The sequence below is a fragment of the Pan troglodytes genome, chromosome 5 (genome assembly GCF_028858775.2).
Source record: "Pan troglodytes isolate AG18354 chromosome 5, NHGRI_mPanTro3-v2.0_pri, whole genome shotgun sequence".
Classification (NCBI taxonomy): domain Eukaryota; kingdom Metazoa; phylum Chordata; class Mammalia; order Primates; family Hominidae; genus Pan; species Pan troglodytes.
This window is the reverse complement of record NC_072403.2, coordinates 178,342,262-178,402,364: the sequence shown is the minus strand read 5'-3', so window position 1 is coordinate 178,402,364 and position 60,103 is coordinate 178,342,262. Positions and strand designations below refer to the sequence as shown.

The window sequence follows — 60,103 nt, the reverse complement described above, 5'->3', positions numbered from 1 at the left end:
AAACCTGAGAGGGGCTTCTGGCCGAGTGAGGTCAGAGGCACTTTCTCTTATAGACTAACAGTTTTTAAGGATTCAGGGAGGGAACGTTTATCAGAGGCTTGGACTGCTTCTGTGTCTCTTTGTTGTGCTTATCTGGGAGGGAGAGTTGTGTCTGTTCCCATACATCTTTCTGCAGCTGCAGGCATACACCCCTCAATCCACCCCTGAGTTCTGCTTTTAGCTTCCCTATCTTAGTGCACCTGAAGAGAAAAGAATGTGCTTATTAATGCCCACTGTTTTACTGGGGCCCATTTTATGAGGGTGAAGTTTGGTAGTTACCCAAGAGACTTCCCCACACCTGCCTCTGTGCCTGAGCTGTCTTATCTGTGTTTTACTGTCTGCTCTTTCTGACTGCTTGTTGTTAGAAGAGAAGTGATTTGCTTGAAATGCATGAGGCTAGAAAGGGAGCTGGAACTTAAAGTGGTGGTGTTTGTCCAAGATGACAGTGCTCCAACTCTGTCATTTACTAAGATGGCCAAGTCAACCTGAAGTGGATTCTTCTGACATTTTTCTTTCAGCCTTAGATTTATTATTTTCCTCACTTGTTATGATTCTGTTCTATGCATTTGCAATTTAAAAAACCTGAGGACTAATACAGTTATGTTTTTCTAAAAAACTTTTAGTTTTGGCTGGACACAAAGGCTCATACCTGTAATCCCAGCACTTTGGGAGGCCAAGCTGGGAGGATTGCTTGAGTCCAGGAGTTTGAGATCAGCCTAGGCAACATAGCAAAACTCTATCTCTACAAAAAAAATTTAATTAGCTGGGTGTGGTGTACACCTGTAGTCCCAGCTACTTGGGGTGCTGAGGTGGGAGGATTGCTTGAGCCCAGGAAGTTGAGGCTGTAGTGAGACTGATCACACCACTGCACTCCAGCCCGGGAGACACAACAAGACCCTGTCTCAAATATATATATCTGATATTAGAAAAAAGACTTGCCTATTTGGTTACAAAAAGACTTTAGTAGTGCCTCAAAGGAGCCTGCCTGCCTGTCACCAGCACAGTGGCTCAGGCAACTGTGGCTGTTGGCTGTCAAGCTCCCACACCTGGGGGACTTGTCTGCTGTTCCTGAGGACAAACTGTCAGGACAGCAGGCTGTCAGAGCAACCAGTTGGGGTTTGGTTTTCCCAGCGATTGCAGGCGTGTGTCTTCCATTCCCTCTTGCAGTGAGGAAGACTCTACCTCCTACGTTGCCCCTGCCAGCCCTGCTGCACCAGGAAACACCATCGGGTTAGGGATACCTGAGCTACGCATTCACGGTAGCCACTGAGTCCGAATTTCTTAGAAACATTCTGGTTCACTAAGATTCTTCTCCCACTTCAATTTTAATTTCATTTTGGAAAAAAACAGTCATCTCACAGATTTAGCAGTGTGGGGTGGGTGGGCATTTTCCTCCTTTTGTCTTCTCCTTGCTTCCTCAACCAGTTGTAAGGACTTCTTGGGTGTCCTCTGCTGGTGGCCTCTTTCAGCTCATCTTAATAAATAAGGGCACAATAAATCCAAAGTGAGAAAGTCATTGCCCTGATTCAGAACTGATGCTTCTTGGTCAAATAATATCTTAAAAATAACAAAAACCACAATAAAAAATGCACCTCTGACAAGGTCCAAACCTCTGCTGCTCTCCAGCCCCAATCTGCCATGAAGATGAATGCACAAGAAGAAACCATTAGATAAATAAAAACGCCTCTCACACAGCTTCTGCAAGCCTCCTCAGACGCCTCAGGAAACCCATTGTATTTGTGTATCAAATAATTTGACTGACTGTAGGATATTATTCATTTGGTTTTTCTAGTCTCAAAAAATTTAATATCTTACAAAAGTTTATAATCAAGTACAAATTTTATTTTATAATTTGCAATAAATAAAAATACTGGATCACTGATGTCCTTTAAGGAAGACTACATGGCTGGGCATGGTGGCCCCTGCCTGTAATCCTGGCACTTTGGGAGGCCGAGGTGGGTAGATCACTTGAGGTCAGGGGTTTGAGATCAGCCTGGCCAACCTGGTGAAACCGCATCTCTACTAAAAAGACAAAAATTATCCGGGTGTGGTGGCCCACGCCAGTAGTCCCAGCTACTTCGGAGGCTGAGACAGGAGAATTGCTTGAACCCAGGAGGCGGAGGTTGCAGTGAGCCAAGATCATGCCACTGCACTCCAGCCTGGGCAACGGAAGGAGACTCCATCTAAACAAACAAACAAACAAACAAGCAAACAAAAAAACTCATGACTATCCAATAGTAAAATTGAAAAAATAAAAGACCAATTAGGAGAAAGTCAAATGGGAAAATTATCTGTCATCACTGTAATCTCAGCAGACATGATGAATTTTCAATTGCCTTCCCTTTTCTGGGTTTCCTTAAGCGAACAAAGAAATAAGATTTAAACAAAAGTACTTCATGCATTATGTGCTTGGAATTAGATATCAGTTCAGATTTGAACACGGATGTGGTTCAGAATGTAATTGGTGTGTCATTCTCAAGATGAGACAGCTTGGCTTAGCTCTTTGCTAAATGTTCCATATCTTTGAGAGAGTACAGGAATCAATTTTTGACTGTTTTCCTTCAATTACCATTTGAAATCCTTGTTTGGTCCTTTTTGCTCTTATGAACTCGTTGACTCACATGTTTACCTATATTTAACTCATGCTTTAAAATGCTGCCGGTCTTGGAGATTGCAAAGAAAAGGTGGTAGTGGAGGGGACTGTCGCGGCCCCTGCACAGGGGCTCCGCTGCACACGGCCAGGGCCGGGGCCCACGAGGCGGCCATGCCTTCCTCTTTCAGCCGTTGTTCCTCTCCAGCTACTTCTGCAGCAGCCGATGCTATCCCTGTTTGTGCTTTTGCTTTAGAGAATTAACCGCCTCTGTGCCTGGCCCTTGGCTTCTGCCTGTGGAAGCCATTGCTAGATGTTAAAGCTCAAATATCACCTCCTGGTGGGAACCGTTTCTTGCCCAGAGGAACCACCCTTTCTTTTTTAACTTTTATTTTAGGTTCAGGGGTACCTGTGCACGTTTGTTATATAGGTAAACTCACGTTCCAAGCGTTTGTTATACAGATTATTTCATCACCCATGCATTAAGTCCAGTACCCAATAGTTATCTGTTTGGCTCCTCTCCCTCCTCCCACCCTCCCCCTTCAAGTAGACCCCAGGGTCTGTTGTTCCTTCTTTGTGGTCATGAGTTCTCATCATTTATCTCCCACTTATAAGTGAGAACATGCAGTATTTGGTTTTCTGTTCCTGTGTTATTTGGCTAAGGATAATACCCTCCAGCTTCATCCATGTTCCCACAAAAGACATGACCTCATTCTTTTTTATGGCTGCATAGTATTCCACGGTGTATACGTACTGCATTTTCTTTATCCAATCTGTCATTGATGGGCATCTAGGTTGGCATGGAATCAATCTAACCGCCCTCACTTTCTAACTCTCCTCTGATGCTGACCATGCTCTGCCCTGAGCGTGGCTAGTTTTGTGCTCATCTCTTCTCTCCTCTTAGAGTGCACCCTCCCAGCAGCTGGAACCAAGGAGCTGTCATTTACCTTCATGCTCCGGGTGCACCTGCTCGCACAGTGTAAATGTGCACAAATATCTCTTGCACCAATGAGCAAGTGACAATGCATTTTACTAAATGAGGAACTCATCTCGTTCATTGATTTATCAGAAATGATCAATACAGCTCCCATAAAAGGGAACTTACTTTCTTGGCACATGGAGAAATCTAAAAGCAGGTGGGATGACTAAGTAAAGGCTTCAGTTGAATCAGAAATGGAACTGGCGTACTGGTGACCACCTCAGTTTTCTCCACACTCATTCAAACTGTCCCTCTTCTTTGTTAGAGTTTTAAACAGGATGGGATTCTCCATTCCTGCTAGACTTTAGTGCTCCAATTTGCACTAGAAAATCTTGCCTTGTTTACTCTTCTATTACCTTTTATATCCATCTTTACCTAAAGTATTACACACCCAAGTACATTTATAATCTCATGATGTCTCAACATAGCAGCCAGAAAGCTGGTAACGCAAACATCAATTCTACAGGCGCACCAGTAGCAACCAGAAATGGGTAAACAAATTGATGCCCTTTTGCTAATAGGGTCTCCATGAAAGCTAGAGGCCATGGGTGCTGGGAAGGATGAGGGGATTTTTAAACATTATTTTTTCAGTATCAGATTCTGCTGGTAATTAACACATATTTCATGACTGCCAGTAGGATTCATCGGCAGCTTCGTTTGTGACTTGACAGCTCCCACTTACAGTTTGCAGAATGTGATAACACTGTGCAGTTTTTCAGTTTGTGAAAGTGACGATTTGGGGGTAATTTGGGCAGGAACTGTAGGTGAACACGTCTAGGGCTTAGTCCAGTTATTAATTTTTTTAAAAAAAGTCTTTCTAACCTTGGTTTTACTGTCTCTAACAGCATTTAAATAGATAAATTAAGAAAGCAAAATCTATTTTTAGGATTCTTTGGTTTCCAGTGAAGGGGATCAGGAAATGCCACCTCAGGATACGCCACTTTGGTATAAGGATTATTGTAACTATTGAGTGGAAGGCATTTGAGTTCCTGAAATCCCTTACCTGCCTAAAACAGGAGCCTACCAAAAGAACTCAGTTATTATAAATCCCCTTCCAGGAGCAACTCTAATCTTTTTTCAGAGAAGAGAAGTTGGCATCCCACCCAGAAAGACATTGTCACAAGACTGTCATACCTTCTGTCTGTTCTCCTGAGGGCCCATTTATCTTTCCAAAAAGTAGTGTGCTTTCAGGCCAGGCACGGTGGCTTATGCCTGTAATCCCAGCACTTTGGGAGGCCAAGGTGGGCGGGTCGCCTGAGATCAGGAGTTCCAGACCAGCCTGACCAACATGGAGAAACCCTATCTCTACTTAAAAAAATAAAAAAAAAATGTGCTTTCCTTAATTACCCTTTCTCCCTACTCCCTTTCCCTTATAGACCCCTAATTCTAACCACCCCCTGAGTGCTCCCATGAGTACACATGACTTAGCAAACATTTGTATGATTTTTCTCTTGTTAATCTGTCTGTTGTCAGTTTAATTCACACACCCCCATCACTGAACCTAAGAGGGTAGAGAAAATTTTTTTCTTCCTGGTTCTATTGTGAAGTAGAAGCCAGCTCTGCTTCAATGTGATTAAAGAAGAAAGTGATTAGAAGGCTATGGGCTCAAAAAAGAGTGGAAGGAAAAACTGAAGAACCAAGGTGGGCCGGGGATCCAGTCCACAGGAGCTAATGCAGATTCTCTCAGGGCCGTGGATGGATCTGCAGCTCTGCTCTGCACTTAGGCCACTTTCTTCAGGCTGCAGATTTCAAGGGGAGGGCAGCTGTGGTGTGAGTCTTCCCAGGAACTTATGGTGTGGTGGGGGTGGTACTCCAAAGGGAGATGAGGATTCTTGGCCAGAGAAGGGTGGGGTGCATGCTGCCCGCCAGCACAGCTCGACATGCCTGCGGTACCCCCTGTGCACTGGGTACCCTATGTGCACTCCACCATATGGCCACCATAGTCATCTGTGGACCACGTGTCTGATACGTGCCAGGTGCCATTCAGAGAGTTCGGATGCAGCACTAAACAAAATGTGCTCATGCGGCTTACATACTAGGGTGCAGACAGTGAATAATAAATAACAAGGGGAATTGTGTAATGAATGAGAAGGTGATATGCACCATGGAAAAAGAAGAGTAGAGCAAGCTAGTAGGTGAAGGGCGATGGGGTGGTGGAGGCAGCCTGCAGTGTTAGGCACTTCTGGAAGGCGTTATGGAATAAGTGAATCTGAGCAAAGACTTTAAGAAGGTGAAGGGCTGGCCCATCAGATCCTAGGGACAGTGGTCCAGGCAGCGGGATCAGCTGCATGGCAGGACTGAGCCACAGGGGAGTTTGATTGACTAATGATGAGTGAGCCCAGAGGGGAGCCCTGGATGAGACATCGGGGAGTTGGGGTAGATCATGCAGAGTCTTGTAGGACCCCATGCTTATGGTGTGGGCATTTTCAAGGAGAAAACTGAAGTCCAAGGACTACTTGCCCAAGTCTACATGGCTGTCAAGTGGCAGAGCGAATATTTACACCTAAGGAGTGCCATGCTCTAGAACCCAGCACACTCATGTTTGGTAAACGGAACTGCACCATGGGGCCATCTCCCACCTCTGTGAAAGCCCCTCCAATAAGGGGAGGAACATAGCCAATGCAGCCAGGCATTTGCCAGAGAGCTTGCTATACTTTATCAGTAGTGGCTTAATGGACATTTGAAACATTTTTAAAATGGCAATTAAATACAGAATATATATATATATTTATATATATCTCTCTATATATTTATATATGTCTATATATTTATATATATCTATATATCTATATATTTATATATATCTATATATCTATATATTTATATATCTATATATTTATATATTATATATGTTTATATATATTTACATATTATATAAATTTATATATATTTATACATGTGTATATATATTTATATATGTATATATATTTACATATGTATCTATATTTATATATGTATATATATTTATATATGTATATATGTATCTATATGTATATATATTTATATATGTATATATGTATCTATATGTATATATATTTATATATGTATATATGTATCTATATGTATATATATTTATATATGTATATATGTATCTATATTTATATATGTATATATATTTATATATGTATATATGTATATATATTTATATATGTATATATGTATATATCTATATATTTATATATATCTATATATCTATACATCGATATATATTTATATATAGATTTATATATAATAATATATATTATATATATTATTATATATAATAATCTATATATATATTTATATATTTATTTATATATAAATATATATTTATATATTTATATATAAATATATATTTATATATTTATATATATAAATATATATTTATATATTTATATATAAATATATATATATTTATATATAAATATATATATATTTATATATAAATATATATATATTTATATATATATATTTATATATTTATATATAAATATATATATATTTATATATAAATATATATATATTTATATATAAATATATATATATTTATATATATATATTTATATATTTATATATAAATATATATTTATATATAGATTATATATAGATATATATTTATATATCTATCTATAAATATATCTATATATTTATATATCTATCTAAATATATATCTATATATTTATATATATCTATCTATAAATATATATCTATTATATATTTATATGTATATATAAATATATATCTATTATATATTTATATGTAGATATCTATAAATATATATCTATTATATATTTATATATAGATATCTATAAATATATATCTATTATATATTTATATATAGATATATAAATATATATCTATTATATATTTATATATAGATATATAAATATATATCTATTATATATTTATATATAGATATATAAATATATATCTATTATATATTTATATATAGATATTTATATATATTATATAGATATATTATATATAAATATATATTATATATCTATATATAATATATATTGATATATTTCTATATATTTCTATATATATCTATATATTTATACATATCTCTATATATTTAAACATATCTATATATTTATATATCTATCTTTAAATATATATATCTATCTTTAAATATATATATGTTTAAAGATATATGTGTATATATATACTTTTTTTGACATAGATATATGTATTTGAGATAGATATATGTATTTGACAAAGATGTATGTATATATATATACTTTTTTTGAGACAAAGTCTAACTCTGTTGCCCAGTCTGGAGTGCAGTGGCATAATCTCGGCTCACTGAAACCTCCACTTCCCGGGTTCAAGCAGTTCTGCCTCAGCCTCCTGAGTAGCTGGGATTACAGGTGTGTGCCACCATGCCCTGCTAATTTTTGTATTTTTAGTAGAGACGAGGTTTCACCATGTTGCCCAGGCTTGTCTCAAACTCCTGACCTCAGGTGATCCACCTGCTTCAGCCTCCCAAAGTGCTGGGATTACAGGCTTGAGCCACCGTGCCTGGCCTGTACTTCTTCTTTGATAAATTGTTTATAGCTATTTTAAAACATTTTCTGCTGAGCATATGAGAGGTGACAATAATGACTAAGTGAGAGGTGACAATAATTACTAATCATTGTGAAGTATTTAGTATCTGCTAGACTTTGCTCCAAACACTGGGCAGATATTGACTCCTTTAACTCCTTTGACCCACTTATGAGGCAGGCGCCATTTTGCAGATGAGAGCATGGAGGGCCGGAAAGGTTCAGGGACTTGGCCACCGTCGGAGGTCCGGGAACCAGGGCTCAAACCTCCAGCCTAACTCTTGCCAACACATAGTCTCTCGCAGGCCGGCAGGACAGGAGAAGGGAACCTGTTTAGTCATCAGTAAAGAAAATCCCTTCAAAATGGTTTCATTTTCTTCCTGTTAGGTCAGCACTCCGTCCTGGCTGCAGCCTCTGATAGCCAAGCGGATGAGGTCTGCTCTGTCACAGTAGGGTGAACAAATGAAGAGAAACAGGAAGTAACCTCAGTTGTTTTTCCCTATTATGGCCAGGTGGCAAGTAGGTCTTTGTGGAGCCACTGAATGCAAAAGCACAGAAAGGCCATCCCCCCAGCGGCCCCTTCCACCTGACAATGAGGAAGAAGGAATGCCTGCTTCCCAGGGGCCTTGCTCCTGTTGGCAGCAGTTTCTGTCGCTTGGGTGGAAAAGGGTCCCCACATATGTGCAGGACCAACTCTCTAGACTCCTGTGCAGAAATGATCGAAGAATTCGAGCAGCAGAGAGATAATTGTTATAGTTGTCCAATTTTCATCAAAAAGATACAAGAAAAAATAAAATTTATTACATTATTAAATGTGGTTCAAGATAATGTTGAGTTTAAAATGATCAAAAAAGTATTATAATTTTATAAAGTATCATGATTTTAATGTAACTGAAATAGATGCATAGCTCACTCATCTTTCCAATTTTCAAAAAGAAAATGACCAGTCCGGTCGCGGTGGCTCACACCTGTAATCCCAGCACTTTGGGAGGCCGAGGCAGGCAGATCACAAGGTCAGGAGTTCAAGACCTGTCTGGCCAATATGGCGAAACCTCACCTCTACTAAAAATACAAAAATTAGCCGGGTGTTGTGGCACGTGCCTGTAATCCCAGCTACTCAGGAGGCTGAGGCATGAGAATTGCTTGAACCTGGGAGGTGGAGGTTTCAGTGAGCTGAGATTGTGCCACTGCACTCTAGCCTGGGCGACAGAGCAAGACTCTGTCTCAAAAAAAAAAAAAAAAAAGGAACATGACCCTATCAGTTCCTTTTTTCCCCCAGCAATATAGCTGCTTAATGAGGAGAATCTATGTTAAACTACGGTGAAGCCGCTCTGGATGAATAACAGAGCAGCCCCTTCTTGAAGCCGTGTGCCCACAAGGAAGCTCAAGTTAAGCGCGGGGTTAAGTTCCGATGGTTGGTAAAAGGAGCAGACAAGGCTCAGGGCTGTCCTGGGCTCCCTCTAAACCCCCTCTCCATCAGAACCTGTGCCCCCACGTGAACAGGGACTCAATCACAGTTTTCCCCTTATCTCAAGTGTGCCCGGGGCACCCTGCTCACCCTCCTGGTGCCAGGATTCTGACCTCTGAAAGTGGCTTAAAGGATGGAACGATGTCATCAATTGAATAATAAACAGAAAATCACTTCTATTTCCACAGTTGTTTAACCCAACTAGGCATTATTAGGCTATATTTTTAAGTATAATTTTAAGTATCACACATTGTGCGTGTGTTTTTTTAAAATGCACATAGGGTGTTCCCGAGGGCCTCCTAATTTTCAGGCAATGGAGGTACAATGGAGATGAAATCGAGAATCCAACACCTCAAGGAGCAAATCTAAAAAGAGCAAGACGATTCTACTGCAAGGAATAATATTAAGTTCCAACACAAACCACGTAGCTTTTGGCTAGAATGGTGAAGGAGAAAAATAAACCAAGAACGGAGACCTCAGACGCTGAGCGCTGGGCAGGCAGAGCACGGCGAAGCTGAACACACGAAGACTGAGCTCGGGGAGGCGAGGTGCACAGAGGCTGAGCACACGGAGGCTGAGCAGGGAGGCTGAGTGCAGTGTGGAGAAGGAGGCTGAGCACAGTAAGTCAGAGCTTGGGGAGGTTGAGAGCAGAGAGGCTGAGAACACGGAGGCTGAGCTCGGGGAGGCTGGGCGAGGGGAGTCTGAGTGCATGGAGGCTGAGTGCGGGGAGGCTGAGCGCACGGAGGCCAAGGGTGGGGAGCCTAAGCTCGGGGAGGCTGGGTTCAGGGAGGCTGAGCGCGGGGAGGGCGCGCGTCAGTCGCCAGGCCGTGACTGGTGTGACCACCGGCTGGAAGCGTGGAGCCCACGGTGAGTCCCCAGCCTGGACGTGGGGGCACTGTGGGAACCGCACCAAGGGGACCCCGGGTCAAGAGGCAGCTGCGTCCCAAGCTGGGATAGGTGATAGAGCGCGGGTGGGCGCCGCGGGGCCCCCGGGAGGGGGGCGGAGCCCGGGAGAGTCAAGGTGGGAGCTGGGGCGAGAGGTCCTAGGGCGGGTGAGGACCCAGACTGACCCAGGCAGTGGAGAGGGCAGGGCGGGAAAAGGGGACGGAGATGGAGCCCGGACTCTCGGACCAGAGCTTCTCCCTCCCGGCGAGGCCACCTGGGCATTACCTGCGCTGGCCCAGGAAGGGCCCCTGGCGCGCTGCCCTGTGATCTCTCCGGGGAATTTAAAGGGAAATTAAAAGCGCGGGAAAATGTAACAGCACTGGCGAAAAGCAAACACATCTTTTGGCAGGTTGGATATTTGTTTGTTTCTGTTTTGAAAAAAAAATCTAGCGATGTTGTGTAGGGTGGCATACCGCTCCAATTTTCATGAAAAAGAGTCAAGAAAAAATGAAAATTATTACATTCTTAAGTACTCTTAAAGATTATGTGAAGTTTCTTGAGTCAGTGAAATGACTTTTAAATTGCAGTACCACTAAACATTTTTTTTCCTTTCCAGTTGAGTGAACAGCTATTCTGTGTTGGAAATGAATCACCTGTTCTCAATTCTGGCTGCCCCTGGGTAGTTAACAAACACACCAACCAACAAAAAGCCAACGCCTGGTGAATCAGAGCCTCCAGGGTGGCCTGGGTGCAGGTCAGAAGCTCCCAGGTGATTCCAGGTGTGGCCAGGGTTGGAAGCACGGACCAACACTACTTCCTAGCCCCTCCCCGCCCCCGTGGAGCTTCATTACAAGTTACTTTAAAATATCATCCACGCCAACAACCTAAAATCCATGCCCATTCTGTTTACTTGCTCATCATCGTTTATAGAAGAGAGACCTGGAAAACGTAGGCCCCAGGAAAACTCCACATTCCGGGTGTAACAGGGGAGGACAGAGTTCCCGAGAAGTGTCACTGCCCAGTAGGTGAATGGAGGAGGCTGCTTTCCGGCTTTCAGTGGTGTTCACGCTTCTCTAAGACACTGCTTCGTATCGAACAGAATGGAGCCAGCTAGGCCAGGCTGGATGGGACAAGCCCCTTAGAGTGTGTAGCCAGAGGATCCCGAGGTGCTAACTGGAGCTCCCCGCCTCAGGCGGTTAAGATCTTTCTGACGCCATTTAGAAAGCAGGCAGTTGAAGTCTAAAGGGAGGCAGGGCATTCCCAACAGAGCCAGACGCATCTGGGAAGAATCCTTCTCCTTCCACTTTTTATCCATGTGACCTTGGAGTTAAGTCACCAGAGTCACCCTTAATGAAATGCCCTGGTAGAAGGGGCCTCCTGCCTTTGGGGGCTCTTATCATCCTTGCAGGGGCCTCTTGTAATGAATGGAGTCCCAGGGTGGCCAGGTGACTTCCTCTAGCTCCCTGACCACAGACCCATCTCTGGGGGCCTTATTCTATGTTCACTGTGGGGACCAAAGCCTCGAGGTGGCCCCTCAAATCCATCTTGATGGCTGGAAAAGCACCCTAGAAACCCAGGTCCTTCTGGCCCTAAAGCTCGTCCCAAAGCGCTTCCTTCAGGGACAAGACCATCTTCTTTATAAAAGGACAGTGCACTATTATTAAATGTTTTCATGGTGATACAGAAGAGGAGTGAGCAATCAGATACATGTTCAAATTCAGACTTTCTCACCCTCGACCCCTCCTGCTGGGAGGGTCATCCAGAGTGAACTATTTCTCTCTTTCTTTATCTTTTAGAGACAAGGTCTTGTTCGGTTGCCCAGGCTGGAGTGCAGTGGTGTGATCACAGTTACTGCAGCCTCAAACTGGTGGGCTCAAGGGATTTTCCAGGTGCGGGCCACCATGTCTGGCTATTTTGATTTGTTTTATTATTTTACTGTTTTTAGAGATGGAGGTCTTGCTATGTTGCCTAGGCTGGATTGGAAACTTTCATTTACTGAATTGAGGCAGTGTTACTACCAAAAGTGCCTGCAGGACAGTCTCCTAGGTAACGTCAAGCAGAGGAGGCTTGAGGCCCAGGGACGGGGGAGTGACCCTGTGAGGCAGAGTAAAGTAGCATTTATTGTTCCACCAATGGCTGTAAGGCACTCTTGGACTGCACTGGCTACATCTGGCTCCTAAGGGTTGCGTGTCACTTGGTCCCTGCAAGAGGCCACCAGGCTTCCCTAGGCCCAGCCACGTGGCTGCCACTGTGGGCACAAGCATGCTAAGAGCTGGAGATGGTGTGTGGCGTGTAAGGAGGAGGTGTTTCTGGGCCTTGCTCAAAAGGCTGCAATAGTGGCATGCAATTTTCCTGCCCCAGATGCCCCTCCCTGCCTGACTTCCATTCCTTCCCTTCCCTGGCCTCACGCTGCCTCCGTGCACCGTCTAGACCTGGTCTCCTTTCATGCCAACAAACACTGCACCCTTTTCTTCTTCCCTGGGTTCGCTCATGTCATTCCCTGCCCGAGTAGCTCTTTCCTTTCTCCTTCCCCAACCCAATTCCTCCAGGGTCCAGCACAAGCCTCACTCTATCTAGTGAATCTTCACCTTCCTTCACCTGTCTGGTTCTTTGTGAGTGCCTGCTCCAGGGACGTTAGGATAGCAGTACCCACGCTTTTCTTACTTCCTACTCTAGTCCTACCTACCACACAGTTTACACTGAATTTTTAACCACCTTTGCTGATTCATCAACTCTTTTCAGTGATAAGACCCTTGAAGTCAGGATCAATGCCAAGTACTGCTCCATACTCCTCACTGTGGCATGGACACAGAACAAACATGGATGGAAGCCTCACGTGGACCAGACGCTGAGCCAGAGACTGGGTGATCAAAGGTGAATAGACATGTCTTCGACTTCCTGGAGTTCATACTTGGGTGGAGGAGACAGATGTGTGTTCTTAACATTGGGAGGTCAAGGTCAGGGAGGGCTGGGAGCAACAGAGCTGGTTTGATTCCTGGAGGAGAGACATGTTTTGAGGCTCTTTGCAAGATGAGCCTTGGTGAAATTGTCCTAAGGGCATTCTAAGACGAAGGTCAATGAAGGCAAAGTTTCTGCAGATATAAAAGTAAACTCCTTTTGCCTCACAAACCTGCATCACTTTTATCAATAATGGTCTCACTAGCCTCTGAGTGTCTGAAGTTGGAGCCCCTTACTTGCCTCCGGGTTACAGCACCTGGCACAACGCCTGTGGGAACATGGGTCTGGGGGGCCTTACCTTCTGCTTCTGGGACTTCACTTGCGGCCTCAGTCTCCCACCCTCACAGGCTTCAGCACACAATAAGCTTTCATATCCTTTTCTTCCCTTCATCACAGTATCAGCGAAGCCCTATCACAGCCTTTGCCTTCTCATATGCTACCCTGGTTTTTAAGGAAGCTCAGTGTAAATACATGATGCAAACAACAACAACAACAACAGGAACTAGACCTCCATTCCCGTGGGTTAGTGTGTCGGCTTCGTCTAGCTGTGCTGGAGCGGTCCCCAAACCTCATCAGCTCACAATCGCATCAGCAGTAGCCCAGGCGTGCCCCTTCTCCATGGCCATGTCACATGGGGATTCAGGCTAAAGGAGCGGCCTCATCCCCGACACATTCTTAGGGCAGAGGGGAAAAGAGCTGTGGTGAAACTGTGTCCACTCATGCAGTCCTGCTGGGAGCATGCTGACCCCCGTCACCCAGTCCACACCAGTCCATGGGAAGTGAAATTCTCCCGTTGGATGAGCTTGGTAGTGGTGGACAGAGAATGTTTTGAATGAACAAAGCCATCTGCTATAATTTCTTCTCCCTATCACAAATATTTGCTACATTTCTTTCCACAGGCAAAATGCACTCCTTCTTTCTCGGCGGAAACACCCTAGAAGCCCTATCAGACTCGAAGTCTCAGATCTTGTGATGATCTTTACACCAGGTCTAGGTGTGACACCTTTCGATCCAGAGACCTACAAATTAAACCAACCATTAGGTAATGAATTAGAGATGATCACGTTCCAGCCACACTCTCAATACACAACAGCTGAGCAACAACCCAACATGGGCAGTGCACATTCCCTGGGAATAGATTCAAGGCAGTCACCAGGACGTAGCACTTCCAAAACCTAAGCAGGCAGGCGCTGCCAGGGCCTCTTGGGAATGAGAACATTCCCTGAGCAGCACCTGATGGTTCTCCTCCTTGGAATTAGGTCCCTAGGCTGTTGTTCTCGTGGCTTTTGGCTCAACTTTCTGAGAGGTTCTTAATTTCCCTAGTAGGGATGGACCCAGTGGAGAGAAGCAGCAGAACACTGTAAACCAACAGTCCACTCTGGCACATTGAGCTTGGCCCCAGTCGCAATACCTTCATTCGATATTTCTCCCCCTGAAGATTGTTATTGCTAGAAGTAAAATACCAAGCAAATCAGTTTTCCACAAACTGTTACTTCCATAGATCAACCTATTATTTGTTTCCCAAATTATCTGCTGTAAAGTTTAAATTTTTTTAAAATTTTCAATCTCAAGGAAGTTTACAAAGACCTACAAAATACAAGCCAAAGTTTTCTATATTAGGTATGACAAGATAAATATTTTTCTATTCAATTTGCCATGTCTAAGCCCTTACTGTCAATTTCTGTCCTTCCTTTGAGTAGCAGTATTCTAAAGGAAGATCAGTTTACCTTTTAAAGGATCTCTGTGTGCATTTGTGCCTGTATGAAATGTTTAGAATCTTCTAAGTATGCTTTCTTATGATTAAAAGACTCAACTTGGCTTTTGAGAAATTGAAGGAAAGAATGTGTTCAAATTAGTTGGTGCTATGGTTTCAATGTGTCCCCTTCAAAATTCAGGTGTTGCCAATATGATAGTATTAGGAAGTAGAGCCTTTAGGAGGTGATTAGGTCATGAGGGTTCCTCCCTCATGAGTGAGATCAAGGCCTTTAGAAAAGAGGTTTGATAGAGCAGGTAGCTAGTTTGCTCTTGCACCCTTCCACCTTCTGCCATGTGAGGACACAGCAAGAAGGCCCTCACCAGACACCAAATGTGGGCGCCTTGGTCTTGGACTTCCCAGCCTCCAGAACTATGAGAAAATAAATTTCACTTCTTTATAAATTACTCTGTCTGTGGTATTCTGTTAAAGCAACACAAACAGACTAAGACATTTGGCATGGCCAATACACATTTATATTGTGTCTTTTCTTCAGGGTTCATTTTATTTCCATCATTAAACCTCTGCCCTACTAATTTTTCTTCTTTGTTATTTTCAATTAAAATGATTAGTTTTAAACAGTGCTCATTTATCTGCTCCAGGTTATTAACAATGATTTTAACACACTCTACAAGCATAGGCTGGCTCCTTTCAACCCCAGAGCTGTGTAAGGTGTACCACATCATTCATTCACAGTTGAAGTTCCCAACTTCAACTTCTTTTCTGACTTGACTTTGGAAAATATTCTTTAGCTTAGGTGAGGCCATCATCTAATTCATCTCCACTTCGCTCACAAAGCCAGTGTGTCAGCACAGAGGCAGACAGTGTATTTTCTGCCAGTGGGCTTGTGATCCCACACCTGGTGCTGTGACGCCCTCTGAGAAGGTGAATGCCATCTTGCCCTTCTATGGGACATTTCAGGTTTGCCTGGTTTTCGGTTCTAATGTATTCTCTCTATTTTCCTTCTTAACAGTAACGGTTACACAATAAATATTTATTGAGTTCTTTCTAGTGCCAAGCACGCTAAGTAATAGAGGCTGTGCCAAATTTGACTCTTGGCTACAAAAAGCAGTAAGTAATTTCTAAATAACTTAAGTAAAAAAAGAGAATAATAATTAATTGGAAAACCATTAACTTGCTCACAAAGTCAACAGGGAGCCTAGGGAGGCTGCTTGGAGAAGTGAGTTGGAGCTAGGGGAGATGAGCTGTGGACTGAGTCACACACAGGAACAGCCACTTAAAATGCCACCCCCGTTTCTGTGCCACAGGACCTGCTGCCCAGGTCTGCACCAGGGCTGTGGTATTCCTGACTGGTCACAGCCACCACAGTTTTGAGTCACTCCCTCAGGTATCACACTCCAAGCAATGGTTTCTGATGAGCAGGTGTGGGTCCCTTGCCCAGTAGGAAGCTGCAAAAGACTTGGCCAGCTCTGGTCTACCCTGGGAGTGTGGTTCCTGCCTCACTCTGTGTATGGGAGGCAGGGGAGAGGTATCAGTTGACACCTGAAGGAGACAGGGAAGAGCCCGAACAGGCAAAGGTCTACCAGGTAGCCAAAGGGAGGTCGATGTTTCCTAGTAACAAAGGTGGGTGGGGAGGCACGGCATGCAGAGCTGCACCCTGTTGGGCCTTGTGGAGTGTCTTTTCTTTGGGGAAATCAACCTGGGAGGTCAGGCAGGGCTTTGCATTTGCACTGAGGAGATGGAGCCTCATCCTCCTGGCCAGGGCATCTCAGTCCCCACACCACTGACATTTAGGCAGGTCTTCCTTGGTGAGTGGGGTGTTCTGTTCTGTGCACTGCGGGATGTTGGCCAGCATCCCTGGCCTCTACCCACTGGATTCTAGTAGCAAGCCCTCCCACCCCCACTCCTAAGGACCAAAAATAAAGAATATCTCCAGAGTTTCTCGAAGCCTCTCCTCCTAACTTCCCTTCCCCACCCGGCATCACAGTCACCTGGGGTTTTATTTGAGTGGATTCTCGAGCCTGCTTTGAATGACTGAAGCGGGAACTCTGGGATATGAGATTGTCTTTTCCTTCCGGATGGTTCTTACACCCTGGGGTTTGACTGCCATGGGAGTGGGGCACATTAGAAGATGGGCAGGTGGGGTGGCAATGGCCCATCAGATTTGTAGAAAGATCCTGCAGGCAAGGGGAGGTGTAGAGGGAACAGGAGGAATTTAGGTAAGGCTGGGCTAGAGATGATGCAGGCTGAAGTGAAGGGTGGTGGTGGAGAGGAAGGGGAGGGGTGGACTCTGGTGGGATTTGTGGGGTGAGTTTCTTAGGACTTAGTGACAGATGGAGGCAGAGCTGGAGGGAGAAGGGTCAGTGGCTCCAAGGCTTCTGATCTGGGTGGACAAGGAATATAGCAGGGAGATGAGGATTAGGGGAAAGCAATGAGCTCAGATTTGGAAATATTGGGTTTCATGTGCTGATGGACCCTCCAGGTGGGTGTGAGTTTAGAGTAGGGAGGGAGAGGTCAGAGTTGGAGGTACGGATGTGGGAGTCATCAGCATACTGGGGGCAACGAAAGCAGAAGGAGGAGTTGAGAGCCCCAAGGAAGAGTGTAGAATAAGAACCACACAGGGTGAAATGTAGCCCTGAAAAGTCAACTTTTAAGAAGGAGGCAGCCGGGAGCAGTAGCTCACGCCTGTAATCCCAGCACTTTGGGAGGCCGGGGAGGGTGGATCACCTGAGGTCAGGAGTTCAAGACCAGCCTGGCCAACATGGTGAAACCCCGTCTCTACTAGAAATATAAAACTTATCCGGGCGTGGTGGCGCTTGCCTGTAATCCCAGCTACTTCAGAAGCTAAGGCAGGAGAATCACTTGAACCCAGGAGGCGGAGGTTGCAGTGAGCCGAGATTGACCCACTGCACTCCAACCTGGACGACAGGACAAGACTCTGTCTCAAGAAAGAGGGAGACCCCATGGTGAGCAGCGGCCTGGCCACCCTTGGCAGGGCCCATTTGGGTCTGAGTTGTTTCCGCAGGGCTGCGGTCGCATCTTGCTGTGCTTTTGATTTTCACTTTCCTGATGACTGACACTGCTGAGTGCCGTCTTTACTTGCTCTCCTCAGATCTTTGGTAAAGTGCCTCTTCTTATCTTTTGCCCATTTTTCAACGTTGGTTGTTTTCTGATTACTATCTGCATTCTAGGTTTCAAGGGTACCATGAACTCACTGAAAATGGATTCGATTTTTGATAAAAAGAAAATATGGTGGATTTGGAAAACACAGGACTCTCCAGACATGGCCTCAGGATGTGGTTTTCTTAAACAATTTCCTTTCCTGTTGGTATTTTAAGAATCTCAGTTTCCTTTCTTCGATGACTGAAAGATCAAAACGCAAATCCTTGCTGAAAAGATAAAGCAGGCGGCCGGGTGCGGTGGCTCACGCCTGTAATCCCAGCACTCTGGGAGGCCGATGTGGGTGGATCACGAGGTCAGGAGTTTGAGACCAGCCTGACCAACATGGAGAAACCCTATCTCTACTAAAAATACAAAAAATAAAAATTAAAAAAAATTAGCCCAGCGTGGTGGCACGCACCTGTAATCCCAGCTACTCAGGAGGCTGAGGCAGGAGAATTGCTTGAATCCAGGAGGCGGAGGTTGCAATGAGCCAAGATTGCACCACAGCACTCCAGCATGAGCGACAGAGCAAGACTCTGTCTCAAAAAAAAAAAAAAAAAAAAAAAAAAGAAAAGATGAAGCAGGCTCTGAATGGAGAGACGGAATCTTCATCAGGAGCTGGACCTCACAATGCCCGTGTCTCCTGGGCTGCTGGCGGGCTTGCTTTTGTGGCTTTTTTGTCCTCCTGCAGTAGGAGGAACTGCAGAGGCACCCTTGGGGTGAGCAGTGTGCTTATTTTATTTTATTTTATCTCCTTCCATCATCATTGAGGTGTGGGAGACCTGGTCCTGAATCTGCGGTCCATTCTGGAAGGTCCAGGCTGTCTCAGAGGGAACATGACTGTCTTTCCCCTCCTAGTCCTCAAAACAAAACCCTCATGTCACAGGAAAAGAGGCAGTGCTGAGCTTTGCCTGCTGATGAGCACAGGTCGGTAAGCCAGGTGGGTCCACCAGTGTCTGCCCTGGGCTGGGGGCTTCCATTCCGCTCCCACCCTCCCCGTGGGGTGGGATTCAGGGCTTGCAGCGTTGCCCAGGCCCCTGCAGAGCAGGTGGTTTCCATCTCGGAGGGAGGAAGAATAGGATCTTGTCACGTGCAGATGGCCAAGCATCTCAGGCTGCCATGGCAACACAGTGGGCAGGCCCTGCTCCTGGGGCTCCGGTCTCAGGGCAGGCAGCCCCAACCCACATTCTGCACTGACCTCTGCTGTGTGGGCGCCACACCTGCTCTTCTGAGTAGTGATGATTAGGACCACCTCATCCCACTCCAGGAGAAGGCATGGCCTGTGACCTCTGCCCCTCGGCCTAAGGTGGCATGGTCTCCAAGCCTCCACCTGGCACATACAGATCGAAATCTCCTTCCTAGTCTCCTCCCTGACTCCTCACTGTATTTCCAAAGGTGGGTGCTCAGACGACACGAACTGTGGAGGGAACCCCAGCATTTCCTGAGCCCCCCAGGGCCTGACTGCCGCTTCCTCTATCCTCATCTGCTTCCCTGGGAGGAAGGTTTCCTTTTCCTTTTCCTTCCTAAAATGCAGTGGCTTCCAGACCTTGACTGTCTGACCTCCAGTAAGAAATACACATAATTGTGATCAAGTGTGTATGTATGTGAGTGCATCTGAAGCAAATAATTTAAGGAAACTATACTCACTCTATGTGAAATGCAATTTCTTCTATTCTAGTCCATATTGTATAGAATCTATGACATTATTATCTCTTCCATTCCATTAAAAAAATTGCCAGCCATACTCACTAAATTGATGACATGAACCACTAATGGTTTCAGACTTGAGCTTTGGAAAACACTGCTCTGATGAATGTGCCTGGACTTGGGGGGGAGTTCAGATTCCCACCATGTTCACCTTTATCCCTCCCCAGGTTCAGGGCTAAGGAGGAAGGACAGTTGGTTTTACTGAAGAAGGACACAGCCTCATCACTTCCTAAACATGTAAGTTCCAAATCCGTGCCTCTCCGGTTACATATACTCTCAGAGGATAAGCCCAGATATGATGAGAAGCACGATTTCTCTTTCCTATTTAGAATATGCAGAAGGTATTTCAATGGTCATATGGCTTCCTTTTGTAATCTACTGATATTTTGGATTTTTTCATCAAGGAGCAAAAGGTGAACATTTTGCAAAGGCTACCCATATCTAGAAATAAAATAACCCTGGGGAGGTGAGGTCTGAGCTGGCGTGGCCTCCCCTGGCCCTGGGAGCACGGACTGAGCCGGCGGAGGTAGGAGTTATGATGCAAGAGTGAGCCTGCTAGCCAGGGAGAGGTGCCTTGGCGGCTCAAGGATTGGACTGCGAATACAGAGAAATAGCACTATTTACAAAGATTACCTCTAAAACAAAACATAAAAGGCTTGAAAGACTAGCAAGAAAAAGTTGAATTTGGAAGTGACAAACAAAATTGATAATAACACCACCTTCCTTTGCGAACACAGGGCTTTCCTTCGCGTGTGAGGGGGTGGCTGCGGTTGTCCTTACCTACGTTGCAGAGCTGGAGGAGAAGCAGGTGACTGCTAAGTCCATCCAGCAGTGCCGCATTCCTTGCCGTCCACCCCACCACCAGGAAATTAAAACAGCACCTGCCTATGGAGCTAGGAAGAAATTCCAATAACAAGTCATCAGCTTTTATTTTAGAACATAAAGAGCTGCAGTGAAAGCCAGCTTATGCTAATCCTCTAGAAGAGATTAGGGCCCCGGGAGAGCGAATTGCTTAGGAACGAATGACGCAGCCCACACTTGTCCCTCATTTTCCTCTGGTCTTCTTTCTTTCCTCCCGTCCCATCCCGATTTCTCCTTGCTGCAGACAGCTGCCAGTTTCCTCCCTAAATTTCTAGCGTAGCTCCTACCGAGCCCAAGCCAGGAGGGTCTGCAGGTTGTCATGCAGTCCTGGGTAGGACGAAGGGCCCTAAGCTGCACGGTTCCTCCTGGTGAGAGCATGTGTTCCGCGTGCCGTGGGCGGAGCAAGAAATTCGTTCCGCAAATGTTTTCAAAAGTGGAAGACTGACTTTCATCGTTTCAGAGAAATCCCTTTCAAAGCTGTAGTTGTTTCTCAGTCACGCTCTCACCAGGCATAGAACTGGGTCTTGGAGCTCTGGCCCTGCGCTGCGGTGGAAACCTCCAGGGAATTTACAAGACGGTGGCATTCCATTAACTCAGAACCCGCAGCCAGTGCTAAAAAGGAGAAAAAGTCATGATGTGTGTGAAGGCTGAAGTCCTCTCAAGGTGCAGCTTTTAAGAGTCTCCAGCAATTAAAAAGATAACCATACGATTTCAGAAACTTAGATCTTAGGCCTAAAATGTACAAATACACATTCACATGGATAAATGTGTTTCCTTCGGAAAAGTTAGCTACAGAAACCGTGGAATATGTAGTATTCGATCACAGGAAAACAGCATAATACCCATAATGTTCCTAATAGCTGTCTCTTTACTATTATTATTTTCTTCCAACAAATACAACTGGCATTAAAAATTGAGTATTAGTTAATAGGGCACAAAACAGAAGTACTGAAAAGTTGAAAAGTCATTGTCTCAGCTTGCTCAGCAGTTATATAAAATTGCTATAATCCAAGTAGCCTTGTCTCTGAGGGGTTTGCTGAGGCCGGGGGCAGCACCCCTCCTACCCAGCTGTGTGTAGTTCCTGGTACCTGGATGCCTCCCGTGCCACGGTCACCTACTGCTGCACTGAGAGCCAAGGGGTAGACACAGTTCAGGGGGGCAGACACAGTCCCAGGGGGCAGACAGTTCTGGGGGCACAGAGTGAGAGCCTCATCCAGAGAGAAGGGACCATGGACTCCTGGGAAGAAAACCAAGACCACAAAGAGGAGGGACCATGAGCTCTCACTGGGTCTGAACTTGGCATGGCAGAGATGGGCTGGAGATGGGTGGTGGTGGGGTCAGGGCGTGGATTGAAGATGGGGGGATGGGGCTGCAAGCCAGGAAGTGAGAGGGAATGGTTTTTTCTCTGGGGTTCTGCAAGGAGCGGAGCCTGCCCTCACGGGATGTGAGACAGCAATGGCCAGGCGCCCCGCCCTGTGGACCAGGCTGCTGAATGTGCTCCTACCTCCCTTTGTATCAGCAAGTGCCCTGCCAGAAATCCCGCCTATGCCCACGGTGCTCTTAGTCGCCATTTAGGGAATGGCCAGGGCACAGGCCTCATACATCCTCAGGGAGGTGAGGCTCAAGGAGCTTACATGAGGCTGTGTGGTGCAGACTCACCTCCCCCAGCACAAAGCTGTAGCATGTCCAGGTTCACAGAGACGCTGGGCCGGGTGAGGAGCACACCTTCTGCCCTGGTGGTGCCGCATGTGTGGGAGCTGCTCGTCCTACTGGGGCAGAACTCTGTGTGAGCTTTTCAGTGGGAGCTGCTCATCCTACTGGGGCAGAGCTCTGTGTGAGCTTTTCGGTGGGAGCTGGTTATCCTACTGGGGCAGAACTCTGTGTGAGCTTTTCAGAAACTTCCTGAGCCAGTTGATTTCACATGGAAGCTTCAAATCCCCACAGAAATTGACAAACACTGTAAGTGAGCTCCCACCCTCCCACAGGACAGTGCTGGCAACTGCCGTGGGCAGCCTCATGTGAACAAGCCTGTAAAAGGGGCTCTGTCATCCCCTGGGGCAGGTCCTACAGCAGCAGAAGCGTGAAGCAGTGGGAAAATCAGCGTCTTCATGAGATCCCGCTAATGCCATAAAAGCACCCCTCAAGGTGTTGACCACCAGCCTCACTCAGCCCGGAGACCACAGCCAAGATGCAGCACACGTTTAGATTACAGCCTCTGCAGTTATCTCACGCTGGACTGCCCATAAAATACCTTCAGGTGTTGTTTGTCCAAGATGTGATTTTTCTCCTGACAGGTGCTTTAGGAGCTTATTACCGGAATGCACCACCGCTGAACGCATTATTTCTTCCTGAGCAATCTTGTTCCTAAAAACTTAGGCATTAAGTAAAATACAGCTAACTCCTCTTGGGTGGTGTCTTCGACTGTTTGTGCTGCTATTATAGAATAAATACCACAGGCTGGGTGATTTATAAATAAAATAAATTTATTTCTCACAGCTCTGAGACTGGGAGGTCCAATACTCAGGTGCCAGCATCTGGCAAGGACCTTTGTGCTGCATCATCCCATGGTGGAAAGTGGAAGGGCAAGACGGCATGGAAGAGAGAGAAAGAGGGAAAGGGGGCAGAGCCCAGCCCAATCCCGAGAGAACCCCTCCTGTGATAACAGCCTTCATCCATTCACTAAGCAGAAGACAGCACGGAAGAGAGAGAAAGAGGGAAAGGGGGCAGAGCCCAGCCCAATCCCGAGAGAACCCCTCCTGTGATAACAGCCTTCATCCATTCACTAAGCAGAGCCCTCATGACCCAGTCACCTCTTAAAGGCCACAGTCCCCACACTGTTGCACTGGGGATGAAGCTTCCAGCATGTGAACTTTGGGGCACACATTCAAATTATAGCAGATGGAATGACCAGTATGAGTACGAGCCAGAGAGGAATGCTCTCTGGGAATTTTACATTCCACGGGGGAAATAAACATTTTGTTTGACACAAGACTATAATCAAGATACCAATGACTCGATCTGATTTAGGATCCGGTCCAGAGAAAAGGAGAAACATACTTTTTAAACAAGGTGATAAGATGCCTGTGTGCACAGTTTTCCTGTAACACATCTTGGCAATCAGGAACCTGTGAGTCAGACGCAGGTGCAGTGCACAGGCTGGAGCGAGGCCTGTGAAGATAGAGCTCAGGAGGGCAGCTGCTTAGGGCTCCACTCATTCTCTGGGCACCAGGGTCTCTATGCAGTTGCCTGCTATGGTCTCATAGCCTCAAAGGATTCAGTTTTACCTCAACTCAGAACACTAACGTGACAATACAAAGCCTGGAAGTGATTAAGCCACACTGTGGACTGCGACCTATGAGTAGTTTTACTTTTCAGTTAATGCGAATCTAAATATTCAAAGATAGAACAATATACTAATGTATTGGTGTGCACTGGGGGAGCTTCTCTTTAAGCTTGTTTCATGAAGAAATACAGAGGCTCTCAGGAAATCATTTTGAAAGAATAAACTTAACGTAAGTGCCCTTCTTTCTAAGAAATTGGTGAACTCCCTTTGAGGGTTGATTGAGCGCAGGTCTCTTTATTTCCGGCCCCCCTTGGACCCTCCTCTTTCTTCAGCTCCATGGATCCTTGGGTTTTCAGCAGACATGATTCTTCAAGCATCTCTTCCTTGCCTTAGCTGCTGAAGGCTGCGTGCAGACAGTGCTGTCTTTTCGTCTGCAGTGGGTTGAGAGCTCATGGTTCTGGTATACTCCTCAGCTCCCTCTTCGTCAGCCCCATTCTAGGGTGTAGCTTCCTCCAGGGTGCCGTGGCGTTTCCATGGTCTTCGTTGCCCCATTGGCCTCGCCTTAGGGCTCCCAGGCTCAATGCCACTTCTCTCTGATCCCCCAGGTGCAGAGGCAGGAGGCACCTAGCACAACCCAGCTGAGAGGATAAAGACTGAGAACAGGTGTCCCAGTGTGCAGAGGCCCCTCAGCTCCATGTTCTTTGGTGGGTTGTTGGCTCTATCCTCACCCTTCACCATCCGCTCCAGCCCCACCCTCGGGCTGCCACTGCCTCCGGTCTTCACACTTGCTCTCCCGTAGACCCCGCAACGCCATTCAGCACAGCTGGGCAAATGCACCCAAGGAGATGGTCCAAACAAAATAATTCAGGAGCTAGGAATTCTGGATTTGAACAGAAAATAGCAGACCTCTCCAGAAAGGCTGGGGCTGAGCGGCTGCAAATGGGGCCTCAGGGGGTTGGTGGGACTTTGAGCTCTTGGGTCCCATGGACATCGCCTTTCTGGACAGCTCAGGAAGACGGCGCTGTTATCCCGCAAAGACCTGCAGTCTCAGAGGACACCATCTGTGGAAATGACTTCTCTGCTGGCTAAGTGCTTGGTCCTTACACAAAATCCCTTCTCACCCCAGTAGTGTGGAGATGAGCCTGGAAGTAGTCAGAGTGAGAATAACAAGGTTTGCTTAGCATTGCATGCTTCACAGCTCCTTTTTACATGATTACATCTGATCCCCAGCACAGTCTTGTGAGACATTGTTATTCCCACGTTCCCACAAAGACACGGGAGCTCAGACAGGTAGTGCTCCCCTGCCCCCCGCCCTGGTGCTCTGAAGCTCTTCCATTTTTGTTACTATGGAAAAGTCCAAGACTTGTTAGAAAGATGTTCATTGAGAACTCAGATACTCTGAATAATTGCTTCAAGAGCATAGAGTCAAGTTGACATAAAAATATTTGAACTATATATTTTTTATCCGTTTAATACAATTTTATTTAAGATGTTCAAAGTGCATTTCTAGATGCCTTGAACTTGAAGCTATTGCCTCTCATTTTCACCCTTGTTGGGGTTAAAATGATCACTAGAGTGACCATGGTTTTTATCAGCTTATCTGTTACTCCTTCCTCCTCTGACCAGTGTCACACACATTCAATTCAACAAACACCGATTGAGTGCCTCCTGTGTGCCAGGGAGTATTCTGGGCAGCAGGGATGCAAGCAGAGAACATGACAGCGAAGCAGCCCTGGCCAGCGGAGCTTGGGTCTGGTGGAGGGAGACAGCCAGGAAGCCAGCTGGATAAGTTAATTATTTCTAAAGCTATATTTGGAATTGTACAGAAGTAAGTCATGTATATAAACAGTTTGCTAGAATGTAATCAGCAGTATGGAGAAGAATAAAGCAGTGCAGGGAGAGGAGGATGAGGGTGGGGTGAAGGCTGCAATTTTAATAAGGCGCTCAGCAAAGCTCTCACCGAGAGGGGCTGTCCGAGCACAGCTAGAAGGTATGAAGGGGCTGACGGTGAAGGGAGCTGTGAAAGAACTTTACGGACCATGAGTCGGGCCTTCTGGGCATGAAACTGAGCTTCAGGGAATGGGAGACAAGGTTAGAGAGACTGAGGTTCAGTGGCAGCAGATCATAGAGGGCTGGTGGCCTTGGGAAGATGTGAGGGAATTTCTAACGGAACTACGTCTCAGGAGGCTGAATAGGAAGTACAGGAGCTGGCCGGGTGCGGTGGCCCACGCCTGTAATCCCAGTACTTTGGGAGGCCCAGGTGGGCAGATCACTTGAGGTCAGGAGTTTGAGACCAGCCTGGCCAATGGGTGAAACGTCATCTCTACTAAAAATACAAAAAAAACCCCAAAAAACTATCTGAGCATGAGGGCACACACCTGTAATCCCAGCTACTCTGGAGGCTGAGGCAGGGGAATCGTTTGAACCCAGGAGGCGGAGGTTGCTGTGAGCTGAGATTGCGCCACTGCACTCCAGCCTGGGTGACAGAGCGAGATTCCATCTCAAAAAAAAAAAAAAAAAAAAAGGAGCCACTGCACTCCAGGGTGACGACGAGATTCCATCCCAAAAAGAAAGGGAGTCTGAGAGCTATGTTGAGGACTGGGGGTTCAGACAGAACATGAATTCATTTTATCTTTACCCCAGAGTTCTGGAAGTTGTTAAGGGGAGCAGCTTGGGGGCCGTGGTCAGAGTGAGCTCTCTAGGCTCTTCTGGAAGAGCACTGTCCCAGAAGCACCTGGTGCCAGTTAGGCACCCGTGATTTGGCAGCTTAGTAATGGAAAAGAATGGTCAAAGGAACAATTACTCGTGACCAGGAGATCTAGTTATGTGGGAGGAGAGCACACATGCATATGCACAAACACATGCCTACACAAACACACATAAGCTTGTGCACACATGCATGCACATACAAACATATACAAACATGCACACACAAATCCACACACACTCACACATGCACAAATGTGCACACACAAAAATGTGCAAACACACCTGTACACACAAAATGTACAAACTCACACATGCACAAATGTGAACACACAAAAAATGTACAAGCACACATGCACATACAAAAAGCACACACGCTCACACATGCACAAATATGCAAACACAAAAATTGTACAAATACAAATGTACACACAAAATGCACACACACGCACACATGCACAAATCTGAACACACAAAAAAGTACAAACACACACACATACACAAAATGCACACAAACTCACACATGCACAAATGTGCACACACAAAAATGTACAAACACACATGTACACACAAAATGCACACACACTCATATGCACAAATGCGTACACACAAAAACATGTAGAAACGCACATGCACACATAAAATGCACACACATGCACACATGCACAAATGTGCACATGCACAAATGCACACATGCACAAATGCACACAAGCACACGTACACACAAGCATGCTCACATACACGAGTGCATGCATGTACAGACATGCATAAACATACATGTGAATGCCTGACCATGCCCTTGTGCATGTACACCAAACATACACACAAAAACGCACATGCACAGTTAGACAAGTTCAATGATGCAAATATGGCTGAAGTATAAAATCATTACGTCATATTCAGTAATGGGCCACATGACTAGTGATTATGTTTCTGATGTTTGTGAAAAGTACAAGTATTGGAAGATGAGGCTCAGAAAAAGAAACTGTTGTGTTAACCATTGTTGATATCAAAGAATACCTTGACCACAACAAGATACCACTTCACACTCATTAGAATGCCTCTAATAAAAAAGATTTCAATTACAAGTGTTGGCTACGATGTGGAGAAATTGGAGCCCTTATATGTTGCTGGTGGGAACGTGAAGTAGTGCAGATGCTTTGGGAAACAATTTGGTAGTTTCCTAAGAAGTTAAACATAGAGTTATCACATGACCCAGAAATTCCCCTTCTAGGTGGAATCAGTTACCCAAGATACCCGAAAATATATGTTCACAAAAAACCTTATATATGATTTTCATAGCAGCATTATTCATAGTAGTCAAACAGTGAAAACTGTCCAAATGTCTGCCAATTGATGAGTGGATAATCAAAATGTGGTCTGTCCACACAATGGAACATTATTCAGCCATAAAAAGGAATGAAATACTTATATATATGCACGACATGATGAAACTTGAAAATGTTATTCTAAGTGAAAGACACCGGATGCAGAAGACCACATATTGTATGACTATGTGAAGCATCTGGAAGAGGAAAATCTATCGCGTTCATCTGCCAGAGCTGCCATAACCAAGGGCCACAGACAGAGTGGGTTAAGTAAGAAACTTATCATCTCACAGTTCTGAAGGCTGGAAGTCTGAGATCAAGGTGTCAGCAGAGCTGACACCTGGTGAGGCCTCCCTCTTTGGCTTGCAGATGGCCGCCTTCTCACTGTGTCCTCACATGGTCGCCCCTCTGTGCCCGCACAGCCAGAGTCCTAGTGCCCTCTTCTTACAAAGACACCAGTTAGTTTGGATCAGGGCCCACCCATCCAACCTTATTTTAACTTAGTCACTTCTTTAAAGGCCCCATCTCCAACTACAGTCACATTCTGAGGTATGGGGAGCTAGGGCTTCAACATACAAATTTTGAGGGACACAGTTTCAGCCCATAATATCTATGGAGCCAGAAAGGAGATTAGTAGTTGCCAGGGGCTAACAACAGGGAAATGGGGAGTGACTGCTAATGGGTACTGGGTTGCTTATGGGGCAGTGAAAATGTTCTAAAATTGATTGTGAAGACAGTTGCATAACCTTGGAAAAATACTAAAAACCACTGAATTGTATCAAGGGTGATTTTTATGGTATGTGAATTATGTATCTTAATTTAAAAATAAGAGTATTTGCTAACCTCAAGGAGAGATTAATATAGGTGCCAGTGGAAGAAAGACAAGGCAAAATAAAGACAAAGGCATGCAGAAAATGGTTTTTCTGTGATGTCTCTCTCTCCTTTCCGTAACTCCCAGCCAGGACTCCTTTGGCTGGGTTTCCAAGTGCCTTTGACAAACCACCAGCTCAGGGCTTCTTTCCCCCAGCCACCACCCCCTAACCTTGTTGCCAGGCTACGGAAATCCAGAGCACTGCTTGAGAAAGGAAAGCCAAGGACAGAACAGAGCCCTGGGGAGGAGCTCGTGGTGGCCAAGCCGAAGGAGGCAGGGAATTCCGGTGGCCCAGAGCCCTGGCAGAGGCTGCCACTGCGTTGAGCCTGTCACTTTGTTGAGTTTCGCGGTGTCGCTGTGCTTGGAAAGACAATTTCCTTTCAGCAGCGCTGATATGGACTTTGGATGATCTTGCCTGCTTCTTCATTTCTCTCTTTCTCATGAAAGCCTTTCTCTTCTCGGTAAGTAATTGTTCCTATTCTGTGTCCTCAGTGAGCATGGGGAAGAGTGGCCAGTTTGTGGCACATTTTTTCTGCGATGCAGCCCAGAGGCCTTGATGTCCTATGGCACTGCGCTTTGGCAAAGGCATGTTCTTACAATCAGCTCGTCCATGCTCTTGTCTGGGAGTGGGTATGGGCACACAAACACACGGAGCTCCATGACTTCACTCCTAGCCACTGTCATAGGGAACCACAATTTGTTAAATGCATGAGGAAACACAGTATTAAAAAAAATATTTCCAGCTGGGCGTGGTGATTCACGCCTGTAATCCCAGCACTTTGGGAGGCTGAGGCGGGTAGATCACCTGAGGTCAGGAGTTCGAGACCAGCTGACCAACATGGTGAAACCTCATGTCTACTAAGAATACAAAAATTAGGGCGCAGTGGTGCATGCCTGTAGTCCAGCTACTTGAGAGGCTGAGACAGGAGAATCGCTTGAACCTGGGAGGTGGAGGCTGCAGTGAGCCGAGATCACACTACTGCACTCCAGCCTGGGCGACAGAGCGAGACTCTGTCTCGGTAAAAAAAAAAAAAAAAATCTTTCTCTGTAAAAATTATCCTGATCTAAAATATGATACACGTGTGTGTGTGTGTATGTGTGTGTGTGTGTGTGTGTGTGTGACTTAGGCTGTCAGAAATCTTGAAAGGTCATACAAAAAGGCATACGGAAAGAAGCCCAGCGAGAAGAGTTTTCCTGCTGATGAAGACAGAAAAGGCACTGCAGCAGATCCTGCTGGGACAGGTAGCAACTATTCGTGTGATTGCTAACAAATTGAATTTGCGGCATCTTTGGTGTTTCTGTATTTGATGTCCTCGGTTCATTGGACAACAGAGCCATTATTGGTGGCAGGAAATATCACTGTACATTTATACTGAAAGTCTGTAGTTCTGGCAAAATTAAAACTTTGAGAACATAAAGTTGCAAATTCTAATAACACTTTTTAAAAGTCAGTTTTCTTTCACATGAATGCATGTGAAAAATTCACGCAGCTTTTTGTCATCCAAGGTCCCAGGGAGAGAGCACGAGCGTTGAACCTGCACCAGCAGCCCGGGCGAGGCGGCTCCTTGTGCTAGGGCGCCCTCTAGAGCCGGAGAGCGGAAGCGGCGCGGGCGGCGGGCGGCGGGCGGCGCCTCTGCACCCAAGAAGCGCTTACCCCCAAAACATATGCTGGGCCCCAGGTGCCAGCCCTGGGTAACCAGCACGAATGAACAGAGATACCCCAGGCTGTGTACATCCTTGGTGATCCCCTAGATTCATCCGTTGAGTTTTAAAACCGAGAAATTTGATATCCAGAGAAGAAAGACCCTTTTGAGGCCAGGATTCCATGGGAAGAAAACCCTCTCCCCCACCCCTTAATACCCACCCTCCCCAGCCAACAGGACCCTTGGGGAAGAAAACCCTCTCCCCCACCCCTCATACCTCCCCCCAGATCCCCCATCCCCTCAGGGGAAGGAAGACCCTCTCCCCCACCCCCTCGCGAGCCCCCCTCCCACCCCAGACGACAGGATCCTTGGGGAGGAAGACCCTCTTTCCTACCCTTCACGACCACCCCCCACTCCCCGGCCCCAGCCAACAGGACAGATGAGGTGCAGGCAGGCTCATGGGTTCGGTGGAGGGAGTTTGGGATCACCCCAAAGCTTTTTCCATTTTTGGGGTCAGCAGCCTGGCTGGTGGCCAGAACCAGCCAGTTCTGTGAGAACACTGGAGGCATGAGCAGCCCCTGCTGAGCAAGTGGCAGCAGCCTGGCCAGGGAGGCGTGGGTGTCACCACTGAACCCCTGCTGAGCAAGTGGCAGCAGCCTGGCCAGGGAGGCGTGGGTGTCACAAGTGAAGGGCCCAGTGGGGCCGGGGGCTGTGACCACATGTGGAGGGTCAGGGCCTGGGTGCGGGGCCTGGGCCGGGGGCTTCCTTTCTTGGGGCTGAGGTTTGCTCATCTGTGAGTCAGGCTGAGGCACCCATGCCTTGGGGTGGCCTTGAGGTTAAGGGGTCTGTCTGTGTGAAACGCTCAGGGCTGGGCTTGCCCTCAGCACACTCAACAGGTGACAGAGACCATGACCATGATGTCGGACCTGTCAGCCGCCCTTACAGGTGAGCACATCGCACATCCAGGGGGAGCTGGTGATGACATCACCTGGTCCTCACCTGAAGCAGCTGAACCTCTGAGACCCTGGGCAGCACTGTTCACGCTTCCTTTATTTTCCGTACCTCACTGCTGCCTGAAGCCCCAAATATACAGCTTGGGTAAACCATTTCCCCTGAATTGTGTTCACAGATTAAAAGATGCTAATGGAAGATCCAGAAATTTCTAAGAAATATAAAAAACCAATATGTCAATATTGGAAACCATATTGGCCCCTGACACAGCTCAATGCCACACACTTGTTCCTCTGCCCCCCCCCAATATACAAACATGTACATACACACACAAGCAGACACATAAGTACACACAAACATTTGGGAACATGCACAAAGACATGCAGATACACACACGTATACAGACACACATGAGCATACACAAAAACACAGGCACACATGAGCACACACAGAGACACACATTACACACAGACACACAAGAGCATGCACAAAGACACAGGCACATGAGTGCACACACAGACACACACACATGAATGAGAAGACAGCAAAAACATGACCAGTCACGAGAAAAGATTCAGTGGTATAGAATAGGGGAATTCATCTGAAATTTCAGAATAAATATACCATATATAACAAGTTTACTTTTTAAGACAGCAGAAAAAAGAAGACCTAATCCATAGTCCCAAACAGGTGTGAGAGATTATTTCAGCTAACACAGGAGAGCATGCTGAGATGGGTGAAGATTGACTTTGGATTAAAAACATGATTTCATTTTTAAAAGCAATAGAAACAAAATGACAGCTACATTTGCCCTTCAATCTAGCAACCCTATCTGCTAGAAATCTATCTAAACCTTACACCGGCATAAGCACAGAGCGATCTGGGCACAGTGTTGTTAATTACAGCATTATTTGTGATAACACAAGATCAAAACCACCAAAATGTCCATGAGTAGTGGGCTGACTATGAAGCCACAAGAAGAGGAAGATCTCTGTGGACTGATATGTCAAGATCTGCGGGATATCATATCCGGGAGGGAAAAATCAAGGGGCAGAACAGAAGAAATAGATGGCTGTGTCTTGTGTCATATATGTGGGGAAATAAGAATATGTGTGTATATATTAGCAAAAAGAAGGATAAAGCCTAGGCCAGGTGCAGTGGCTCACACCTGTATTCCCAGCACTTTGGAAGGCCAAGGTGGGAGGATCCCTTGAGTCTGGGAAGTTGAGGCTGCAGTGAGCCATAATTATACCACTGCACTCCAGCCTGGGCCACAAAGCAAGACCCTGTCTCTCTCTCTCTCTCTCTCTCTCTCTCCCGCTCTCTCTCCCTCTCTCTCTCCCTCTCTCTCTCTCTCTCTATATATATATTTTTAAAGATAAACCAGAAACTAACAAAGATGGTTACAAACAGCGAACCCTAGGGGGAAAATGATGGCATGAAAGTGACAGTTCAATCATTAACCCTCTAATCCTCTTTGATTTTTGTACCGTTCAATTAAATCATACAGAAAACGGTTTATACAATTGAAAACTGTAATGTGTGAACCTAATTGTATATCAAATTGGTAACGTAACCACATACAGAAAACAACCATTTCTTGGTCTTTAAAACACAGTATTTTTATTTACTTTATTTACATGCTTAGTGAAATACAGTGTAAGTACAAAAGAAATTTAAAAATCTTAAACTGAATTTAGCAATTTGTCAGTAATAATATTAGAATTATTGTTTTGAAATTATTTTATGTATAAGATAAAATAAGTAATTTTGAATGCTCTTATAAACCAAGGTTTTTAGTGTGAGAAAAGAATACAAGTACAAAATAAAAGTCCATGCAAAATTTTACAATGTTATGTTTGCACTGAAAATATTAATATGAACTCATGCTTTATTTGTAAGATATATTTTCTAACTTGAAATATATCTACTGAAAGAGCCTAGAAGCTCTGACACCAGTAGCACTGAGCACCCATTCTCACACCCAGATTTGATCACTAATGTTATTCTCACTAAAAGGAACAAGAACCCTACAGCAGATTGAATTTTGTTGTTGTTGTTGTTGTTTTGTGTGTTGTTTTTCTTTTTTTTTTTTTGAAACAGAGTCTTCCTCTGTCCCCCAGGCTGGAGTGCAATGGCATGATCTCAGCTCACTGCAACCTCTGCCTCCCGGGTCCAAGCGATTGTCCTGCCGCAGCCTCCCGAGTAGCTGGGATTACAGGTGCCCGCCACCACACCTGGCTAATTTTTTTGTATTTTTAGTAGAGACGGGGTTTTCACCATGTTGGCCAGGCTGGTCTTGAACTCCTGACCTGAGGTGATCCGTCCACCTCGGCCTCCCAAAATGCTGGGATTACAGGCGAGAGCCACCGCACCCGGCCCAGATTGAGTTTTGGCCAAAGTTCTTTCCCCATCCCTGCACCCATCGCCCTTGCCATCTTCTGTGCAGACCCTCCCACTGAAGGTGACGTGGTTTTCTCAGTATTTGGCTCTGTGGAGTCTTGGCAGACACACTGGGCATCCTTGCGTGTGGCAGATGCACCTGACAGCTGTAACGGAAGTGTGCCCTGAGACCCGCCCGGTGGTTTAAAAAGAGCGTGTGTTCAGAGTCCCCAGCTAAGGAATCCAGGAGTGGCCAACCTGGAGATCCACTCTTCATCCATGAAGGGATCTGAACCCCTGGCCCAGCCCTTGGAGCGCAGGCTGTACCAGGGGATCAAGGCCCTTTGTTTTGGGTCAGATGGAGGCTGCTAGCTGGAGGGTGCAAAGGGAAAATGCTGTGTAAACGGCACGCTCTTTACAAACAGTAGTGGTTTTCCCGTCCGGCAGCCGCCACTGCATGTGTCTCCCATGCTGGCTCCAGGTCTCCTGTGGGCCTCTTGGACGTGGCACCACCCCTGTTGGAGCCCACAGGAGCTCAGCACAGTGATTGGGGGGCTAGGCAGGAGGTGGGAAGAAGCCCCGTGCCTGCTGAGCCCATGGGATGCACCGAAGCGGGGTGGAGATCTGTGGGGCAATCCCAGGTGGGCCCTCCACACCAATGTGGGGTCGGTAGCTGCTATCCTTGATGGATGGGGCCCATGCCTGAGTAGGGAGATGCCCCTAAAACACCAGAGGGTCTGGAAGAGCGGCTGCAGGGTGTGGATCTGACTAAGTGAAAGTCAGGCCCCCCAGCCATGGCCCCTGAGGTCAGCGGCCACTGAGGTCAGCACAGCGCAGGCGGGTTCCTCAGCTACAGGGCCACTATGACTAGAAAGACGGGTGAGACTTGCTGGGGCTGAGATCCTGGAGACCTTACTCCTCTGCCTGCTGGCACAGGATGACAAAACAGACACCCTGGCTTGTTGCATGCCCATTGGAATAGTCACTGGCCACCACGTCAACTGGTCAGGGCTATTATTACTAAATCGTCCTGAAGCCCTAAGTTCCGGGATTCCATGGAGGGCTCTAGCATGGAGAAGAGTGAAGACTGGGATGAGCCCATAGGTGTTCCTCTCCTCTCTGCGCCACCAGCAGGCACCACCAAGATAAAGGCAGACCAACTGCACCTGCAGGGAGCAGCCCCCAAGATTTGCCCCTGCCTGCAAGATGGCAGCTTGGGCCAACACTGCTGTAGAATGGATGGAGCTGAGAAATGGGTTCAGACAGAAGGGCAGAGAGTTGGTCATGGGGTGGCTTCTCTGTCTACGGGAACAGATGGAGGTTATTGTCCTCTGCTGGGTTGAGATGAGTGAAATGGCATCGACCACAGGCCACCTTGCCCTGAGGCAGCACCTCTGTGGCACCAGTAATGAGGATCGGGCCATCCCCCACCTCGGCTGGGTGGTTGGTGGCTGCAAGGCAGCCTGGCCACATAAGGGGGACATCCCATGTCTCCTTTTCGATGGCAGACTATGGAGAATTTCAGGACAGCCCCTAGGAATTGGGGACTTAGCCCCCTGTATGTGCTGAACCTTGTTGGGGTCCCAATGACGAGCTTCTCACTGACCGCATGAAAGACACCATCCTAAAGTGTGTACTCAACCAATGGATGGTGCGCTGGTGTCTGTCCTGAGCCCCATCCTGACCCAGTGTCTCGGGGTGGGAGGTGGGGTCCAAGTGGCCACTGACTTAGGGGAAATGGAGAAACTGTGTGGGTGAGGGGTGTGTGTTGCTGGCACAAAAGACAAGTGACCTGAAGGGAAGGAGATGGCCGAGGAGCCCATCAAGGCGACCCACTGACAAATGTAGCATGACCTGGTAGTGTCAGGGACATCTACTGTGAAAACAGATAAACGGCCTAGTGCTGTTCCAGTCAGACTGTGGCAGAAGCTCAGGCCAGGGCAATGCTTCACTAAGGAGCCTTGGTTTCAGCCCACACCCCTCCTACAGAGGCACGGCCGGCACCAACCTCTCTAGACAAGGATGAAGGCCAAGGCCATGGAATCCCAATAAGAGCAATACAGCTCTTCATCAGAACCGTATCCAGAATCCTCCTGCTTCTCATCCCTGTCCCCGAAGCCCCTGGTCCGGGCCACAGCCCCTCCCACCTGGACAAGTCCGGGTCCCCATCACCACTCTCTGCCCACCTGTGCATACCTGTCTCCTCTCAGCACAGCATCAGGCTCAGTCTGGGCCGTCCCTCCTCCATCCTCCTGTCCTCCCTGCTCACCCCTCTGACCTCCTTGCTGCTTCCTGAGGATGGAGTCAGGGTCCAGGGCAGGGCCTCTGCCCTCGAGGGCCCTTCCTGGGGAGCACTCTTCCCTCAGAGGCCCTGTCAGAGGCATTTGAACCAGAGCGACTCCATCTTGAGTAGGGGCTTGGTAAAATAAGGGTGAGACCTACTGCATACCCAGTAAGTTAGACATTCTAAGTCACGGGATGAGATAAGAGGTCAGTATAAGGCACAGGTCATAAAGACCTTGCCGATAAAACTGGTTGCAGTAGAGGAGAGCCCAAATCCCACCAAAACCAAGATGGCGATAAGAGTGAGCTCTGGTCGTCCTTGATGCTACGCTCCCACCAGCGCCATGACAGTTTATGGTCTGAAAAAGGGAAGCATGAATAATCCACTCCTTGTTTAGCATATCATCAAAAAATAACCATAAAAATGAGCAACAAGCAGCTCTCGGGGTTGCTCTGCCTATGGAGTGGCTGCTTCTTTATTCCTTTCCTTTTTAATAAACTTGCTTTCACTTTACTGTCTGAACTCGCCCTGGATTCTTTCTTACGCAAGATCCAAAATCCCTCTCTTGGGGTCCGGATCGGGACCCCTTTCTGGTAAGAGCCCCCTCCTCCTGCCCACTTCATCTGGGCTCACCTGCCACCAGCCCCCATCCCCTTCGCAGCTGCCCCACGCTGCCCACTCCTGGACCCCTCTCCCACCTGCCTGGCTTTGTCATCGCACAGGTCACCTCCTTCCAGACCATGGCAGCTAAATCTTAGACCTCTTTACTGTTTCTCCCACCGAAGCTCCAGGGCCAAGGAGTCCACTGTTCACCCACATTTCCTAAAAGCCCAGAACAGCACCTGCACACAGGAGGCATTTAATACATGTTTTTGGGTGAAAGAACGATGGATGAATAAATAAAAAGCAACTCGGGTTTCTCTAAGTGTGTCCACAGCTTACTGCATGGGTCTGTGTTTGAATGCCGTTCCCTACAAAAAAGACAAGAAACCAGCACTGGGGCTTGAAAAGATAGATTTCCTTCACCTCCAAGCCTTCACCCACCTTCACCTGATGACAGGTTTCACCCTGCACAGCTTGATAAGCCTTTGGAAACAAGCTTCCTGCTGGTGTTGAATGAGCACAACTTCTTTATCCAATGTGTGGTAAAAGCTCTAGTTTGCTGTCCCCCTTTTTCGGAACAAGCGACGTTTTAGAGCATCTGAGGATCAAAACCGATGCTTTAGAGCAGCGGGTCTCAAGGTGTGGTCTTGGACCCGCGTCACCCGGCGACTTGTGAGAAATGCACATCCCTGGGCCCCACAGAGCTGTGGCCTCAGGCAGGGTGGGGCCTCGAAAACTGTTGTCACAAGCCCCCCAGGTGATTGATGCCCACTCAAGTTGAAGAACCAGAGCTCCTGGGGGAGAGGAGGAGGGGGCTAAACAAACACAGTCACCTGAAGACTTGGAAGGAGATGTTTACACCTTTCCAAAAACTCATTGATGTGGAGATAATTCCGTAAATCACTTGCTCCAGACCCATCTGGAAGTCCAGCCCAGACTCCATTCCCAGGCACAGGGACGTCCCACCTCCCCGGGTACTGCCCCTTCCATAGGCACCTTGATGAGATTAAAAAATACGCCAAAAACCTTTCTGTTGACAATACTCAGTGTCAAATACCGCTGTCCTCGCGGGAGGCGTATTTGCATTCGATTAATATGTGCATAAAATGTTGTCCTTGTCTGAGCCCAAATACACAAATTGGAAAATCAAAGCGGGCCCCTTCACACCTTTTGCTGGCTTCATCCTGAACATTTATTTGTTTTAAAACAACTTCCTCAGCGAATTTCCTTTCTAAAAGAAGCTCCTCTCCATTTTAAAGGGAAATTACCCCTCCTTCTCCTTCTCCTCAACCAATTTCTGACAGTGACCCCTTAATGAGAGCCAGCGAGGTTGCAACTGGCATTTTCTCCATCTTCCGTTTTAAAGTCATGGGTGAGGCTTTTAGGAAATATTCTCAAGGAGATTCAGATGGCTTCAAAGAACTGGCATTTTGTATGGAATTTATACTAATGTCCAACTAATGCTTTTGTGGTGTGTGTAAGGCAAATAATTATTGAAATGCAGTAGACTTTGACTCATGTTCCTATGAGGAAATTATAGAATGATCTCTAATAAAATACTTAAAGGCATTAAAGAATACATGTTCTACTCCAAATAGCATTTCATCATTAATGCAGAATTTTAACTAGTACCTACTAAGAGCAAAAATAGGAAAAATGTCAACTTCTAATGAAAAGATTTGAAGTGTTTGATAATGTCTAGCAACTATTGGTGGTAACTAATTTTTGATGTCTCCAGGGCACCAAAATTGTTTTTATGGTTTTTTGACAAAACTTTTCTGTCTCTGAGACTGATTCATTGAGCATCTTAAAGGCTATCATTTACATAGTGACTTCATTTTTCTCATGACCAAAGATGTGGAAATAGCAAAATGTGACCAATTTTATTATTAAACAGACTTTAGAAATGATTTCATCCAACCCTGTGTCTTCCCAACAAGGGAAAGGGGAGATGTTTGTGAGAATGCGCCCTGTGCCCGGCGCCCAGGATGGGTGGGCACCATTCCGGCCCCTAATGCCTTTCCACCGTTTTCTGTCTGTCTGAATGAGATGCTTCAGAAATAATTTTTTGTAACACTTTTTAACACCTTGGAATCATTAAAGGAATCTGTTTTCTTGCTAATTATAAATAAATGGAGTCAAAGTCTAAGGCCCTTTTACTATATTTTCAGTGTTTACCATAATTTGGGGTGTTGCTCCCTACTTTATGCTAGTCTAAGGCTCAACCTGCATTCACTTCTAGGTCCATCATGCACACTTTAAAGTCTATGTTACCTGGCCTGTGGAAGGGAGATCTGAATTTTAGTATCCTAAATGTTAGGCTTCCTCTGGCTCTTCCCCCACTCCGGCTTTGGTTTCCTCTTTTTAGGAGCTGTGTGTGTTGAGTTCAGAGCAGAGAGGCCTGGAGGGGCCCACCTGGCGGTCTCACTTGCTAGAGGTTTTCTTACATTAACCTTCTTGTGGCATGACGTCATCTTGCCGGATTTTCATGTCATTTTCCTAGGCCCAAAAGCTAAGGAATTTAGTCAGTGATGGGCAGAGAAAGCATCTGCCTTCAAACGCATTGTTGAAATTGACTTTTGAGGAATTGGACAGATTTTATATAGTTATGTTCACAATAAATAGAATGAATTTTCAAGTTAGAAAATGACTCACCTGGCTGGGTGCGGTGGCTCACGCCTGTAATCCCAGCATTTTGGGAAGCCGAGGTGAGTGGATCACCTGAGTTAGGAGTTCGAGACCAGCCTGTCCAACATAGTGAAACCCTGTCTCTACTAAAAATACAAAATTAGCCAGGCGTGGTGACACATGCCTGTAATCCCAGCTACTTGGGAGGCTGAGGCAGAAGAATCGCTTGAACCTAGGAGGCAGAGGTTGCAGTGAGCCGAGATCATGCCACTGCACTCCAGCCTGGGTGACAAGAGCAAAAAAATTCCATTTCCAAAAAAAAAGAAAATGACTCACCTTGTGTTTAAACACCTTATTTAATGCTGGAGGAATGTAAGGAGTATTAGAAGGTAATGGATTTGAAGGGCCTTATAAGGAAACAGGAAGAGAGAAGAATTTTTCCATGAGGAAATAATTTTCATTTTACAGTTAGAAGAATTAACACCTAGACAAATGAAGTGACTTACTCAGGACAAGGCTCCTACCCCTGGGGCTCAGAAGTACTTGGGAATTACTTCCAAGACATATAAACAATATCGAGCTTTGGGTTTATTTTATTAGTTAATTATACTTATGACAGGAATATAGTTTAGGCTTTTAGTAAATGTATGCTGTGTTGAATTAGTTGAACTTTAAAAATGGATTACTTTCTCAAGTGTATTTTATTAATCTTTCTCTCAATTGCCATTTTAACCAGAGACTTACAATGTAATTACATTTTTAAAGGATATGGTTGTGTTTTATTGCACCTTGAATTGCTAAATTTAAATTCGTTTTCGCTTTTTCATGCTTTTGATTTTTTCTTCATCTAAAGGATCTAGACCCACATTTACCCAAATTAGTGGGCATTAATGTCAAGTGGACTGTTGAAACAGCAGAGTAAAAAAAGTATAATTCAGAGGACTCACATGCAGAGTGGAAACACCCAACCTCCCTGTCCTCCTCAAGCCCCTAACATGTAGGCTCTGCTACCACGGGTTTCAAAACTGGGCCCACAGATGTGTTTCAGGGGTAACAATATTTTGGAGGAAAAATTCAAAGCCCTTTTTTTTTTTCCTGTTCAAGTAGCTATGAACATGTAAGCCACTGATTTTTCTCATCCGGGGAACACCGATGATGACATTTGTCACCGATGATGACATTTGTTGAGTTGTAAATCTCTGGGTTAGACCAAAGGATGAGACCAGTGCAGAACAAGGTACTTAAAGCGTTGACCACAGGCCTAGTCAGGGAGGCAGCAGCCCATCTCTCCAAGGACTGCCAAGGGCAGGTGTATCAGGCTCTACCGTCCTTCCACATGAAACTTGGCATGACCAGTACTTTGAAGCCTGAACGAAAGACGACAGATCCAGCCAGCCTTGGTCTATAGAATCGTGCCTTTCCCCACCTCCATCCACCAGGAAAGAGGAGCCTGATTTAGGATCCCCTGTTTGAAGTCTGAAGAGGGCAGATTCCAATCTTCCCCATTTTCAAAATCACAAACTTGCCTTTGCTGCAGAATTAGAGCTCTACAAATTCGCTCTCTCAGAGTTGATAACTGCCAAGATAAAATGGTTAACTTGAAGAATTTTAATAGAATAAATGTTAATTGTTTAGTAGGAACCAAGACACAAGTGAAAGTGCTAGCATTTGGCAGACTTTGATGGATTTGAAAATCCTATCATTTATTGTTTTTAGCAAACATTTTCCATTAATGACCATACTTGAAGACATTTATATCAAATAGATAATTAATAAAAGTATATACATAGCAGCAATGCTAAAGTGATTATAACTAAATAATTAGTTCTGGTGCCAGAAATAATTTAACTTTTTAAAAAACTAATAGCAAATTCTATTTGTTTTGCTACTTTGCATACATTAGGTGGACAATAAATAATGGTTTGTTGTGGGCTGTGCTTTAAAACACCAAAATAACTAATTATTTGATTAAAGTGGTGCTTTGTCTCAGGAAACCTAGTATACAATTTCCTGAGTCCTTGAACTCAATGGAGAAGACCATAGCATGTACAATTACACTGTTTCCTAAACAGGGTGACCAGAGTCCGATCAAGACAACCTATCTCAGTTTGTGAGCATCATTATTTTTTAATACTCTCAGTAGAGTGTGTTTTGCAATTCACAGTGACATTAAATCTCCATTGGTTATTTGCACAAATGATTGCATGTGATGTATGCATATGTATGTATACATGTGCATATGTGTCTATATATCTTTTAAAATTATACCAAAAACAAAGAACAAGGTCAACTCTCTTCATTCCATCATGAGTGCATTACTGAAGCATTTATAGTATCTCTCCTATATAGAAGTGAACTACTCAGTAACCTCAGCTATTCAAGACTTCACAGATAACAAGAAATAAGGAAAATGATCTTAAGAATCAAAATAGATGTCACAGAGCCCATGAACTAAATAGTCATAATTGTTGAAATCTTGATAATAATAGAATAGCAAGCGCTTATATAGGATTTACTGTGGGCAGCCTGCCTCCAAATGCTTTATACGGATCAGCTAATTTAGTCTTCACAAAAACCATGTAAGCTAGGCATTATTAGTATCAACTCCATTTTGCAGATGATGAAAATTGAGGTATAAAGAAGTCAAGTAACTTGTTACAGTCTTGTAGCCTGTCAAGCGGTAGAGCTGGCATTTGAACCCGGCAGGTGGCTGCAGGTTTTTAGCTCCCAGACACTTTTCTCTGGCCTTTTAGCCTCTCAAATGGACTTTGTGTCACAGTACTTCTATACGTTCATGCATTTTCCTTGTAGGTGGGATAAATATTCATCTAAACTTTATGAGGCATTTTTCTATTTTCTTTACAGTTGACCAACCAAATATCTGATTTTTAAAAGTGTTGTTGTTTATAAATGATGGTCATTATAGTCATAGATTTTTCTTAAAAATCTCTAGTTTTCTCCCCAGTTCTAACAAGCATGGATATCTGTTTTCCTTGCACATGGCAGATCAGAAGTAGTGACTGAAACCCGGGAGTGAGGCAGTGAAACAGTCAGCCGCAAGAGTCTCAGGTCAGGGCAACGAGAGAGGGAGAAGGCCCAGGCCTGCTAGTGCGGGCCTGGAGATTGTCACCACTATGAAACAGAGATGGGCTGCTGGTGGTCACTGGGATGTTGCAGAGTCCTCAAGAGCAGGTTTCCCTGGGGTGGAAATCTAGCAAGGCCCTGGGCAGGCTTACCAGGGGCCTCGTCTGCATCCCCTCAGAGGTCTCTGAGATAAGGAGGGATGAGGGAACCCAGGACTTCTGAGGACACCTGTGAAGAGGTCTCTGGTAGCAGGACCCCGATACCCCCAGGAACACCCTAAAGATATGCCCTTGACTTGTAGAACGGAGCCATCAGCAGTGGAAAGAGCACTTTTGATGTCTGATGGTATTAAAATACATTCCACCTTTGTTTCTTGGAACTTAAAGCAAATTCTTGTAGAGGACGGTAACTGAAAGAGCGGCCCCTTAGTTTGGAGATGGGGCCCTATCATGGTGGAATCTTCCCCAAGCCCTCCCACCTCCATTCCAGGAAGAGACAAGAGCTGGGGTGTCATCCAGCAGGAAGAATGGGGGCGCTGCTCCCCTTCTGCTTGAGCCTGAGTCGGCAGGCTTGCTGTGGCTGCGGGGATGACAGCTGCACCTCCTGCACAAAGCAGGATCATGGCCACAGCAGTGGGGACCTAGACAGCTGGGGCCACTAGACCAGGCCACCAGACAGACAGAGGGCTGGAGAAATGCAGAGGTGGCAGCAACACACACAGGCAGGCAGGCAGGCATCAGGGTCTGTCAGCAAGAGAATATAAGATGCTCATGGCAGTAGAAGTGGGCCCCAGGAGCGGCCCAGCAGTTCCTGGATTGGTTCTGCAGACCTGAAGCTCTCCCAGGTCCGTGATGAGCTCAGGCCTTGGCCTTCCTCAGCTCTCCTCAGAGGTTTGACCACTTACTCTGTCAAATGAGGTAATGAAGGGGAACTGGCGACAGGTTTAGAATGTATTACACAGTAGGCCGTGAGCGGTGGCTCATGCCTGTAATCCCAGCACTTTAGGAGGCCAAGGCAGGCGGATCATGAGGTCAGGAGTTTGAGACCAGCCTGGCTGGTATGGTGAAACCCCATCTCTAGTAAAAATACAAAAATTAGATGGGAATGGTGGCGCACGCCTATAGTCCCAGCTACTTAGGAGGCTGAGGCAGAAGAATCACTTGAACCCAGGAGGCAGAGGTTGCAGTGAACTGAGATCATGCCACTGCACTCCAGCCTGGGTGACAGAGCAAGACTCCGTCTCAAAAAAAAAAAAAAAAAGAATGTATTATATAATAATAATTATCTATACGGAAATGTTACACTCAGGGCATGGGAATCAACTCCAGAAAGAAATCCAAAGTTCTAAAAGTATAAGATATCATAAGCCTGGAATAGTGAAATGTGGGAGAGGAAGTGCTGAAGAATCAGGGCCTGCTCTCACATTTACGCTCTGGACACACTATGCGCTAATCACAAGCAAGGCCAATCGTGAAAAGCAGGGGTTTTTGAATGAAAAAATTCGTTCATCTCAACGGTGGAGATGTTCATTTTTGCTTATTGGAGATAAAATAATATAATCAGAGACATCATAGTTAAGCTTAACAAAATAACATTATTAAAAACTTTTATACACAATGAAAAGGAACTCTGTTTTGTAAGAGACAATGAAATCTGAAAACAATAAATGTAAAAAGATGATACAGGTTTACATCCAAAATGCACACGGATTGATATGAATGTATAGGCATGAACACATAACCCACACTTTGCTAAACAAGTACTCAAAGGATACTTACGCTTTACACATCAGCAGTAACCACGTATATTTATAGATTATGTGAAGCCTCATAACCTCTTCATGACGTAAAGGGCAGGTGTGACCATCCTCTTTCCACGCACTGGATACTGAGAAACAAGCTTGGTGCAGGCATCCTGGAAAGCAGTCTGGCTGTCATAATGGAAGCAGGGCCATTGTCCCTATGCTTTGGCTTCTTAGTGTTCTTTGAAAACTATAATCCAGGGGTATGGTGAAAATATTTGTACTAAAGCTATTTTTTTTTTTTTTGAGATGGAGTCTCGCTCTGTTGCCCAGGCTGGAGTTCAATGGTGTGATCTCGGCTCACTGCAAGCTCTGCCTCCCGGGTTGACACCATTCTCCTGCCTCAGCCCCCCGAGTAGCTGGGACTACAGGCACCCCGCCACCACGCCTGGCTGATTTTTTTTGTATTTTTAGTAGAGACGGGGTTTCACCATGTTAGCCAGGATGGTCTCAATCTCCTGATCTCGTGATCCGCCCGCTTCATCCTCCCAAAGTGCTGGGATTACAGGCGTGAACCACCGTGCCCGGCAGTACTAATGCTATTGATAACAGCCAAGTTAGCAATAACTCAAATGTGCAACCATTGAGAAATGCATGTATCACACTGCATTATGCTTATCTTTTCACATAATGTATGTCTCCTGGCTAGATGAAAATCTGGGGTTAGGAACCTTATCTCAGTTATTTTTATTTCCTTGGCATTTGACAGAATCTGGCACATAAACACTCAATCAATGTTTACCAAGAGGAAATTAGCTGAATTGAAGTAGGTAATTGGGTGTAACAATGTTACCATAATTATGTAAATTATTATGTGCTACATGGAAATATATATACAATATAATTAAAAAATCAAAACACCAAACAAAATGTGTGCAGCAATTCCTACTAGGTAAATTATAGATGTCTATCATGAGAGAAAGCATCATTTGTAATAATGATAAGACAAGTCTGGTTGGAATCACTGTGAGACCTTATTCTAGTTTTTTAACAAGTCTCAGTTTGTTCACCTGCGTAATTAAATATCTTCTTTGCAAGGCTGTGGTGACTATATATTGAATTAAACCCACATGGAGTATAGAACAGAGTTTGGCTTATAATGTGTAAAGTAGATAATTGTTAAGTAATAATGAAATAGATGTTCTAAAGAAAATAGAACCCAGCATGGAGCCTGGCACTCGGTAGGTGCTCAATAAATAGAAATCACTTTTGTTATTTTTAGAAATAGAGGGGGACATAGTGATGTTCAGAGTTAATGAGTTAGTCTAAAAGTGTATTTGTGTAAAATCAACTATAATAATACATGGTAAAAACAAACAAGTCAGAGAAGAAGGGAAGTAGGATACATTTTTGAAACTGTCAAAAAAAGTTTTAAAATTTATTTTTAAATCCTGCTACCCACATGTCTTAGTCCAGTTTGTGCTGCTATAAGAGAACACCTCAGACTGAGTAACTTACAAAGGCCAGGTATTTATTTCTCACAGTTCTGGGGCCTGATCAAGGCCCTGGCAGCTCAGACCTAGCCTCACTGCTTCCAATATGACACCTAAGATGCCGCATCCTCCAGAGGGGAGGAACGCCATGTCCTCGCATGGCAGAAGAGCAGGAGAGAGAGAGAGAGCAAGAGAGAACACCCACTCCCAACGGCCCTTTTTATAGGGGCATTGAACCATCATGAGGGCAGAGCTCTCATAACCTAAACACCTCCCATGAGGCCCCACCTCCCAACACTTTTGCACGGGCGACTAAGTCTCTAATTCATGAATTCTGAGGGGCACATTCAGACCTTGGTACCAGGCAACCCGACCATCCAGCCTGTCTCATTGCCCTAAACTTTAGGTTTGCTGAAGTTTTACTTTTAGATTTCTAGAGTAGAAAGGGACCTTATAAATTGCTGCTTATTTCATTTATACCTATTGCTTGAAAGAATTTGATGTGGCTTATAGTAAACACACACACACACAATCACACCTTTTTTTTTTTTTTTAGGAAAAGCAAATATAATTGAATGTTTAGGACAGAATATCAAATTATAGCTCATTCAGCAAATGTTCGCATCCTTAGCACGGTCAATCTTCGTTTGTATTAGGATACAAACGTCACAATAGCCAGTGTGCATACAGCACTTGCTATGGGGCAGGCACTGTTGTAAGCACTTTGTGGGGATCAATTCACCTGGCCAGCACCCCACTGTGGGATGGGTTCTATTGTTGTCGTTTCCAGTGTGCAGATGAGAAAAAGGAAGCACAAGAAGCTCATGTGACCTCTGCTGGGAGGCAGCAGGGCTGCCAGCTGAGCCCTATGGTCTGGTTAGAGGCCACGTTCCGAAACATCACAAGTTCTAAAATGCTGTGGGGACTTTCTCAGAAAGTTCAACCGAGTTAGGGACAGAGACACATGAACAAGCTTACTGTCTAAAACGTGCGGGGTGCGAAAGACACATGAACAAGCTTACTGTCTAAAACGTGCGGGGTGCGAAAGACACATGAACAAGCTTACTGTCTAAAACGTGCTGGGTGCGAAAGACACATGAACAAGCTTACTGTCTAAAACGTGCTGGGTGCGAAAGCAGAAATGTATCCGTGACCTTTTGGTGGAAATGAAGATGACGCTGTAAGACACTGGGCGGATGGGAGGCCGGGTGCTTTGCTCTCCGGGATCCTAAGTTGATAAAGAACAAAGTTTCAGGTTGGGCGCGGGAGCTCACGCTTGTAATCCCAGCACTTTGGGAGGCCAAGGCGGGTGGATCACCTGAGGTCGGGAGTTTTGAGACCAGCCTGGCCAACATGGAGAAATCCTGTCTGTACTAAAAATATAAAAATTAGCTGGGCGTGGTGCTGGGTGCCTGTAGTCTTAGTTACTAGGGAGGCTGAGGCAGAAGAATTGCTTGAACCTGGGAGGCAGAGGTTGCATGAGCCAAGATCTCGCCACTAGATTCCAGCCTGGGTGACAGAGCGAGACTCTGTCTCAATTAAAAAAAAAAAAAAGTTTCGAAAGCTTGGAGGAAGAAACAGCCACTTTAGTTTCCTGTCTTAGTCACCTCGGGCTACTGCGACATGTGACCGCAAACTGGGCGGAGGACAACCACAGAAGTTTATATCTCACAGTTTGGGTCCAGACATCCAGAACTGAGGCGTCGGCCTCTCCAGATAGCAAGAGATGGTGCGGTCAAGACAGCGTAAGCCCAGGAGCCCAGGTGACTGGGCTGTGTCTGCACAGCCTTTGGATAAGGCCTCAGAAAGATCATAGCCTCAGCATTCTGCCCCACCAAGGGTGCCTTAGAGAGGTCAAGGCTGAGCCTCATGGATCGAACCAGGGAGCCCCTGAGGAGCCGAAGGGTGTTGACTCCGAGTCACCTCAGCAGGACTCAAAGATAGAAAAGGGCTTGCCTCAGAAACATCGGCAGGTGAGGCCTTCGGCTCATGGAGTAGACCCAGGTGAAATCCATGAGAGACAAAGATTTTGAGGAAATCACTTTCACAGAAACACTGCCAGCCTGGGTGGGAAGGAACAGAGAGAGCACAGGATGAAAGGAGGCTGCCAGACTCCCCAGATTTTGCTGGCTGGAAGTAGGCTAAAAACTCCTCAGCTGCAAACATGGGCAACCTTTCCTTCCAAACAAGTGCAGTGTAGATGCGGGGACCAAGAGCCCAGACAGGGAATCCAGAAGCCAGGAGAATTCTCCCCAGCCCTGGAAACCTGACTGAGGACTCCCAACCTTTACTTTTCTGGATTTGGAATTGCTACACAGTCAAGATGCCTTTTATCTGCCATTTCCTCCCCTTGAAAACTGAAATGTCTACAGCTGCATCTGGTGCCTGCTCCACCACGGGACAGGTCACTAATCTCTTTAGCTTCCCGGGCCCATCCATGGAGAGGAATTGTGTCCCAGAACCTGAACCGAATGATTGCACCATGACCCTCCGCTGACCTTTGACCTGATTTAGATGTTGACATTTCAGGCTTTGAGCTGATGCCATGAAGCTCCGAAAATCTTAGGTACCTAGAGCAGGTGAATGACTTTTGCACATGCGAGGGAGGCAGGGGGGCGTATGGCAGACTCCCAGGTGCCTCCAGGTGTAACTGCCTTTTATGTAGTCATCTCCCCTGAGTCACAGAGAAGGACTGGTGACTGACTTCTAACCAATGGCTACAGCAAAGGTGATGGGATGTCACTCTGGGGATGACTCACATCACACAGGACTGTCTTTTGGGGAGACTCGCTGTCTCCCTCACTGGCTCTGAAGAAGCCAGCAGCTGCCACAGATCCTACAACTGAAAGGAGCTGAGTGTTACCAAACACATGCGAGCAGGGGCATGCACGCTCCCCCAGTCAGACTCCGCATGAGAACCCACCCTGGACATAACCTGGTGACCGCCTTGTGAGACCCCAGCAGGAGAGCCGGCAAGTCCGTCGCTGGACTCCTGACTCACGGATTCGTTGAGATAATAGGTGTGTGTTGTGTTACATTGCTGCAGTGGGGGAATTTCTACACAGCAATAGATAACTAATGCATGCAATTTATTCCTTTAACATAAGTAAAGAGTGTGATGCCAGTTAAGTAAAGATTTTAGTGGCCACACAATTATTGGTTTGCATCATTTTTATTAATTTGGGCATATCTGTATTAGTCAATTTCCATACTGCTATAAGGAACTACCTGAGACTGAATAATTTATAAAGGAAAGGGGTTTAATTGGCTCACAGTATAGCATGGCTGGGGAGGCCTCAGGAAACTTACAATCATGGTGGAAGGGGAAGCAAGGCACCTTCTTCACAAGGTGGCAGGAAGGAGAAGTACCCATTGAAGGGGGAAGAGCCCCTTATAAAACCAACAGATCTCGTGAGAACTCACTATCATGAGAACAGCATGCGGGAAACTCTCCCCATGATTCATTTACCTCCACCTGGTCTCTCCCTTGATATGTGAGGATTATGGGAATTACGGGGATTACAATTTAAGATGAGATTTGGGTGGGGACATAAAGCCTAACCATATCACTATCTTCCTTGTTGTTGTAGAGATGGTGTCTTGCTATGTTGCCTAGGCAGGTCTCAAATTGTGGGGCTCAAGTGATCCTCCTGTCTTGGCCTCCCAAACTGTTAGGATTACAAGTGTGGGCCACCACACCCAGCCTGAGCTTATCTTTAGAACATTTATAGCCCAGTTCACTAATAAAGAGATAAATGATACGACTTTAACACAATTTTTCATGTAGTAGTAATTTTTCCATATATTTTAGTCCTCAAGTTTTAGTTGTTACAATTTAGTAGATGAAACTTAACATAAAGCCTCATGATTGTAGTTCCAGCTACTCAGGAGGATGAGGTGGGAGGACAGCTTAAGTCCAAGAGCCCAGGAGCCTAGGGGTTCATGGCTGCAGTGAGCTCTGATCGTGACACTGCACTCTAGCCTGGATGACAGAGAGAGACCTGTCTATAAAAAAATTTGTTTTAATTAAAAAAATAAGAAAGACTTGTGGGATGCAAAAGTATTACTTATTATGCTTTCATTTTTTACCGTTTGCCAGACAGCTCCCTGCACTTTGCAGACTTTACCTTATTCCCTGAGCAATCCTGGGAGGAAGGTGTTATTACCAAGTCTCATCTACAGTTGAAACAACTGAGGCTTGGAGAATGTAGTAACTTGCCCGAAGGATAGAGCTTGATGTGAGCCCAAGTTAGATTCACCCAAAGCCTATGTCCTTTCCATATATTATGCTATTTATTTACTAAGTTTTTAAGCTTTAGAGGAAAAGATTATTTCCCCTCAGTTTTATTCGTTTATTCACTTTCAGCAACACATTTTCAAAATGAAGATCTTTACATCTTTTTAAATTATCATAATTATGTTGAACACGAGACAATATAAAGGCAAGCATTTTCTTTGTTCTTTCAGCTAATATTTTAGAGTTTATTAGTTAAATGTCATATAAATACAAAACTAATCACTTTTATATTGCTAGTATTTCTAGTTGTTTGCTTCTCTCTCTTCCTTCCTTCTTTTTTTTTTTTTTTTTTTTTGAGACAGGGTCTCACTCTGTCGCCCAGGTTAGAGCTCAGTGGCACAATCATAGCTCACGCAGTCTCGACCTCCTGAACTCGAAAGATCTTCCCCCTCAGCCTCCGAAGTAGCTGGGACCACAGGCACATGCCACCACATCTGAATAATTTTCTGAAATAAAAAATTTTTTTCTTGTAGAGATGGAGTGTCACAATGTTGCCAAGGCTGGTCTGGAACTCCTGGGCTCAAGTGATCCTCCTGCCTGGGCCTCCAAAAGTGTTGGGATTACAGGTATGAGCCAGCCAGCTACGTTATTTCTTATTGTTTCTATAAATATTTGTGTCACAAAGAACCTTGCATTTTATATTTATTCTGGATAAGAATGAGCTTCAATTAAATTAATGTTTACTGAGCAATTGCATTAATTCAACTTATTAAAGTCAAATTCAACTTTAGTAAGTTAAATTCAGTTAAATAAGTTAAAACTTTAATAAGTTCAACTTTAATAAGTTAATAAGGGGATAAATTAGATGTGAAGACTGGCTCAAATGAGAATAGGAGGTATGAACATTTACACAGTGGATGGTCAGAGAAACACTGAAGTGAATTTGTTCATAGATACCAAACAAGTTAGTGTCCCACAAGATGATAAGCCATAACCTTTAGGGTTATCTTTTCTCCTGGACAGAAATCTGCATCTCTAATAGATTAATGTCTGACATGTAACTTCCCATAAGTCCTTAATCTTTAATCAATAGTAAGCGATGAGTCCTACCAAATATATTCACCTATATAGAAAATCCACAGGTGCCTGCTAAACAATGCCTCTATCTGACATCAACAAGAATTGCCATCTATCTTTTTAACTTTTTTCAAGTTTTGGATAATTTGTCATAGTCTAAGAAATATCTCTAAAATAATTTTATATTTATAGATTTCTTTTTGAGTTCATATGGGAAGTATATTCATGTGAAAAAAAAAAAGAGTCAAAATGTGGTGACTGAATCTGGTATATAGAAGATCTTGTTCGCAGATACCATCATTTGTAACAGTTAAGAGTTAAAATTGCCCACAAGAATGAAATTTTCATTGTCTTCCAGTGGTTCTTGACTTTGACTTAGCTCTCAGTGAACTGTGAGCCCTGCAGAAATATTGAAGTGTGAAGTCATGGGTCCTGGGGAGAAGAGAGAAGTGGAGAAAATGGAACTTCTTTGAAGGTTGAGGTTCTGGTGCGACACATTCCGGGAAGTCAATGCAAGCAGTTCTTACTCGGGAAAATGCGAAAACCTCCCAAGGTTTCAACATGTTGGTTTAGAACTAAACCAACCAAAATGTTGGTTTAGAACTAAAAATATTGGCTTAAAACCAAAAATGTTTGTTTAGAATTAAAAATAATGGCCACTATATTGAATGCATGTGTTTTTCAGATTCCAGTTTAATTAAAATCAGTGAGACAGAGTGGTTTTATCATTGAACCTTAATCAAATTATTCTGACTCAATGTTCAGCGCACAACACTTGAAATATATCAATGAAGACATATTTGAATTAATTTTCACTGGGAAAGACAAACTGATAGAAACATAAAGGCACAAAAAACTAAACACACACACACACACACACCCCAGAAGAAAGTCACCTTAATGGGAAAACATCCATGCTTCACTACAATTCCCTTTAGCGTTAAAGTGATCTGTAGTCCTCTCTTCTTAAATTTTATCCTTGTACCTATGACGATATATTTATGATTAAATATAGTCTCTTTCTACAAAGGGAACTTATCACATATAAGTAAATCATAAAGAAACAATTCTCAGGTCTCGGGTAATGCTTAGCAAATACTCCTTTGCACAAACAGTGCAGACGTTCTAAGTTTTACTTTTAAAGCACTTTGCCACTTGCTTCCTAAAATGTTTAAGATAAACACGCATAAAAGGCCCAGTCCTGTTGGAAGTTCCTTTACATGGTTCCCTAAGTTCCGGAGCGCATCTCTGTGTGTGGTCTGCTGGGAAACCCCGGGAGGAAGGAACCTGTGGGGTTCCCAAGGTCCTCGGGACCCGGAACAGGACTGGCCCTCTCTGGGCAGGCGGGGCTGGCTTGGGGGCGACGCTGCCAGGAGCGCGAGGGGCCGCGTAGGCGCCCGGGGAGACGCACTTGCCCCAGGCGGCAGCCGTGGGAGCCCGAATCCACACCCCGGAGGATGAACTGTCGTTTGCAGAGTTAAAACGAGCTGTCAGGTGTCTTCAGAAGTTTAGACGGGAAAAGGCAAAGAGTTAATCCTTGCTGGACAAACCACTGCTGCTTCCAGGAAAAACCACCTGAGAAGGGTTTAAAACGGGAGGGGGCGCTTTCCTAGGAAGCGGATTCAGAAAAACAAATACAACTCAATAGATTACAGTAAAATAAAATTGGAGGGCGCCAAAGGAACATTTGGTTATTCAAAAAGCTTGTTTTTTAATGAGAAACGACTTCAAAGGCGCCTTGGAAAGTGGGTGGGACGCGCACATCTCAGCCGTCACAAGGCAGGTGGGGCCCCCCGGGCGGAGACCCCGGAGGGCCTTTGCCTGGGAGCTACCCCCGTCCCCAGCCAGGAAAGAGCAGAGGGCGAGACCACGGGTCCCAGCGTCTGCTCCCCTCACCGGAGCTTTCTCCCTGGGGTGGCGGCCGCCGGGCTCCAGGCGACACAGCCGGTCGCAGGGAAAGGCGCCGCTGCTCGGTGTCCGCGCGGGCGTGGCGGCCCCGCTGCGCGCTCATTAGCGCCCGCTCCGCCCAGTGGCTTCCCGCGGCTGCGCGTTTACTTGTCATTTTCTGGCGGCTTTGTTTCCCACCCAGCTCCGGAGCCCGGGCTGGCCGCACTTTCTCGCTCTGGTTTTCTTTTTCTTTCCTCTTCTTTTTTTTTCGAGACAGGTTCTCAGTCTGTCGCCCGGGGCTGGAGCGCAGTGGCGCAATCCTAGCTCACTGCAGCCTCGACCTTCCGAACTCAAGCGATCCTCCTGCTTCAGCCTCCCCAGTAGCTGGGACTACAGATGTGAGCCACTGCGCCAGCCTAATTAAAAATTTTTTTTTTTTTTTTTTTTTTTTTTTTTTTTTTTTTTTTTTTTTTTTTGTAGAGACGGGGTTTCGCCGTCATGCTCAGGCTGGTCTCGAACTCCTGGCCTCAAGCGACTCTCCCGCCTCGGCCTCCCAAAGCGCTGGGGTTCCAGGCCTGAGCCACGGCGTCCGGCTCTCTCCTTGCTGTTAGGCCGTTCCAGGTCTGGCCCAGCCTCCCAGTGCGGAGCCCCCAGCCAGTGCGCCGCGCTTGCGTCCTCCTGGTGGGACGGGTGGTCGTGGCCCAGACGCCCCCGGACAGTCGCTGTAGCCGCCCCCATGGTCTAGGGGTCACACTGTCACCAGGACGACCGCAGAACTGGGAGCCCGGGCCCCCCAGCCTTTGCTCCGGGAGGCCCCTTGCCCAAGGGGCGGCGGGAACAATACCTGCCCCTTCAGCCTCTCAGGACTTTGGAAATTCTACCACCCGAACACCGTGTCCCCGAGCCCGCTGCACCTCCCGGGGGTCTGATCGGATTGACGCTGAAGCTCAGGAAAACCTCCGTTTCATTTTATTTTGTTTGGGGAAGAGCCCTGCGAACGGCCCTGGGGTGCTGAAGGCTCTTCCTACAGAGGGAGGTGGCACGGACCCACCTCGGAGGCGCGGCCTCCCTGGGTCACAGCGATGAGGCCCTGCTGTAGAAATTAGACTGAGGCCGGGCGCGGTGGCTCCAGCCTGTTATCTCAGCACTTTGGGAGGCCGAGGCGGGCGGAACACGAGATCAGGAGATCGAGACCATCCAGGCTAACACGGTGAAACCACGTCTCTACTAAAAAAAATACAAAACATTAGCTGGGCGTGGTGGCGGGCGCCTGTAGTCCCAGCTACTCGGGAGGCTGAGGCAGGAGAATGGCGTGAACCCGGGAGGCGGAGCTTGCAGTGAGCCGAGATCGCACCACTGCACTCCAGCCTGGGCCGCAGAGCGAGACTCCGTCTCAAAAAAATAAAAATAAAAAATAAATAAAGAAATTAGACTGAAAAAAAGTCTGATTTCTGCTGATGACGCTACATTTTCATCATCTAAAAAATGTCCCTCTATCTTTATAGAACTTTATAGAATCCTGTGCATCCCTGATTCTATTCTTCCCCAAAGGAAAATGGCCAGTGTGACCCTCACCTTATAAACCCTCGGGTAAATTAGAGGGCGCCTCTAGGCTCACTGTTCTGAGAAAGCTCTCCAGCGATCAGGCAGCCTTGTCAGTCACGTGCGCTCCATTGCCTAGGAGATGAAATTATATTGAAAAGCGTTCATGTCTGTTTTCCACGAAACTGGCAAATACATGGTTTATTATCATAAGCAGCATATTCCCATATGATAATTGGTGTGTATAGTGTAAGAATGTTCTAGAGTCTCCATGCCAAAGGAAGGTAAAATTAGAAATTGAATTTTAAGGGAAAGGTGTGTTTATCTACTTCCTCTCATTGTCCTCAAACCTTTTCTTCCCCCTCTATAAAGCCCCCCTTCTTTCTTCTATCATCCTCCCTCCCACCAAGAATTCCCCTTATATTAACTCCCAGGTATGACTACTTAGCTTAAAAAGAAGAAAAACAGTCTGTCTGACTTAATTGTTCCCTTTAATTTTTAAAATATATATGAACCCTTAGAAATTTTCAAAGGTGTGGTTTACTTTTTTGGTGTCAATTACTGTTGAAAATAACTGTTTCCTGACTAGCTAGCTGCAAGTTACCCAGCTGTTACACTCCGCTGGTTTGAAAGATTTTAAATTTTAAATCACACACACACACACACACACACACACACACACACCCATTCTCTTTGAAAATAAGAGTATAGGGTTGCAAAATGAATTGACCAAATGTGCAATCTTGAAAAATATGATTGACTATGAAGATTTATGGAAGCTGATTCAAAAGGAAGCTTGTGGAACAGAAATCAGAGAAAAGCTCCAGAATACAAAATTTAGAAGTCTGTATATTTCCCATTTTTTTATTGTGGGTTTTTATAAATGTTTTAACTTTTTAGCAATTAGTTCTGGGAAGTGATATCATCTGTCTTACATTTGGGTTAAGATTATAGAACAGCTCTTTTATAAAGACTGTAAAACTGGGTTGATTTTTAATATTTTGGTTTTTAATAAAATAAGCACTGAAAAATAGTGCTTATATGTTAGATATTTTCCTTTAGTGTCCCCAAATCAATGATAACTATAATCACTAAGAATTACAGTTCAGAGTGAGAAAAAACTACACATTTTTTTTCCTCAGGGAGTTATGAGCTCGGGCTGTCTCTCTCACCAAAGTGAATAAATTCATTTCAATAAATGTTGAATATTTACCTTTTGCTAAGAACTGTGCACAAATACATATGATATACGGCCAAAAGAAAAAAAAAAACCCCAGCATTCTCCGAAAGTCTTCTAGTATTTGAGAACATGAGATTTTAAAGTAAGGCTGCAAGGAATTTTGGAACTTAAACTCACTCTATCAAGTCACATAACAACTGACAAAGTCACACAGTGGTTTCGTCTCAATAGAATCATTTACTTTTAGGGGAGCATAGTTTTAAAATTATTAGTAAATTATTAAATTATTTTTTAAGTGTGAGATACCTATAGTTTGACAGTCAATGAAACTCAGACCAACTCCATTTAATAGAATGAATGAATCGTTCTCTCATTGAGTGGCTTGTGAAGTTTTGGATAAATTGATATTTCAGGTGACTCACATAGGAATTCTGTGGAGTTTGATAAATACACGCTCCCTTCTCTGAGGTTTGTAGTATTCTATGATAAAATCGTCTTAGATTCTTGTATAAATGTTTATTAAATGTTGACTCTGGCCAGGCACAAAGCTAAGCCATGTCGGTGCAGAGGTGAACACAATAAGCTGATTTCACACCTTTTTCTCTTTGCAAAATGCTGGGGCAGAGTCCTTGTAGGTAGCACAATCTTCACTCCTTATGCATTCATGTTAATTTCCTGAACAAATATTCTGGGCTCACTTCTTGAAGATTCACTGCTCTTACTTAAGTTCTGGCCTTTCCAGGCCATATTATCTTTCATGCTACTCCACATATTGGTAAAGTGCTGCTGTCATAAAATTCCTAAAGAGGCCGGGCGTGGTGGCTCACACCTGTAATCCCAGCACTTTGGGAGGCCAAGGCGGGTGGATCACGAGGTCAGGAGTTCAAGACCAGCCTGGCCAAGATGGTGAAACCCCATCTCTAGTAAAAATACAAAAATTAGCCTGGCGTGGTGGCGGGCGCCTGTAGTCCCAGCTACTCAGGAAGCTGAGGCAGAGAATAGCTTGAACCCGGGAGGCGGAGGTTGCAGTGAGCCGAGATCGCGCCACTGTACTCCAGCCTTGGCGACAGAGCAAGACTGTCTCAAAAAAAAAAAAAAACCTAAAGAAATTTTATTCAAACTTGCAAATTTCTTAAATAACTTATGACATGAACTGCTAACTTCCTGAGAAGATGTAAATATTTAAACATTGTTAGTAGGGGCTGGGCGAGGTGACTCAAGCCTGTAATCTCAGCACTTTAGGTGGCCCAGAAGGGTGGATCACCTGAGGTCAGGAGTTTGAGACTAGCCTGGCCAACATGGTGAAACCTCGTCTCTACTAAAAATACAAAAAATTAGCCGGGCATGGTGGCGGGTGCCTGTAATCTCAGTTACTCGGAGGCTGAGGCAGGAGAATGGCTTGAACCCGGGAGGCGGAGGTTGCAGTGAGTCGAGATTGCGCCATTGCACTCCAGTCCGGGCAACAAGAGCGACACTCCGTCTCAAAAAAAAAAACTTCATGCATTCCATTGTGAGCTGCCTGTTTATGTGTGTGAACAGGACTCAGATCCGTGAGCACTCCCAGGCTGTGAATCTTTTTGAATGGACACAGAAAGCTAGGACCTCGGAACAAAGGTTTTAAATTAGAAACAGAAGGCAGCGAACAAAAAACTTTTCTCACTACTGAAATCCTGTATCAGTGAAGGTAAAAAAGAAAATTCTGTTGTGAGTTTAGAAGTGTATTTGTCTTTAACATATTGCTCTCAGCCATCAGGAATTGTTTTATGTTTTATAGAAGTCCGGCGTGAAGGCCGGGCACGGTGGCTCACGCCTGTAATCCCAGCACTTTGGGAGGCCAAGGCGGGCGGATCACGAGGTCAGGAGATCGAGACCATCCTGGCTAACACGGTGAAACCCTGTCTCTACTAAAAATACAAAAAATTAGCCAGGCGTCATGGCGGGCGCCTGTAGTCCCAGCTACTCGGGAGGCAGGAGAATGGCATGACCCTGGGAGGCGCAGCTTGCAGTGAGCCGAGATCGTGCCACTGCACTCCAGCCTGGGCGACAGAGCGAGACTCCGTCTCAAAAAAAAAAAGAAGACTTGTGTGAAGAAGGCGTCCTGATTGCAACTGGACATCTCAATGGGCGTTTGGTAATTAAAGGTCTGCTATAGTCATGGGACTAGACTTAGGAAGGAATCTTAGCATGGAGAGAGAGCAACCTGTCCATAAATATTCACAAAAGGACAATGGTACCATTTTCTAGAAAATACTGGACTTTGATCTAAATAGGTGTCTACAAATATTATTTACTATAATTATGGAATATATAAATTGTATATAAAAACGTGTCTTTATGTCTTTATCAACATAAAAAAGTTAATTTTCTCTAGAATTCTAAGAATGAATAACACATCAATAAAATTTTTTACATGATGATAAATTTAAAGAGTTTTCTAGATGTATATCTTTATATATATGCATATAAAAATGTTATTGAATATTGAAATATCAAAATAAATCTTGCATAGTTGAAAGGACTATACATTTCTAGTTTTACACCAAAGGAAGAATTTATTGTTTAAATATTAAAGCTTTATCCTTAATATTAAGCAGTATATCTCATTGTGAATTTATATTCTTTTTTATTTACAGGCTAATGAAAATTTATAATATCAAATGCAATGTTCTACTACCACATGAGCAAATCGGCCTTCTTGATGGTGCTAAAATATCTCTTTGCAATGTCTAATCCTGGACCCTGGCTTTTGGCTGCTCCTAGGAGAAGGAAACCAGGCGCGTGGTACACACTGATAAGGACAGTGGGCTCCCCCAGGAAAAGCAGATGAGATTTCTCGTATGGATGATAAATGCGTTATCTAACATTATATTTTCATTTCTCTTAGGGAATATTTTTGGTATGTCTACTGTGTTTCCATCTTTTTCATCACTTAGCATTAAAATATTCATTCAGTAAAGTGATTGGTGTAACCGGCATTTAAAAATTCTAATTGCGTGCAAAGTAATATTTTGCATCATCCACATAGTTTCATTTCAAAGATGTACGAAAAGATAGGCATGATTCCTGCCTTAGAAGAGAATGTGGTCCGGGCGCGGTGGCTCACGCCTGTAATCCCAGCACTTTGGGAGGACGAGGTGGGAGGATCACGAGATCAGGAGATCGAGACCATCCTGGCTAACACGGTGAAACCCCGTCTCTACTTAAAAAATACAAAAAATTAGCCGGGCTTGGTGGCGGGCGCCTGTAGTCCCAGCTACTCGGAAGGCTGAGGCAGGAGAGTGGCGTGAACCAGGAAGGCGGAGCTTGCAGTGAGCGGAGATCGCGCCACTGCACTCCAGCCTGGGCGACAGAGTGAGACTCTGTCAAAAATAAAAAATAAAAAATAAGAATGCGGTGTGACAGTCTCAATTTGCTAGACAGGGTGGTATTTGGTGGGGGCCAGTCTGTCCGATGGTTGAACATGGCTGAAAGTTTCATTTACAAATGTGCAGCGTTCTCTAGAGAGAAGACAAAATGCTGTCGTGACTGTAGAGGCAGAAGTTCCAGTTAACACTTTGAATCAAAATAAATCTTACATATTAAGCTAGGAAAGGTGGTTTTCTCCAATAGTGTTAGAAATACGAAGCTTTTGAAAGAAATCATCTTTATTATCTCTGTAAAAATCAAAGACTTTAAAGCATTTTTGGTGTGGTTTTTGGTTACCCCTCTGTATTCAAAGACCTGAAATCAGTTTATTTGTCCATAGGTATATACATAGCTATAAAAGTATTTAGTGCTAGCAAGAATGGGATAGATTTTGGTGGACAACTTACGGAATTTCATGAAGGTTTCAAAACAAGGATGAAAAATGTAGTCCTTTTTAAGAATGAAAGCTCGGCTGGATGGTAAAGCTCTAGAAGCTGTCCCATAGTAAAGACTAAAGCAGGTGTGTCTGAGCCTGGAAAGAAAGGTCCAAGGGGAGGTGTAAGTAGCCTGAAATACCTGGGGTTTGCATGTGGATTTTATACTTATTTCATGTTTTATTGACTATTCTGCTGTGGACTGCACTGTGTCCTTCTCATCCCCAAAATTTCTATGTCGAAGACCTAATCTTCAATGTGGTGGTATTTGGAGGTCACCTTTGGGCAGTGACAAGGTTCAATGAGATCATGAGGGAGGCCTTACAGGGGACTGATGTTCTCTGCTGTCTGCCAGCCAGGAGGAGGCCCTCACCAGAACTCAACCATGCTGACATCCTGATCTTGGACTTCCAGCCTCCAGAGCTATGAGAAAATAAATTTCTGTTGTTTAAGCC

The 60,103-nt window shown here is 45.2% G+C and overlaps 1 long non-coding RNA gene across 1 annotated transcript; it reads left to right on the top strand.

The window, feature by feature from the left end:
- Positions 1-29,282: 29,282 nt before the first annotated feature.
- Positions 29,283-51,900, top strand: LOC107975392 (uncharacterized). Its single transcript, XR_008548734.1, has 3 exons — positions 29,283-29,538; positions 50,657-50,749; positions 51,559-51,900. It is a non-coding gene; the product is annotated as an uncharacterized LOC107975392 (long non-coding RNA).
- The last annotated feature ends 8,203 nt before the right edge of the window (positions 51,901-60,103 follow it).